Genomic DNA, 60,948 nt, shown 5'->3' with positions numbered 1-60,948 from the left:
GATGAAAGGCTTAACGTGACCGAGGACAATGCGTTGCGTGGGAGCTGCCACCATCTCCATCTGTAAAAAGATGTTTTCCACAGTGATGCAGCTACTGAAAGCCCGATGCACCAACTCATCATTCCCCAGATAAAACGCTGCCTTCCCGAACTCTTTCTCGGTGCCCAGAATACCACCTTTCCCAACCAGGTCCTCCATGGCCTCCGCACACTATTCCAGAGTAGTTCCAGGACGCAAAATACATTGCACCCCGCGCTCCCCGAAGGCCTGCGACTCCCTGGAGACCGGTCCGGCATGCTGGCACCATGTCTGAATCGAGAAATCTACGGCGGTGTCGGTTATAAAGTCCTGGAGCGAGTAGAGTAACTGGCCGGAAAAGTTAGTACTCGACAGTACCTTGCTGACTAGGCGCAAGAAATTCCAAAGCCAGGAAAGGCTCCATCGGTACTGGAGAACTCCGAGACCGTGAGAGATGAGAGGTCTCAATCGCTGCTCCGGCTCCTACACCGAACGAGAATCACGACGACGGGTGGTGGTGGGGGGGGGGGGGTGGGGGGAAACAACGACGTTTGTCTCCGGTTTTTGGAGCGAACCGGTTTCCTGGCGAGTTGCCAGCGGCCTCAGCTGAGAGCTACGCAGTTAGCAGCCGTCAACAAATCCGGTCCAAACTGGCAGAGAAACTCCAAACGAAGCTTCCACACTAAAACAGCCACTCACTCACATATCTAATAGGCATTTCAAACCACCTCCAAATCACGATCATAATATAGCAAATTTTCCACGATTTCTCCCAACTCATTCCGAACAGCTCCATGTTGTATCTGACCCTGGGAGTTTGTGATGCAACTGTGTGGAGGGAGTCTCACTCTGTGTCTGACGCAGGAATTTTGTAATGCGATGACGCAGGGAGAAATTGTCTCAATGCCTGACCCTTGAGGTGTATCCTGGGATGGCTTGGAGGGAATTATCTCTGTCTAACCCTGTGAGTGTGTGATTGGGCGGTGTGGAGGGAGTTTCACGCTGTGTCTAATCCGGGGAGTTTGTGATGAGATGGTTACAAGGGAGCTTCTCTCTGTGTCTGATCCGGGTGTGTGACGGGACGGTGCAGAGGGAGCTTCCTTCTGTGTCTGCTCCGAGGAATTTGAGGTAGGGTGCTGCGATGGGAGAGTTTCTCAATGTCTGACCCTTTCAGTGTGTGATGGAAAGATATGGAGGAAAATTCCCTCTGTGTCTGATCACGGGAGAGACTGATGTGATGGAGCAGAGAGAACTTCACTGTGGGTCGGACTCCCGGAGTGTGTGTTGGGATGGTGTGTAGGAAGCTTCTCCCCGTGTTTGTCCCCGGGATTGTGTGATAGGACGCTGTGGAGTGACCTTCAGTCTGTGTCTGACGCTATCAGTATATGAGCTTCCAATCTCTTTTGTCATTTCTGTCTGCGAAAGCGCAGGGATGTGGGGGTCTGGAGAATGCGCGTATCTGGGATGTTAGGAAGCGGTGTGTCAGCCAGGATGGGGATGGGAGTGAAGAGATCCTGGGGACCAGACACTATCAGACTGACATCCCTCAGTCTGGAGCTGAGACGCTGCTGTACCAGTGTGAGGAGCTCAGACCCATTATTGCATTTCACCGGGTGCGAGAGTCAGTCGTAAACCCCAGGACACTTCTTTCTCCTTTAATGAGAATCAAGTCCGACACCAAGACAGTAATTTACAGCGATTTATTGATTTCATCATGGGAAATGTAAATTAAACAGTGTGTGAAGTACTAACATGCAGGAATAAATAAGCTGCTCCCGTCTCACTCATAGTGACACAGAATTACCTGACCGGGGACAACGAGTGACAGATTGAATAATCAGTCCCGTTTCTCACCATCACTCTGCATCGGGGAACCGATGATTATAAAATCACACTTCAGCGCCGTGTCCGAGATCGCTGCAGATCCAGGGTCACTGCCGAGGTATTTGTCAATTTAACATCGTTACATCGGCCAGACTGCCGAATGCACCGTCCTCAGCAAAGGCAGCAAAAGGATTCTCTCCCTGGATAATCCCACCCCGGGACACTGGACTCCCAGACTGAGCCCCAGCTCACCCGGGCTTTTCTTGTGTAATTCCCCACTTGGGGATTGGGGGAGAAATCGAACACGGACACGAAGTGCCGCAGGACCAGAGGCGGAATTAAGTCACTGAGCAAATTGTCCCCATCCCGCGGGCGGGGATGTTCATACATTCAGATGTTCACACCATCACTGTCAGTCCGGGTCTGGGTTCCTGCAGAGATCTCAGTTCCTTCCTCCCGGTCTCACTGAACTGATTGTCCCCCAGGCTGAAACATATGGAAAGATATAGATGAAATAAACAGATTACACAACAGCGTTAGTAACAGGGGACTGGGGTTAATGTTTCAACAACACTCACAGACAAATATCACCAGAAAACCCGTGGATCTGCTGATATTTTAATACGTTGAACATTAATACAAACACTTACTCTATCTTCTTCAGACTCGGGTGGGTCAGTATGAGGACGCGGAGAGCGGGGACAGATCGGTCTGTGAGCGAGTTTGCTCCCAGGTCCAGCTCCGTCAGTGATGGGTTTGTACTGAGAGCGGAGATGAGATCCTCGGCACCAGAATCTGTGAGACCGACATCAATCAGCCTGGAGATGAGAGAGAGTGAGGGTGAGGGACACAGAGAGACAGGAGACGGTACAAATCCCCAGTGTTTATCAGTAACACAATTACTGATCACATTGATCAGAGTTAGAGGGAAGTAGTCGGCCGGAAGTTGTAGGAGGCGAGTAGCTGGGTGACTGTCAAGAGGAATGGAAATGCAAATAGGCAGTTAGAGCAGAGCACAGCTGTGGCCATTCCCCTCAAAAATAAGTATAGCGCTTTGAATACTTTCGTGGGTGTTGACCTCCCGGCGAAATGCCACGGCGACCAGTTACAGGCGCTGAGCATGGGTCCGTGGCGCAGAAGGGAAAGAGAGAAAAGAAGGGAACGGTAGTGATACGGGATTCATTAGTGAGTGGAACAGACAGGACACATGGATTGCTTCTTGCCTCGCAGGTGTCAGGTTTAAGGAGGTCTCAGATTGCGTCCGCAAAATTCTGGAGATAAAGGGAGAGCAGCCAGATGTCTTGCTACATATTAGTACAAATGACATAGGAAGCAAAAGTAAAGAGGTCCTGAAATGGGAGTTTACAGAGCTGGGTAGAAAACTGAGAAGCAGGACCTCCAGGCTGATAATTTCTGGACTGATGCCTGTGCCAAGCGCCAGTGAGGGTAGAAATAGATTGATTTGGCAGATAAATGCGTGGGAAATAGTAAATAGTTGACGTTTCGGGCCGAGCCCCTTCATCAGGAGAGAAAAAAAAATGAGACATCAGAGGAAGAAGTGTGGGGGTGAAAGGGGTGGAAGAAGTGGTAGGTGATAGGAGAAACTGGGAGAGAGGGAGTAGTGAAGGGAAAAATTTCTTGGGATATAATTTCCTTAACGATTCTCGAAAGATCGTTGCTAATACCCCCACATCTCTTCAGCCACCTCTTTCAGATCTCTGGGGTGAACACCATCTGGTCCAGGTGACCTATTCACCTCCAGACCATCTCTGTTTCCCAAGAACCTTCTCCCGAGTAATGTAACTTTACACATTCTGACCACTGACTGTCATGGTCCGGTCCACAAAGTCCGCATTCCAGTTCACGGTCCGGTCCATTGACCCTTGTTCCAGGTTTTCCTGTTTACCCCGTTTCTCTTGAGCACTCTAATTGAGGCACATTAGTCTAGTTTGGGCAGACTCATAAATACCTCCAGAGACCAGGGCTTGGCTGCTAGCCTGTTCTGTTCCCCTCCCTTGACTCTCTGCCTGGATACTTCGCCTGACTCTCTGCCTGCTCACCTAGCCTAGATACCCCGCCTGTATCCCTCGCCTGCACCTCTGTCTAGTTCAATCGCTGGAGCAAGATAAGGAACTGTCTGTTGTTGTTTTCAACTGTCTCTGTGTCCACGCCTCCACGAGGTAGGTCTGGCCGTTTGCTGCTACCTAGTGTTCGGATCTGTCGTTATACCCACGCCTTCGCTAGGTAGATCCGGCCGTTTGCCGGTACCTTGTGTTGGGAACTGTCTTGTCATATTCTGCGTTCTATGTAATGAGTCCCGGCACTACGTCCTGTTCCCAAGGAGGGGACCCGGCTCTATGTTCCGTGCTCCTGTCTCTTCCGATTCCAAGGCTCTGTGCTCCTGCCCCTTCCTGTCACTTACCTCCATCGGGTAAGCCAGGCCGATTGCCGTTACCCTGCGGTTGGTTCTGTCCCTTCCTGTTCCATACCTCTGTCGGGTTGAGTCCTGCGTACTGCCCAGGAGTTGCCTCGAAGTACCGTTGCCCTGTCATGTCCTCGTCTGGTCTTCAAATACACAAGACTCAAGATTCAAAACCCTAGCTCAAGCCTTAAGACCCCAAACTTGTCACCTTGCTCAGGCCTCAAGACCCCAAGCCTGTCTCCAAGCTCTAGCCTCAAGTCCCCAGCCTCCAGTACTGCAGTCATGTCATGGCCTTGCCTGGTTCTGGGGCTCGAGCCTGAGGCAAGACCCAGGTTCTGGGTCCTTGACCAGTCCCTGGCTCTGAGTCGAAGCCCAGGCTCCTAGTTCATAATTCCATGTCCTGGTTCCAATATCCTAGTCAAGTCCTAACCCAGGCCTTGTATCCTTGTCTCGCCCCGGGCCTGTGTCATGTCCAGCGTCCTTTCTTCTCCAGTTCCCTTGCTTGCTTAACTCTGGTCCTAGTCTTGTTCCTAGTACATCAGTGTCTGTGTGTTGCATTTGGGTTTGTTCCTAGCGCCCTCCTTGTGACACTGACATCTGGGACTTCCATATTCCTGCCAGTGTCTTCGACAGATAAGAGTGATGTACAATACTTATTCACTTCATCTGCCATCACCTGGCACCCCCACCCCATTACTACCTCTCTAGTATCATTTTTGAGAGGTTTGCTATCCACTTCCGCCTCTCTTTTACACTCTATGTACTTGAAGAAAAAATTGGTATCCTCTTGAATATTACTGGCTAGCTCACCAATGTACTCAATCTTTTCCTTCTTAATTACTTTAGTTGCATTCTGTTGGTTTGTAAAAGCTTCCCAATCCTCTGACTTCCTAGCAATTTTTGCTCTATGCCCTCTCTTTGGTTTTTTGTTGTCTTTGGTTTCTCTTATCAGCCATAGCTTTGTCCCCTTAACTTTAGAGTACTACTTCCTCTTTGTGATGTGTTCATCCTCTGCCTTCTGAATTGTTTCCAGAAATTCCAGCCATTGCTGCTCTGTTTTCATCCCTGCCCATGTTCTTTTCAAATCAATTTGACCAATATTTTTGTCTCATGCCTCTCCAATTCTCTTTATTCCACATCTGACTTGACCTTCTCCTTCTCTAATGTCAGAATGAGTTTGATCATATTATGATCACTTGCCCCTAAGGGCTCTTTGAACTTAATTGACTTGATTAATTCCGGTTCATTACAACACCCAATCCAGAATAGCTGTTCCCCAACCACAAGCTGCTCTAAAAAAAAATCTTGTAGGCATTCTGGGAATTCCTCCTTTTCAGACCAACACCATCTTAACTTTCCTAATCACCAGCATGATAATTCCCCATGACTATTGTAACATTGCCCTTTTGGCACGCAATTTCTATCTCGCATTGTAATTTGTGGAACACATACTTACTGCTGTTTGGAGGTCTCTATACAATTGTGTGGGCACGTGGCCAGATGGTTAAAGCATTCGACTAACGATCTGAAAGTCTTGATTTCGAGCCCCAGCTCAGGCAGCGTGTTGTGTCTTTGAGCAAGGCACTTAATCACACAGTACTCTGCGACGACACTAGTGCCAAGCTGTATGGGTCCTAATGCCCTTCCCTTGGACAACATCAGTGTCGTGGAGAGAGGAGACTTGCAGCATGGGCAACTGTTGGTCTTCCATACAACCTTGCCCAGGCCTGCACCCTGAAGAGTGAAGACTTTCCAGGCGCAGATCCATGGTCTCGTAAGACTAACGGATGTCTTTATACAATTCCCATCAGGGATTCTTTTTACATTTGCTGTCCCTTAATCCTACCCACAGATTCTACAGCTTCCAACCCTATGCCACTTATTTCTAAGGATTTTATTTAATATTTTACCGGTTAAACTAATTTAGCAGTGGGATGGGAACTGGAATGATAGAGCAGAGGAAGGGGAAAACAGAAATAAATCTAAGATAGTGAGCAGTAAAGATGTCAGGAAAGACAGGCAAGTGATGGGGCAAATTTGTAGCCATTCGGATGAGTTGCAGTGCAATAAAGTTTAAGTGAAATCAAAGCAAAAGGTACCAAATACTGGTCTGAAGGTGTTATACTTAAGTGCACGCAGCATAAAGAATAAGGTGGATGATCTTCTCGTACAGCTACAGAATGGCAGGTATGATACTGTGGCCATCACTGAGACGTGGCTAAAGGATGCATATCTCTGGGAGCCGAACGTCGAAGATTACACGGTGGATAGGAGGGAAAGCAGAGGGGGAGGCGTGGCTTAATTGGTAGGAACTGATATTAAATCATTAGAAAGAGGTGACATAGGATCAGAAGGTGCAGAATATTTATGGGTTGAGCTAAGAAATCGCAGGGGTAAAAGGACCCTGACGGCAGTTATATACAGGCCTCCAAACAGCTGCAGTGATGTGGACTACAAATTACAACAGGAAATTCAAAAGGCTTGTCAGAAGGGCAGTGTTATGATAATTGTGGGGGATTTTAACATGCGAGTGGATTGGGAAAATCAGGTCGGCACTGGATCGCAAGAGAGAGAATTTGTAGAATGTCTGCAAGATGGCTTTTTAGAACAGCTTGTTGTTGAGCCCACTAGGGGATCGGCTGTACTGGATTGGGTATTGTGTAATGAACCGGAGGTGATTAGAGAGATTGAGGTGAAGGAACCCTTAGGAGGCAGTGATCATAGCATGGCTGAGTTCACTGTGAAATTAGACAAAGAGAAGCCGAAATCCGATGTGTCGGTATTTCAGTGGAGTAAAGGAAATTATAGTGGCATGAGAGAGGAACTGGCCAAAGTTGACTGGAAAGGGACACTGGCAGGAAAGACGGCAGAGCAGCAGTGGCTGGAGTTTATGCGAGAAGTGAGGAAGGTGCAAGACAGGTATATTCCAAAAAAGAAGAAATTTTCGAATGGTAAAAGGACGCAACCGTGGCTGACAAGAGAAGTCAAAGCCAAAGTTAAAGCAAAGGAGAGGGCATACAAGGAAGCAAAAATTAGTGGGAAGACAGAGGATTGGGAAGTTTTTAAAAGCTTACAAAGGGAAACTAAGAAGGTCATTAAGAGGGAAAATATGAACTATGAAAGGAAGCTAGCAAATAATATCAAGGAGGATACTAAAAGCTTTTCCAAGTATATAAACAGTAAAAGACAGGTGAGAGTAGATATAGGACCAATAGAAAATGATGCTGAAGAAACTTTAATGGGAGATAAGGAGATGGCAGAGGAACTGAAAGAGTATTTTGCATCAGTCTTCACTGAGGAAGACATCAGCAGTGTACCGGACACTCGGTGGTGGCAGGGAAGAGAAGTGTGCGCAGTCACAATTACAACAGAGAAAGTACTCAGGAAGCTGAATAGTCTAAAGTTAGATAAATCTCCCGGACCAGATGGAATGCACCCTTGTGTTCTGAAGGAAGTAGCTGTGGAGAAAACGGAGGCATTAGCGATGACCTTTCAAAGGTCGATGGATTCTGGCATGGTTCCGGAAGACTGGAAGATTGCAAATGTCACTCCGCTATTTAAGAAGGGGGCAAGGAAGCAAAAAGGAAATTATAGACCTGTTAGCTTGACGTCCGTGGTTGGGAAGTTGTTGGAGTCGATTGTCAACGATGAGGTTACAGAGTTCCTGGAAGCATATGACAAGATAGGCAGAACTCAGCATGGTTTCCTTAAAGGAAAATCCTGCCTGACAAACCTATTGCAATTTTTTGAGGACATTACAAGTAGGCTAGACAAGGGAGATGCAGTGGATGTTTTCTATTTCGATTTTCAGAAGGTCTTTCATAAGGTGCCACACATGAGGGTATTTAACAAGATGAGAGCCCATGGAATTACTGGAAAGTTACACACATGGATAGAGCGTTGGCAGATTGGCAGGAAACAGAGAGTGGGAATAAAGGGATCCTATTCTGGTTGGCTGCCGGTTACCAGTGGTGTTCCACAGGGGTCCGTGTTGGGCCGCTTCTTTTTACATTGTACATCAACGATTTGGATTATGGAATAGATGGCTTTGTGGCTAAGTTTGCTGATGATACGAAGATAGGTGGAGGGGCCGGTAGTGCTGAGGAAATGGAGAGTCTGCAGAGAGACTTGGATAGATTGGAAGAATGGGCGAAGAAGTGGCAAATGAAATACAATTTTGGAAAGTGTATGGAAGAAATAAACGGGCAGACTATTATTTAAATGGGGAGAGAATTCAAAGTTCTGAGATGCAACGGGACTTGGGAGTCCTCGTACAGGATACCCTTAAAGTTAACCTCCAGGTTGAGTCGGTGGTGAAGAAGGTGAATGCAATGTTGGCACTCATTTCTAGAGGAATAGAATGTAGGGGCAGGGATGTGATGTTGAGTCTCTGTAAGGTGCTGGTGAGACCTCACTTGGAGTACTGTGGGCAGTTTTGGTCTCCTTATTTAAGAAAGGATGTGCTGACGTTGGAAAAGGTACAGAGAAGATTCACTAGAATGATTCCGGGAATGAGAGGGTTAACATATGAGGAACGTTTGTCCGCTCTTGGACTGTATTCCTTGGAGTTTAGAAGAATGAGGGGAGACCTCATAGAAACATTTCGAATGTTAAAAGGAATGGACAGAGTGGATGTGGCAAAGTTGTTTCCCATGATGTGGGAGTCTAGTACGAGAGGGCATGACTTAAGAATTGACGGGCGCCCATTCAGAACAGAGATGCGAAGATTTTTTTTTTATCCAAAGGGTGGTGAATCTGTGGAATTTGTTGCCACGGGCAGCAGTGGAGGCCATGTCATTGGGTGTATTTAAGGCAGAGATTGATAGGTATCTGAGTAGCCAGGGCATCAAAGGTTATGGTGAGAAGCCGGGGGAGTGGGACTACATGGGAGAATGGATCAGCTCATGATAAAATGGCAGAGCAGACTCAATAGGCCGAATGGCCGACTTCTGCTCCTTTGTCTTATGGTCTTAAGGTTTACTTACAAACATACAATCAAGTGGCAAACATCATGTACCAGTATCTTGCTTTAAAATACAAACTTATGAATGCCCTTCACCACTTCATAAAGGCACCATAAATTCCATATAACCGTAGAACACAACAGCACAGAAAACAGCCCATTCCACCCTACTAGTCTGTGCCGAAACTTTATTCCACTCGTCCCATTGGCCTACACATACTCCATAACTCTCCAGACCTCTCCCATCCATGTACCTATCCAATTTATTCTCAAAATATGAGTGATCCCGCATTAACCACATAAGATGGCAGCTCGTTCCAGACTCTCCCCATTCTCTGAGTGGAGAAGTTCCCACTAAATCTTTCAACTTTCGCCCTAAAGCCATGTTCTCTCATATTTATCTCTCCTAATCTAAGTTGAAAGAGCCTGCTCGCATCTATTCTGTCTATACCCCTCATAATTTTGTAAACCTCTATCAAATCTCCCCTCATTCTTGTACGTTCCAAGGTTTAAAGTCCTAACCTGTTCAATTTTTCCCTGTAACTCAACTCCTGAAGACCTAGCAACATTCTAGTAAATCTTTTTTGCACTGTTTCAAACTTACTGATATCCTTCCCATAGTTAGGTGACAAGAACTGCACACAATATTCCAAATTTGGCATCACCGATATCTTACACAACCTCAGAATAACATCCCAACTCCTATACTTCTTTACAAACCTGTCTACCTGTGACGCCAATTTCAGGGAATTATGTGTCTGAACTGTACAGATTGGATGGGTTGCACCTGAACTCCAGAGGGAACACTATCCTTGCAGGTAGATTTGCTAACATGGTTCGGGAGGTTTTAAAGTAATTTGCAAAGGGGATGGCACCCGGAGCGATAGAGCAGTGGATGAAGTGCATGGAATAAAGCGAGATCTAAGAGATAGAGAGGATGTGAGGAGAGAGAAGCAGAATAAATGGTGTAAAGGTAGTAAGGTAGATGGTCTAAAGTGCGTATACTTCAATGCAAGAAGCATCAGGAACGAAGGTGATGAACTGAGAGCTTGGATACAAACATGGAATTATGATGTAGTGGCCATTACAGAGACTTGGCTGGCACCAGGAGACGAATGGATTCTCAATTTTCCTGGATTTCAGTGCTTTCAAAGGGATAGAGTGGGGTGGGGGGGAAAGGGGAGGAGGGGTGGCATTACTGGTCAGGGATAACATTACAGCTACAGAAAAGGTGGGTAATGTAGCAGGATCCTCTTTTGAGTCAGTATGGTGGAAATCAGAAGCAGGAAGGGAGCAGTTACTCTATTAGGAGTATTCTATAGGCCCCCTGGTAGCAGCAGAGATACAGAGGAGCAGATTGGGACGCAGATTTTGGAAACCTGCAAAAATAACAGGGTTGTTATCATGGGTGACTTTAACTTCCCTAACATTTTTTGGCACTTGATTAGTTACCATGGCTTAGACGGGGCAGAGTTTGTTAAATGTGCCCAAGACGGATTCCTGTCACAGTATGTTGACAGGACGACTGGGGGAAAGCGATACTAGATCTAGTATCAGGTAACGAACCGGGTCAGGTCACAGATATCTCAGTGGGTGAGCATCTGGGGGACAGTGACCAGCGCTCCCTGGCCTTTAGCATTTGCATGGAAAACGATGGAATTAGAGAGAACAGGATTTTTTTAATTGGGGCAGGGCAAATTATGAGTCTATAAAGCTAGAACTTGCTGGTGTGAATAAGGATGATGTTTTTGCAGGGAAATGTACTATGGACATGTGGTCGATGTTTAGGGATCTCTTGCAGGATGTTAGGGATAAATTCGTCCCAGTGAGGAAGATAAAGAGTGGTAGGATGAAGGAACCATGGGCGACAAGTGAGGTGGAAAATCTAGTCAGGTGGAAGAAGAGGTTTAGGAGGCAAGGATCAGATGGGTCTATTGAAGAATATAGGACAGCAAGAAAGGAGCTTAATAAGGGGCTGAGAAGAGCAAGAAGGGGGCATGAGAAGGCCTTGGTGAGTAGGGTAAAGAAAAACCCCAAGGCATTCTTCAATTATGTGAAGAAAAAAAGGATGACAGGAGTGGAGGTAGGACCGATTAGAGATAAAGGTGGGAAGATGTGCCTGGAGGCTGTGGAAGTGAGCGAGGTCCTCAATGAATTCTTCTCTTCGGTATTCACCAATGAGAGGGAACTTGATGATGGTGAGGACAATATGAGTGAGGTTGATGTTCTGGAGCATGTTGATATTAAGGGAGAGGAGGTGTTGGAGTTGTTAAAATACATTAGGACAGATAAGTCCCCGGGGCCTGACGGAATATTCCGCCGGCTGCTCCACGAGGCGAGAGAAGAGATTGCTGAGCCTCTGGCTAGGATCTTTATGTCCTCGTTGTCCATGGGAATGGTACCAGAGGATTGGAGGGAGGCGAATGTTTTCCCCTTGTTCAAAAAAGGTAGTTGCGATAGCCCGGGTAATTATAGGCCAGTGAGCCTTACATCTGTGGTGGGAAAGCTGTTGGAAAAGATTCTTAGAGATAGGATCTATGGGCATTTAGAGAATCATGGTCTGATCAGGGACAGTCAGCATGGCTTTGTGAAGGGCAGATCGTGTCTAACAAGCCTGATAGAGTTCTTTGAGGAGGTGACCAGGCATATAGATGAGGGTAGTGCAGTGGATGTGATCTACATGGATTTTAGTAAGGCATTTGACAAGGTTCCACACAGTAGGCTTATTCAGAAAGTCTGAAGGCATGGGATCCAGGGAAGTTTGGCCAGGTGGATTCAGAATTGGCTTGCCTGCAGAAGGCAGAGGTTTGTGGTGGTGGAGGGAGTACAGACTGATTGTAGAGTTGTGACTAGTGGTGTCGCACAACGATCAGTTCTGGGACCTCTACTTCTCATGATTTTTATTAACGACCTGGATGTGGGGGTAGAAGCGTGGGTTGGAAAGTTTGCAGACGACACAAAGGTTGGTGGTATTGTAGTTAGTGTAGAGGATTGTCGAAGATTACATAGGGACATTGATAGGATCCAGAAGTGGGCTGAGAAGTGGCAGATGGAGAACAACCCGGAGAGGTGTGAGGTGGTACACTTTGGAAGTAGAAACTCCAAGGCAGAGTACAAAGTAAATGGCAGGATACTTGGCTGTCTGGAAGAGCAGAGGGATCTGGGGGTACATGTCTACAGATCCCTGAAAATTTCTTCATAGGTAGATAGGGTAGTTAAGAAACCTTATGGGGTGTTGGCTTTCATAAGTCGAGGCATAGAGTTTAAGTGTCGCGGGGTAAAGATGCAGCTCTATAAAACTCTGGTTAGGCCATATTTGGAATACTGTGTTCAGTACTGTTCACCTCACTGCGGAAGGATGTGAAAGCATTGAAAAGGGTACAGAGGAGACTTACTAGGATGATGCCTGGTTTAGAGAGTATGAATTATGATCAGAGATTAAGGGAGCTAGGGCTTTACTCTTTGGAGACAAGAAGGATAAGAGGAGACATCATAGACGTATACAAGATATTAAGAGGAATTGATAGAGTGGACATCCAGGGCCACTTCCCCAAGGCACAACTGCTCGGTACAAGAGGACATGGATTTAAGCTAAGGGGTGGGATTTTCAAGGGGGATATTAGAGGAAGGTTGTTTACTCAGAGAGTAATTGGTGCGTGGAATGCACTGCCTGAGTCAGTGGTGGAGGCAGATACACTAGTGAAGTTTGAGAGAGTACTAGACAGGTATATGGAGGAATTTAAGGTGGGGGGTTATCTGGGAGGCAGGGTTTGAGGGTCGGCACAACATTGTGGGCCGGAGGGCCTGTACAGTGCTGTACTATTCTATGTCTATGTTGTGGCCTTCACTGAATTATGGCTGAAGGACTGTTGCAGTTGGGTGCTGAATGTCCAAGGTTACACGTTGTAGCGGAGAAATAGCAAGGTAGTCAGAGGGGAGGCGTGCCTCTACTGGTAAATAATGGCATCAAATCAGTAGAAAGATGCAACATAGGATCAGAAGATATTGAATCCTTGTGGGTTGAGTTAAGAAACTGCAAGGTTAAAAAGGACCTTAAAGGCAGTTGTATACAGGTCTCCCAACAGTGGCTGGGAGGTGGACCACAGATTACAACAGGTATGAGAAACGGGAGTCAAAAGGGCAATATTATGATAGTCATGGGATATTTAAACATGCAGGTCGATTGGGAAAATCTGGTTGGTAACGGATCTCAAGAGATTGAGTTTGTTGAATGCCACAGATTGCTTTATAGAGCAGTTTGTCGTTGAGCCTACGAGGGGAGCAGCTGTACTGGATTGGGTGTTATGTAATGAACTGGAGGCGATTAGGGAGCTTAAGGTAAAAGAACCCTTAGGAATCAGTGATCACAATATGATTGAGTACAACCTGAAATTTGAGAGGGAGAAAGCAATGTCTGACATAGCAACATTTCAAAGAAGTAAGGGGAACTTCAGTGGTATGAGAGAGAGTTGGCCAACGTAAATTGGAAGGAGTTGTTGGCAGGGATGTCCGCAGAGCAGCTATGGCGTGCATTTATCTGAAATATGAGAAAGGCGTAGGACATGTGTATTCCAAAAGTGAAGAAATGCTTCACTTGGCAAAATAGTACCAGCGTGGCTGACAAAGGAAGTCAAAGCTAATGTAGAAACAAAAGTGAGGGCATACAACACAGCAATAAAATAATGGGAATATTGAATAATGGAAGTTTTAAAACCTGGAAATATGGAGGATTGGGAAGTTTTAAAATCTACAGAGACAAATAAAAAGAATCATTAGAAGGGAACAGAAGAAATATGAAAGCGACCTAGCAATAGTATCAACGTGAATAGTAGAAACATATTCAAATGTGTATAAATTAGGTGAGATGAGAGTGGATATAGGACTGTTAGAAAATGAGACAGGAGAAATAAAAAGGTAGGACAAGGAGATTAAATAAATATTTTACATCAGTCTTCACAGTAGTGTTCCAGGTGTTGTGGTGTGTTAAGAAAGGGAAATGGGTGAATTTACTATTACAAGGGAGAAGTTGCTCAAAAAGCTGAAAGACATAAAGGTACATATCACCCGGACGAGATGAACTGCACCCTAGGGTTCTGAAAAAGGTAGCGTTAGAGATTGTGGCGCTATTAGAAATAATCTTTGAAGAATCATTAGACTCTGGCATGCTGTCAGAGGACTGAAAAATTGCAAATTTCACTCCACTTTTTAAGAAAGGAGGAAGGCAGCAGAGAGGAAATTATAGATCAGTTAGCCTGACCTCAATGTTTGGGAAGATGTTATTGTCGATTGTTAAGGATGAGATGGTGGAGTACATGCTGACAAAGGACAAAATAGGACAAAGTCAGCATGGTTTCATGAAGGGAAAATGCTGCCTGACAAACCTGTTGGAATTCTTTGAGGACGTTACACGTAGGATAGATAAAGGGGTTGCAGTGGATGTTGTATGTTTGGACTTTTAGAAGGACTTTGACAAGGTGCCAGATATGAGGATGCTTACCAAGCTAGAATCCCTTGGTATTGCAAAGAAGTTACTCAGATGGTTAAAACATTGGCTGATTGGAAGAAGACAGTGAGTGGGAATAAAGTGATCCTTGTCTGGTTGGCTGCCAGTAACTACTGCTCCGCAGGTTCCATGTTGGGACCACTTCATTTTATGCTGTATATAAATGATTTAGACAATGAAATAGATGGTTTTTGCCAAATTTTCAGATGACACAAAGATTGGTGGAGGGGCAGGTGGGTAGGATAAGAAAGGTCATAGACAGATTAAGAAACTGGGCAAGAAAGTGGCAAATGAAATATAATGTTGGAAAATGGATAGCCATGCACTTTGGTAGTAGAAATAAAAGTGTGGACTATTTTCTGAACGAGGAGAAAATCCAAAAATCCGAGAGGCAAAGAGACTAAGGAGTCCACGTGCAGAACATCCTGAAGGGTGACTACGAGGAATTCTGCAGATGCTGGAAATTCAAGCCACACACATCAAAGTTGCTGGTGAACGCAGCAGGTCAGGCAGCATCTCTAGGAAGAGGTAAAGTCGACGTTTCAGGCCGAGACCCTTCGTCAGGACTGACTGAAGGAAAAGCTAGTAAGAGATTTGAAAGTGAGAGGAGGACATCCTCTGCCCGCCAGAGAAAGCAGGATCTCCCGGTGGCCACACCTTTTAATTCCACGTCCCATTCCTATTCTGATATGTCTATCCACGGCCTCCTCTACTGTAAAGATGAAGCCACACTCAGGTTGGAGGAACAACACCTTTTATTCCGTCTGGGTAGCTTCCAACCTGATGGCATGAACATTGACTTCTCAAACTTCCGCTAATGCCCCACCTCCCCCTCGTACTCCATTCATTATTTAATTGTGTACACACATTCTTTTACTCTGTCTATTTTTTCTCCCTCTGTCCCTCTCACTATAACCCCTGCACATCCTCTGGGCTTTCCCCCCTTCCCCCTTTTCCTTCCCCGAGGCCTCCTGTCCCATGATCTTCTCATATCTCTTTTGTCAATCACCTGTCCAGCTCTTGGCTCCATCCCTCCCCCTCCTGTCTTCTCCTATCATTTAGAATCTCCCCCTCCCCCTCCCACTTTCAAATGTCTTACTAGCTCTTCCTTCAGTTAGTCCTGACGAAGGGTCTCGGGCCGAAACGTCGACTGTACCTCTTCCTAGAGATGCTGCCTGGCCTGCTGCGTTCACCAGCAACTTTGATGTGTGTGGTCTGACGAGTGACTTGCAGTTTGAGACGGTAGCGAGGAAGGCAAATGCAACATTAGCGTTCACCTCAAGATGTCCAGAATGTAATGCTGAGACTTTATAAGGCCCTCTCCTTGATTACTGTGTACAGTTTTGGGCTCCTCATAGAAACATAGAAAACCTACTGCCCAATACAGGCACTCCATCTTAGAAGAGATTTGCTGGCATTGGAAAGGGTCGAGAGGAGGTCCACAAGGATGATTCCAGGAATGACAGGGTTATCATACGAAGAACGTTTGATGGCTGTTGGTCCGTACTGGTTGGAATTTAGAAAGCTGAGGTGAGATCTCATTGAAACGTTTCAAAGTTGAAAGGACGAGACAGAGTAGAAATGAAAAGATGCCTCCGTGCTGGGACAGTCTAGCATAAGAGGCACGGCCTCACGATGGAGGAGCGTCCATTCAAAATAGGGATGCGGATTCCTTTCTTTATCAGAGAGTGGTGAATTTGTGAAATCTGTAGCCACGTGCAGCTGTGGAGGTCAGCTCCTTTGGTGTATTTAAGGCAGTGATTGACAGGTTCGTGAATGGACATGACATCAAAAGTTACAGCAGGTTAGGCCAGGAAATGGGGTTGTGGAAGAGAAAAAAGTATCAGCCATAAATGAGTGGCGGAGCACACTCAATGGGCCAAATGTTCAAATATTGCTCCCCTTACTTATCCTCTTGTTAAAGTTCAGTGTCAGACATCCAGTGACTGTAAACACAATCTTTCACTGTCTGGTACTTACACAAGTTCCCGTATTGTACACTCCGGGTTTCTCAGAGCTGCAGACAGCAGTTCCACTCCTGAATCTCCCAGTTTATTATCATTCAGGTACAGCACCGTCAGTGATTGATTTGTAGTCAGAGCGGAGGCGAGATCCTCGGCACCAGAACCTGTGAGACCGACATTGCCCAGCCTGGAGATGAGGAAGAGTGAGGGTGAAGGACAGAGAGAGAGACAGGAGACGGTACAAATCCCCAGTGTTTATCAGTAACACAATTACTGATCACATTAATGTTCAGTGTCAGGCACCCAGTGACTGTAAACACAATCTCCCACAGTCTGGTACTTACCTCAGTTTCTGTATTTTACACTCTGGGTTCCTCAGAGCCGCAGACACCAGTTTCACTCCTGAATCTTCCAGGTTATTTTTGCTCAGGTTCAGCTCCGTCAGTGATGGGTTTGCACTGAGAGCAGAGGCGAGATCCTCGACACCAGATTCTCTGAGACTGACACTCTCCAGCCTGGAGATGGGAGAGAGTGAGGGTGAAGGACACAGACAGACAGGAGACGGTACAAATCTCCAGTATTTATCAGTAACACAATTACTGATCACATTAATGTTCAGTGTCAGACACCCAGTGACTGTAAACACAATCTCCCACAGTCTGGTACTTACCCCAGTGTCTGTATTTTACACCCCGGGTTCCTCAGAGCAACAGACAACATTTTCACTCCTGAATCTCCCATTTGATTAAAACTCAGGATTAGCTCCGTCAGTGATGTGTTTGCACTGAGAGAGGAGACGAGATCGTCGACAGCAGAATCTGAGATTCTGACACCCCTCAACCTGGAGATAAGAGAGAGTGAGGGTGAGGGACACAGAGAGATAGGAGACAGTACAAATCCCGTGTTTATCAGTAACACAATTACTGATCACATTAATGTTCAGTGTCAGATTCCCAGTGGCTGTAAACACAGTCTCTCACCGTTTGGTATTTACCCCAGTTTCCGTATTTTACACTCCGGGTTCCTCAGAGCCGCAGACACCAGTTTCACTCCTGAATTTCCCAGTTTATTCGCCCCAAGTCTAAACACAAACAGACAAATTGATGAACAAAGTGATTCAAACTGTGGGTCTGAGGGAATTTCTCTCACTCGGATATTTCAGGAAACATTAAACCCTTCAGTAAATCACTGATCAGAGTTCCCATCACTGTCAATGTCCCTCACTGCCCAGCTCCAGGCTATTCACCGAATGTCAGTAATTTAGTCTGTCGGTGTGACCCCGCAAACTCCACATATTCTGTCTCATTCCCTGATGTTCAAAAAAAGTGTTACTGACATGAGAATGTTGGGAGGGGCAAGGTTGAAGGGTAGACGAAAGTCCCACAGTGAGGATGATTTGCGAATTTGAAAGTGTCGATGGGATATTTCCACAGAACGTATAGGAGATGGGAGGTCGGTAACAGAGCTCCACCAGGAGGTTAGGGGATTGAGATGAAAGTCGGAAGGGGCAGGAAAGAGCGATCCCCATAGGAGGAAGGGGAATGCGAATCAGAGTTAGCACAGGAAGAAGGAGTGTAGGGAAGAGCGATCCCCACGGGAGGAAGGGGTTGGGGAGGTCACAGAGGAGGCTATCCCACGAGACGACGGGATGCAGCGATAGGCTGAACGGATGGGGTGTGTCTGAATTTACTCCCACAATCGGGAAAGGATATGCACCCATGGGGTCTGGGTATCTGATAGTGAGCGCAGTCACACAGTTGGACTGATGGTGATAGTCACACATGAGGAAGGGGAGGGGAGGACAATCTCACAATGGTAATTCTCTCCCTCTCACTGGGACAGTCCGTTGGCGGTCTCTTGTCCCTCACTGGGAAGAGGGTGTGAAGCTTTGACCCAACTGCTGCAGTCAGTGTCGGTCTGGGTGTCAGTAACAGTAATCAGGAACATTGTGAATGGACGTGTCACAAGCAGTGAGAAACACAGCCATTCCTGTGATTTACTACCATTAAACCAATGGCCGTTGTTCACTGATTTGATGAAGCCTCCAACATCCATTCACAATTAATCACAGAGCCACCCCATCTCTGGGGAATGACTGATCGATTCCCTGGTCACTTGTCAGAATTCTACACAATCTGATTTACTACAGTTTTACCCAAATTCATTTACATTGAAACAACGCAATGGGACAGTTTCACAGTTCAGAGTGAGAGATTAATAGAGTTACCCCAACTCCTGGCACTTGTGCAGCCCGGGTCCCAGCCGCTGGATTCCTTCACACTGAATGTGGCAGCTCTGCAAGTCGAGGTGTTTTATTGTATCACAGAGTCCGATGACATGAGACAGGACCGCGCAGTCAATCGGGGTCAGCGTCATTCCACTGAAGGAAAGTGTTTTCACAGATCCCAGTGCGGCCTGAGCCAGTCCACGATTCTGAGACTCAAACAGGTAGTGCAATGTGTTCAGGAGGCTCCTTTTACCAGCTTCACTCTTCGTGTTTCCACTCTGGCGTTTAACCTCCTCCTTCACCCAGTCAATCACCCGGCAGGTTGTTTCATGAGGAAATGGACCCAGAAACTCCTCCAGGCCCCGCGCTGTCATTGGGTTGGAGAGACCAGCAACAAAACGGAGAAATACCTCAAATCGCCCATCTGTCGTGCTGTGGGCTTCAGGGAGGAGTTTCAGGATATCCCCGGGATTTAGAGTCAGGAATTGTGCGACTGCAGCTGCAAACTCTTGGATGGTGAGGTGTGGGAATGTGTACACCACACACCGGCCAGAATCCTCTCTCTCCAAAAGCTCCATCAGGAACCCAGACAGGAACTGGGAAGGCTGCAGATTGTAGTTGATCAAATCACCATCGGTAAACACAATCTTCTTCTCAGATACTCCTCTGAAGGCCATCTGACCAACCCTGAGTAACACATCACGGGGGCTCTCAATCTCACGGCCGTGGTTTTTCAGGATGTTGTAAATATAGTAGGAGTACAGTTGGGTGATGGTCTTGGGAACTCGCTGCGGGTCCCTGACTCTTTGTGTGAAGAAGGGGCCCAGTGCCAGAGCGAGGATCCAGCAGTAGGAGGGGTTGTAGCTCATGGTGTACAGGATCTCGTTCTCCTTCACGTGTTTGAAAACAGCTTCTGCCACCGTCCGATCTTCAAAATACCTGATGAAATATTCCTTTCGTTCCTCTCCAAGAAATCCCAGGATTTCAGCCCAGATACCGATCTTCGCCTTTTCCAATAAATGTAACGCAGTGGGACGGGTGGTCACCAGCACTGAACACCCTGGGAGCAGCTTGTGCTGGATTAAACTGTACACAATGTCAGACACTTTGCAACGGAATTCAGGGTCTAGGCACTGGTGCTGAGGTTCTGTGTCTCTCCAACTGTCAGCAAAATCAATTTTGTCCTTGAATTCATCCAAACCATCGAATATAAACAGCAACCTCTCTGGATTATTCCACAATGTTTCCAGAACATTCCTCAGGTATGGATAGAAAAACAGCACCAGGTTCGAGAGGTTTATTATGCAATTGATAGTGTTTAGCTCCCGGAATTTGAAACTGAAGACAAACTGGAATTGTTGGTATATTTTCCCTGTGGCCCAGTCATAAACAATCTTTTGTACCATTGTTGTTTTCCCGATCCCCGGGACTCCGGCCACTGCTGCCGAACTCCCAGATTTGGATTTACTCCGGGAAAAGTTGCTCTGGATCAACTGATGAGTCCGGATTTTTTCCAGCTCTCTGCGGAGATGTTTTTCTGTCCACTCCTCGTGGTCTCTGCCTCTTGCCAGCAGCTCATGTTCCACCAGTCTCCGATCTCGAACAGTAGAAATGACCGTGAGCTCAGCGTATCGATCAACCAGCTGGAAAACCTTCACCTTCTCCCTCATCAGGATCGTGTTGACTCTCAGTGTTTCAGTTTGTGCCCGCAGAGTCTCCTTGTGTTTCTGCTGAACATCTTCCATGGGAACAGAGAGTGGACAAACTGTCAGATGCCTCAACTCAGAACTCAGTATTTAAGCACACAAGGGTTAGCTCAAAGCTATTGCATTAATTGAATTCTTCGATGGATGTTCGTACAGTAAAGTAAATTGGGTTAACAGACCCCTGACTGGACACAGGGTCCTGGTCTAGATAAACACCGATCATCACATTTCCACATTAATTTTGCTGTGAAGGTGAGTATTTCCCTGGTTGTATACTAACCCCGGACTGTCCCGCACTGGACACCCTCTCACTACTGTCACAGCTGCCATTGTTCCTGTACACGAACATTGAAAGCTCAGTGTTGATGTGGCATATGGAGATGGAGGAAATGGTAGTGGGCATTCTCTCAAAGGAGCAGGTCGGGGAATCACAGCTCCCCACCCCCTCACTGATTCAAAATACAAAGTATAGTTGTTGATCAGCACGTGTACTGTGGGTCGGTGGTTGGTGGAGAAAATGTCAATGTCTTGTTCAGAAAATTGAGACAGTCAGCATTTTGACACAAAACGCAGTTTTCCCCTTCCAGAATCAGAGATGCTGCTCAGCTCACTGAGTCCCTGAAGGAAATGGTATGAGACGACAGATCTGCAGTCTCGTGTCTCTTAAAGAGTGTGTGTTGTAAATACTCAACAGATTCAAGATTCAAGATGGATAAGCGTAAAGGAGAAGGAAATAATTGCTATTGCGGACCTGATGTAGGACAAAAAAAAACTCAGATAAAGAACAGAGAGGCCTGGCCTACATAAACAGCAGGTCCTCAGATTCCAAATTAACTGTGCTGTGAAGGTGAATATTTCCTTGATATTTTACTGATTTCCGACTGTCCCATAAACGGCACCCTCCCAATACTGCCACAAATATCATATTCTTGTGGAAGAAAAGTTTAATCCCCAGTGCTAATGTGACATATGAACTGAGAAAGAAGTGTAGTGGGCATTCTGTCCAAGGACTAGGTCTGGGAATCACATCTCCCGCAATACGCTCCTCTCTGATGTTTAATTATATATATATATATATATAAAACACTACTGCATGTCAGTCAGCTCCTGTACGCCAGGGGGAGCCATTGTAAAGATCTTGGCAAGCATCGTGGACAGTGAGCGTTTCTATATCAAACATCAATATTTTCATCTGCCTACAACCACTACAAATGCTGCACAACTCACTGGGTTGCTCCAGAAGATCGTTTGTGTCTCCTAAAGAGGATGCGTGGAAATACTCAACAGGTCTGACAACATCTGAACAGAAAGGTACACAGTGGATGCTCTAGACCTATGATGCAAAGGGAACGAACATCTTAAAGAGCAGGATGATTTCTAATCCTGATAGCACTCCGGTAAAACCTCCTGCTCCCTGTACAAGGACTCCTCATTCTTCCTGTAATGGGAGACAGAATTGTTCGCATAATCCAAGTGCAGACAAGTCAAAGTTTTACCAAATTTTTACACAGTTGTAACATAAAGATCGGTATACTCAGTGGTCCGCCTAATGAAGGGGGATATGCGGCCATGTCCTCTCTGACGTGTTGTCACATTCACGGAGCTATGGAGATTGACACCAAAATCCCTCCGTACATCTTTGATGTCAGTGTCCTGACATTCACTCCATACTTCCACAATGCATGTCACCTGCTGAATGTCCCCCAATTTAAATTCCCCACAGCCCCATAGTGCACAAGCTGCAGATTTATTATTTTTCACAACAATCTCAGAACTGGAGTTTTGCTCACAGCTCCGAAAACCTCTTCCAGTGAAACCCGAGCACCTTGGAGGTTCACATCCCAGTATCAGCTGCAGTACAGCTTCTCCTCCCGTTGGACAATACACATAATTGTCCAAGGGCAGATCTCGCCAGAGAAACTCCTAAAATATTCCTGCATTAAGGAAAGATGAGGAAGAACATTTTATATCCTCAAAAACAGAAGGAACATTAAAATTACCCACTACAACACACTGTTTTTGCATCTTTCCAGACTTTGCCTGCATATCAGTTCCTCTATTTCCTGATGTTCTACTGAGAGATGTTTAGTAAAGACCCATCGGTGATTGTATCTGTCTTATGGTTGAACTCTCCCCATATTGTAGAGATGCTTGACCTCCCCAATGTGTCCTCTCTGAATGCAGCTTTCAAATTCCCCAGATCAGTTATTAAGCTACCCCAACCACTTTTCCTCGCCCTTAAATCTGAAATATGGGAATTCTGAAAGATGGAGCTGCGAATTCTGTCTCTCTCAATCAAGTCTTCATAAAGGCAACAACATCACACTTCCATGTGCTGATGCACTCTCAAGGTCCAACTACCTGACCCACAACACTCTCTCCACTGAACTAAACAATTCAGATCCAGCTATCCCATCATGTTTATTTAGCCGGCCCTGCCAGCCTGTCTTACCATAAGCCTTATTAGCCCAAATTGCAACTTCCATCGACTAGACTGAAGATAATGTAGCTGGACAAGTGTTTGGAGTGTCAGTGGGAGAGCATTCTGGATATAAGGTCATCTGTCTTAGTTTTGGAAAGGGATGGCGATGCCCCGAGTATTGAGAACCTTAAGGCAGATATTAGTGTAAGACAGGGTCTGGATGAAGTGTGGGAACTGTCACTTGCAGCCATGCTACAGCTGAACAGAGACTCTTAAAAGGGTGAACTCGAGAAGCTCAAGATGCTGGAAATCCAAAATGCTGGCGGAACTGCAAAGCAACTTACAAATGAGTTGCACGAGCTCAGCAGGTGAGGCAGCTTCAATGGGAATGAGTAAGAGGTCTGCCAGTCCAATAGGTCGGGACCTCGCCAGGGGTGTGTGGGTCTCTATTCAATGTATTCGGGTGAAATAGGAAAACATTGATGTTGACATGGTTACTTTAGACAATGTGACAGTGGTAGAAATGAAGTTCTTCAATAACCAAGGATTGAACTTGTTTCGAATTCAGAAATATGTGTGGGAATTTCACTGCCATGTCTGCTTCCTTAGCAAACAACATGAAGAACAGTGAATAACAAGTTTGCAGGCAATTTGTAGGGATTTACCAAATCCATGGTGCAGGGAAACTGAAGGGCTTTTTCTCTAAATATGGACTGGAAAAGCATTAACAGAGGCGACAGAGACGTGAGAGTTTTGTAAACTTCCTGATTCAACTATTCTGGTCCCAAATGAAAATTAACATCTTTGGAAATTGTTTATGGAACTGAATGGAGGCTGAATCATGGTTCTGGCCAAGATTTCTTATGTATCTGTTCAAGAGCTTCGAGTAATCAGATAAAATATGGGCTGATGCAATATTGATAATGTTTACAATATGTGTTTTCTTCGCCCTCTCCTCTGTTAAATGTGCATTTGTGTGATCCAATTCAGTCTGTAGTTAGGAATCCTCACAATCTCTTGAGCCCATGCGCTGCTCTGTGCTCCAGTCTTACTGAGACGATGTGCTTACCGATGTAGTGAGCTTCTCATCCAGACGGTCACAATTTAATTAATTGCAATATTGTTTATAGGTATTTTCAGTCCTTTCCAGCTTCCTTCCCAGAATCCCACAACCCTCGGTTTCCCTGTCCCAATTCCCATCTCTCACCCTTCCACAGTGTCCGTCACATAACACCGGCACACATGAATGTCAGTTTCTGCGGACTGAGCAGAGGATTTTGTCCCGAATCTCACCCTCACTAACACCGTCTCCTGATGGACTTCCCAGGATTATTGATTTGGAAATTAAACTGGGTAACAGTATCACTGTTTGAACTGAGGGAGTGCCGGTGTGAACAGAGTGGGGTTCATATGCTGCTCCGGCGTTGAACAGACTAGTTGGGGTGTTATCTGCTTTTCTCATTAAATGGAAACCGTCATTGTCATTCTCTGACGTGAACTTCAATTGACTCCCAACTCTAAAAATGATGACCTGTGGGATGTAAGAGAATTTAGAAAAGCGATTTAGGCTGAGGGCTGTTCCGGGGATTGGACGGCTGTAAGGGATTGATTTTCCGTTTCACGATAAAGAAAATGAAAAACAAAATCAGCTTTTCACTCTTCCAGATCATCTTATTTTCCACTCTGACCCCGGTGGAAGGAGCTTTAGTTGCAGAACCCAGAGAGGTGTGATCCCTTTCAGCAACCCCGCCCCCTAACTCTTCGAATTCTACCTCATAGTGTCCTCTGAAAGCTCTCCCTCCAGCAAACATTTTCCATGTGTGTCATTGTGCTATGTTGCAAACATTTATCTGGTCAAATTCACATGGCTCAACAACAATATGGCCCTACACAATATCAACCATTGGTGGAAACAACTGTTTCTTCACTTACCTTTCAGCTCACCGGGAATCGTCGGTATGGATTGATGGACCGGAACACAACCTGCTCGGATTAAAAAAATTAAGGAATTGAAAATTGTAAAATTATTAAGTGTGTGATGTTTGAATCCAAAATTAAATTAATATCTGGTATTATCTCACCATGTGCCTGTATTTCTTTCAGTATTTTGTCCAACTTTGGAACACCAATCCGCATTTTGACAAAGGTTTCCCACATCACCCTCCGGGCGCGGGAGCCTTTCTCCATCACCAGGCTCAGGAGGAGTTTGGAACTGTCCGCCCGCTCTCCCTTATCAGCGAGATCAGAGATTTTCTGTGAAGAGTAACAGTGAACATATTGGGGACTGACAGATTCACACAGAGAATGAGGAGTAAATGATGTGCTCTGTAACGGGATCACACTGAGCAGTCACCCGGACGGGTGCTGATCCTGTCTGGACACGGACTGTACATTCTGAGTGCAGAGAACACGGAGGGACATTCACCGTGAACCTGGTCTGCCAGTCAATGAGATCCTGGCTGGTCTGTGACCGCTTCATTGATGTGGCTCCAAATCCATAAATAATTCCTCACCGGATTTGATGGTGTAGAACAAAAATCAGAAAATAATGATCGCAGAGGAAGAAAGAAGTCAGGAGAGATTTTATAACAGTGAGCAGTTGCAGAGAAGTTGCAGAAAAGGTGACGTAATTCATCTCCTTAATCAACCTGTTCCAACATGACAGCGGATTACCGGCTGACACCTGACGCCTTTCCTTTGCCTTTTCCAGTGAAGGTTTATTCAGTGATTACACTTTACAACATGGCAGTATTCCCCGATCCACACTGTTTGCAGTTACAGATTGTAACACAATCATCTCCACCCAGAACAGAACACACTCCAGCTCCCGCGGCACCCACTGATGATGTCCCGGTTCTCAATGACATCCTGCCGTCACGCTGCACGGTCTTCCCAAACCGAAACCTCCTGTCATATTTCCATTTAGTACTGTAAACTCACACAACTGTTACCTGCTCAACTCAGTCTGAACACTGAGCAGCCACCCACCAGTCCGCGGGGTCTTTTCACCCCTTTCTATCACTGGTTCAGACTCACATGTTTGTAATTGCATGTACAGTATTTATTTTCCAGCTGTTTGTTTATCTAATTTCATATCCGATGAGTCAGAGTTCCGACACCCATCAGTCCTGTGATGTGTGAAAATTCAAACCCATTCTCCCTCCCACTCACCCGATGTTCCTCTCCACTGAACTGATTCTCGGCCGTTAACGCCAGGCTCACTCCGTGCACCCCTCCTTCCATCGCCTGCTCCAGCCTGTCCCGGTAGAAATCCGTCAACTGCAGCAGCTGGAAATTGTTCCAGCTTGCCAGGAGCTCAGTGATCGCTGAGCTCGGATCTGTGAAGGAAAATGGGGAAACAATTGAATAAATTATCAACGTCCCATTAGACAGCAACTTTCTCTCAGGAAACTAAAATTGGTAAATTGGTCATGGAACACAATCCGAGATGGGAAGGGGTAGACAGGTGTGGGGCTGCGGATGAGGAGAATGGATGCGGCCAGGGGGTCGGAGAATCGGGGGTGTAGGAGGGGGTTTAGTTCCATCTGTTGAGCCTTCTTGGTCCCAGGAGTATATCTCTCTGTCTGGAAAGGACTCTGTTTATTCCTGAGAATATAGTAACCCATCACCATCACTCCCTGGTACTGCCCATCACGACCGCTTTGCTCTGAGTCACTGTCTGCCTGCCTGGTCAAACTCTTCCTCAGAAAATCTCTGCAATATCTCACAAAATGCAGGAGGTACTCAGCATGTCAGGCAGCATCTGTAGAGGAGAATAAACAATCAACGTTTCGGGCCAAGGCCCTTCATTGGGACTGAAAATGAAGGGGACAAAATTCCAGATATTGCCACATTACTTTCTATTCCTTGTGGTCCTGATCTTAAGCGTAAAATGTTTATTCCTCTCCATGGATGCTGCCTGACCTGTTGAGTTCTGCAAATGTTTTGTGTGTCTTTTTGCTGCCCAGAACTTTCAGCACCTGTGGAATGACTTGTCTTCTGGAGTAACTCGCTATTTTAATGTCCATCACAATCTGTTAGAGGAGCAGGAGCAGACGCTAACATACCCGTGTCCTTTCCCGATGTTGACGTCACTGGAACTCCTCCACTGCTCACATCTTGACCCTTTTTGACGACGGGAGTGACCAGTTTTTGCTGCTCTGTAACAAAAAAAAAATAAAAAAATAAAAAAAATAACGGAAGGGTCAAACGTTAATTGGGGTTTAAAGGAGAACACCGTTTTGTTTATAAACGGAGGCAAACACTTCCAAACATCTTGGGCCTGCCCACTGAAGCCTTGGCATGGCCTGGTCCACCTGCGCCCATCCACCCACAGTCACACAATGCACATTTCCGCTGTCTTCATGGATTGTACACTGGGCCAGGATTCTCCAGGGTATCTACTCGCCTTATTGCAGGCAATTCCCTTTTAGGGAGCAAACTTGCGTCCTGGACCGGGAGGGATGTGTTAACAGAAAGGCAAGGCAGGTTGAGCTGACAGCGCCCGCTGCTTTGGTCCTCCTACCACTGGTGGCGCTGTGGTGAGTAATGGACAGCTATTACAGCAGTGTGGGGTGAAACATTTCTGCTGACCAATGGGACATCTATTGCTCTTGTCACTGAATTATACAGATTTCTTAGTCAGAACTGATTCTCATCGTCTCCTTTCAGTTTAACATCGCCTGGCATTGACACCTATAGCAATATATGATTTGTTTCTACATAGAAACACTCTGACATCCCTATCAACGCAATCCCACCCACAGCATCAAGACATCTAGTCCTAAACCGTTACAGTTTCTTTAGCAGGACTTTAAGACCATAATTATCTTCAGTACTCCCATCAAAATTTCTTTGAGCATATCACCTGGTTATTATCAAATAGTTACATGGCACATTGTTAAACACAATGTAGGCGCCATACATCCAAAACAACATTTGGCAAAAAATCTTTGAAATAAATAAAACAAAATGCTGGAATTATTCAACAAGACAGAGAGTGTGTTAATATTTTTGGTGGAAGACCCTGTATCAGCACTGAGCTTGTGTGTCGGAGCCATGTACTGTTCTCTATCTACATTGTATTCTGTGTGGCGTATTTATGATGCTTCTTATGGTAACTAGCAACGCGGAGGGAATCAGTTACATATTCGTGCTTTGTTCCATGGGGTACACAGCTGGCGACTGACGGATGTCATATATTTTGTTATTATCCTCTCAAATATGCTGAACTTACACTTGGGTACACTTCAGTTACATCGCTTCACGATTGCATGTTTGCTGATTGCTAATAAAGAATGGAATACATATCACCGACATTTGTAACAATTATCACTGTAGCTGACGGGAGCCATGAAAATATAACAAACCTGTGGGGTCGCCAGCAACAGCAACTTGGTTTTGTTCGAATTCACCACCACATTCTCAACAGATGTTTCTCAATCTGCCGATCATTTAAAACATTCTGATGTACTTAATGAATATTTTGCTTCAGTATTCACAAGTGGAAAGGACCTTGGAAATTGTGGGCGTGACTTACAGTGGACTGAAATGCTTGAGTGTATAGACTTGAAGAAAGAGGATGTGCTCGAGCTTTTGAAAGTCTTTAAGTTTGATAAGTCGCCGGGACTGGATGAATTATACCCCAAGCTGCTGCGGGAACTGAGGGAGGAGATTGTTGATTGTTGATTAAATAAATAAAACAAAATGCTGGAATTATTCAACAAGACAGAGGGTATGTTAATATTTCAGGTGGAAGACCATGTATCGGAGCTGAGCCTGTGTGTCGGAGTCATGTATCTGTTCTCTATCTGCATTGTGTATTTATGATGCTTTTTTTTATGATCCGCATCAGCCGGGGTTTGGTAAACGCGGAGGGAATTAGTTACATATTTGTGCTGTGTTCCATGCGATACACAGCTAGGAACTGACCGATGTCATATATTTTATTATTATCCATTCAAATACGCTGAACTGACACTTGGCTACACTTCAGTTCCATTGCTTCGCGATTGTATGTTTGCTAATTGCTAATAAAGGATCGGATACATATCACTGTTGTTGCCAATACTGAAAGAAGAAGTGGAACATACTATGAAGAAAATGTGAAAGGGAAAATTATCGTGTCCAGATAACTTTCTGGTAAAACTGCATGAAGCGCTAGAAGATTTTGGTGTAGAAAAATTAAGACCTAGACTTCAAGACCTATACTTCTGTTTCATTGACTACACAAAAGCCTTTCACACAGTGAAACTCCAGGTCATCATGAAAATGCTTAAAGATGTTAATATCGACGGAAAAGATCTAAGAATTACTGGCAACAAAGTGCAGCCATACAGATAGACAACGAGATTGGTGAATATCAGCCAATAAAGCGAGGAGTCAGACAGGGTTGTGTTCTATCACCAGAGCTGTTCTCCCTGTACAGTGAAATCATCATGAGAACCATACAAGACCTACCTGGAATAAGCATAAGAGGATACAATATCAACAACCTCCGCTCAGTACTGATAGCAAACAGTGAAGTAAATTTAAAGAAACTAGCATCTACCATCAACACAGAGAGCGAAAGACTTGGCCTAACCTTAAACAAAAAGAAAGCTGAAGTAATGGTAATATCAAAGAAAGCTGATATCCAAACTGTGGGATCGTATTGGTAAACGAAATCCTGAAACAAGTTCACAACTTCAAGTACCTTGGATCATGGGTAACATCTGATGGCAAATGTGAAACAGACATAAAAGCAAGAATAGCAATGGCACGAACAGCATTTACAGAAATAAGAAACATCCTAACGAACAAGAAAATAATGATGGACATCCGCCTTAGAACTGTCAGCTGCTACATTCTCCCTATATTGCTGTATGGCTGCGAGTCATGGACCATCACAAATGCAATGGAAAACAGAATCAATGCAGCAGAGATGTGGTTCCTCAGAAGAATGCGATGCATATCATATACGGACAGGATAACCAACGAAGAAGTTCTGCAAAGAACGAAAAAAAGACGTACATTACTTTTAAAAAACTCAGAAAACAACCATCAAAGTTCTTTGGACTCTTCATGCGAAGAGAGACATTAGAACATTTAGGTACAACTGGAAAGCTGGAAGGAAGAAGAAGCAGAGGCAGACAGAGAATGAAAATTATAGTTGGATTAACATCATGGTTAGAAACAAGGGAGGCAACAACTACAATTCGGAGGGTCAGAGACCGTGATGGATGGAGAGACATGATCGCCCATGCCGAACGGTAAGGCACCTAAATAATAATAATAACATATCATCGACTTTTGTAATAATTATCATTGGAGTTGAGGGAACGTCATGCAAGTATAACATATCATTGGGGGTTGCCAGCAATGTCAAGTTGATTTTGTTAGAATTCACGCTACATTCTCAACAGATGTTTCTCAATCTGTAGGTTATTTTAAATATTAGATTATTAGATTACCTTAGATTATGAAGACACTCAGTCCTCGTTTATTGTCATTTAGAAATCATGCACTAAGAAATGATACATGTTGCTCCAGATGATATCACATAAAAAAGGACAAACCAAAGACTAACGCTGACAAGACCATATAATTATAACACATAGTTACAGCAGTGCAAAGCAATACCATAATTTTCTCTTCGGATCAAGAAGACAGCGGTATGAGGCTAAGGATTTCCAGCGAGAAGACATTTTATTTCCCGGAGTAGGAGAGAGGCCAGACTGCGCAGGCGGGTGACGTCAGCCGGTTGAGCGCGAACAGTTCAAAAAGAAAACCGCTATATCCTGCGGGCAGTGTCGGAGCGGGCTGCGGAGTGAGAGGGTGCAGAGTGAAAGGGCTTTGGCTCAACGGACTTCGACCGTTGAGTCTCACAGTAACGGAGTAAGTTACAGTTTTCTGGTATTTAATACAAACAGTAGCATTAGAGGTATGCATCTAGCATTAGTGTTGTGCTTGGAGTGCCAGGTGTGGGGACCCTGGGAGACCCGCAGCCTCCCCAAGGATACATGTGCACCAGGTGCACTGAGATGAGGCTCCTGAAGGACCGTGTTAAGGAGCTGGAGATGGAAATTGATGACCTTTGGCTAATTAGGGAAAGTGAGGAGCTGATAGGTACTACCTATACAGAGGTAGTGGATAGCACCCCTGTGACAGTCCCCCTCAGAAATCGATATATTGTTTTGGATACTGTTGAAGAGGCAGACCTGACAGAGGAGGACCACAGTGAACGAGACTCTGGCATTCTGCCCAGTGCCGAAATCAAGAGAGCAAGAAGAAATACGGTAGTTATAGGGGATTCCGTCATAAGGGGGATGGACAAGAGATTCTGCGAGCCGGACAAGGATACCCGGATTCTGTGTTGCCTCTCTGGTGCCAAGGTACGGGATGTCTCAGATCGAGTCCCGAGTATTCTGAGGAGAGAGGGCCATGGTACATGTTGGTACATGTTGGTACCAATGACATAGACAGAAAAAGACAGGAGGCCCTGAAGAAAGGTTACTGGGAGCTAGGAAGAAAATTGAAAAGTCGGACCTCCCGAGTAATAATATCAGGATTGCTGCCTGAGCTGCACGCTAATGATGCTAAGAATAGCAGAATTAAGCAGCTGAATGTGTGGCTAAGTAACGGGTGCAGGGGGCAGGGCTTCAAATTCTTGAATCATTGGGATGTATTTTGGGGAAGGTATGACTTATACAAAAAAAGATGGATTACACCTGAACTCAAAAGGCAGTAATATCCTGGCGGGATTGTTTAATATAGCTCTTAGGGAGGGTTTAAACTAAGTCGGCAAGGGGAAGGAAACCAATCTGTTAGGATCGAGGAAGAGGAAAATAGAAATAAGTCAAAAATACTGTGCAGCAAAGATGGCAAGAAGGACAGGCCGGTAAATGTACAGGATAATTTGCTGCAGAATAGAAATATAGCAAAATCGGCAGCAGATACTGATCTAAATGTACGGTACTTAAATACACGCAGCATTAGAAATAAAGTGGATAACCTTGCTGCACAGCTGCAGGTTAAAAGATATGACATTGTGGCCATCACCGAGTCATGACTAAATGATGGATGTGATTGGGAGCTGAATATCCAAGGATACACAGTGTATAGGAAAGAAAGGAAGGTAGGTAAAGGAGGTGGCGTGGCCCTGGTGGTAAGTAACAATATCAAAACAATAGAAAGAAGGGACATAGGATCTGAAGAGGCAGAATCCTTATGGGTGGAATGAAGAAATGGCAAGGGTAAAAAGACACTAATAGCAGTTATATACAGGCCTCCAAACAGCAGCCGGGATGTGGACTACAAGTTGCAGCTGGAAATAGAAAACGCGTGTCAGAAGGAAAATGTCAAGATAATTATGGGGGATTTTAATATGAAAGTGGATTGGGAAAGTCAGGAGGCCTTCACCTCCGGAGATTCCGGACCACACAGTTACAGCGGCAGCGAAGTGGACGTTTCAGAAGTTTCTCCAGATGTTCCGCCGTGTTTTCACGTGTCTCCATCAAATCAGAATTGTTCACGGTACCCTACTTAACACATACAGATATCATTCACCGCAGAGGCCGCGCACGCTGCGTCACGCCGCCATCTTCTCCTCCGTCCTGAGGAGAATTCCACATCCTGCAGAATATTCTGAGGTATTTGAGTGTATAGGCATTAAGAAAGTGTATGTGCTGGAGCTTGTGAAATGTATTAAGTTAGATATGTCGCAGGACTGTAAGAGATATACCCCAGGCTACCATGGGAAGCAAGGAAGGAGATTGCTCAGCCTCTGATGATGATCTTTCCATTATCAATATGATGGGGAAAATACTAGCGAATTGGAGGTTTGCAAATATTGTTCCCTTGTACAAGGAAGAGTCTAGAGATAACCCAGTAAATTATAGAGCAGTGAATCTTACTTCAGTGATGGGCAAGTTGTTAAAGAAGATTCTGAGAGGCAGGATTTATGAGCATTTGGAAACAAATAATCTGATTAGGGATTGTCAACTTCGCTTTATCAAGGGCAGGTCATGCTTTACGGACCTGATTGAACTATTTGAGGACGCAACAAAACACTTTGATGAAGGTAGAGCAGCGGATGTGGCGCCTATGGATTTCAGGAAGGCATTTGACAAGGTTCCCCAGGCAAGGCTCCTTCAGAAAGTAATGAGGCATGGGATCCAATAGACGTTGCTTTGTGGATCCAGAATTGGCTGCTCACAGAAGGCAAAAGATAGTTGTAGATGGTTCGAATTCTGCATTCAGAACGGTGACCAGGGGTATCAAATTTCAAGACAGAATATAGTATTAATGGTCAGACTCTTGGCAGTGTGGCGGATCAGAGGGATCTTGGGGTTTGTGTCCATAAGACACTCAAAGCTGCTGTGGAGGTTGACAGTGTTGTTCAGAAGGCATATGGTGTGAGTGCTTTCATCAGCTGTGGGATTGATTTCGAGACCTGTGAGACAGAAACAGAAACACAGAAACCCTAAAGCATAATACAGGCCCTTCGGCCTAGAATGCTGTGCGTACATGTATTTACTTTAAATATTCCCCGGGGTTACCCACAGCACTCTATATTTCCAAGCTCCATGTCCCTATCCAGGAGACTCTTAAAAAACCCTATCGTATCCGTGTCCACCACCGTCGCTAGCAGACTATTCCACGCACTCACCACTGTGTGTAAAAAAAAACTTACCCCTGACATCTCCTCTGTACCTACATCCAAGCACCTTAAAATTGTGGCCTCCCGTGTTAGCCATTTCAGCCCTGGGGAAAAAAAAGCCTCTGACTATCCACATGATGCTTAAAGCCATATAAGACCATAGTTAGACCTCACTTGGATACTGTGTTCAGTTTTGGTCACCTCACTACAGGAAAGATGTGGACACCGTAGAGAGAATGCAGAGGAGATTTACAAGGCAGTTGCCTGGATTGGAGAGTGTGCCTTATGAGAGTACGGTGAGTGAAATTGACCTTTTCTTCTTGGAGCGATGGATGATGAGAGGTGACCTCATAGAGGTGTATAAGATGATGAGGGGCATTGATCTTGTAGATAGACAGAGGCTTTATCCAAGTTCTGAAATGGCTAGCACGAGGGGTCATATTTTAAGGTGCTTGGAATTAGGTACAGAGGGATATCATGCAGATACAGGTGGGTGCATGGAATGCATTCCCAGCAAGATAGTAGATGCGAACACAATAGGGTCCTTTCAGAGACTCTTAGATACGTATACAGACCTTAGAAAAATAGAGGATTATACTGTAGGACAATACTGGACATTTTCTAGAGTAGGTTACATGGTCAGCACAACATTGCTGGCTGAAGGACCTGTAATGTGCTGTAGATTTCTATGTTCTCTCTTTTCATGTTTTATTGTTTCACAACGTTCAATGACATTTGATTTAATGTGTCTTTTCTGACAATGATCAACATAAAATACTTACGTAAGTCAATGTGAAAACATCTATTTAAAGTGATCTAACTCAATTCCAAATATAAAACACAAAATAATTGATTGTATAAATATTCATCCTCTTTTAATGTGACACCAAATCAACACTGTTGCAGCCAATTGGTTTTATAAGTCACATGATTAGTTAAATAAGATCTGTTTTTGGACACCTGTGTGCAGTCAAGTTGTTTCAACCGATTGTAGTAAAATACACCTGTATCTGGAAGGTCCAACTGCTGCTGAGTCAGTATCCTGGCAAAAAAAAAAAAAAACCCGAAAACAAAAGAACACACCAAGCAGCTCCGCAAAAAGGTTATTGAAAAGCTTAAGTCAGGAGATGGATATAAGAAAATGTCCAAGTCACTGAATATCCCTTGCAGTACAGTTAAGTCAATCATCAAGAAATGGAAAGAAAATGGCACAGCTGTAAATCTGCCTGGAGGAACTGTCCTCAGAAACTGAGCAACAGTGCAATAAGAGGACGGGTGAGGGAGGCCACCAAGAGACCTATGACAACTCGTGAGGATTTACAAGCTTCAGTTGCTGGGATTGTAGAGACTGCGCAGACAATAACTGTTGCCCGGGCGCTTCACCAGTCACAGATTTATGGGAGAGTGGCAAACACAAACGCACTGTTGAAAAGAGAAAACTCACATGAAATTTCGGCCAGAGTTTGCCAGAAGGCATCTGGGAGACCCTGAAGTTCGAAGGTCTGATTAACTCAAAATTGAGCTTATTGGCGCTCAGTCTAAATGCTATATTTGGTGTAAGCAAAACACCACACTAGAGACTAGAATACTACAGCACAGTACAGGACTTTCGGCCCTCATATATTCCTAAAAAAAGTGTACTAAACCCAGACTACTCCGTAACCCTCTATTTTTCTTCCATCCATGTGCCTATTCAAGATGCTCTTAAATATCCCTAATGTTTTAACCTCCACCACCATCCCTGGCAAGTCAATCCAGGCACCCACAACCCTCTGTGTAAAAAACTTACCCCTGATGTCTCCCCTAAACTTCCCTCCCTTAACTTTGTACATATGACCTCCGGTGTTTGCAATTCGTGCCCTGGGAAGCAAGTACTGACTATCCACCCTATCTATGCCTCTCATAATCTTGTAGACCTCTATCAAGTCCCCTCTGATCCTTCCATGCTCCAAAGAGAAAAGTCCCAGCTCTGCTAACCTTGCCTCATAGACGTGTTTTCCAATCGAGGCAACAACCTGGTAAATTTCCTCTGCACCCTCTCCATAGCTTCCACATCCTTCCTCTAATGAGGTGACCAGAACTGTACACAATACTCTCACTGTGGTCTCACCAGAGATTTGTAGAGTTACAACATGACCTCTCTACTCTTGAACTCAATCCCCCTATTAATGAAGCCTAGCTTCCCACAGGCCTTCTTAACTGTCCTATCAACCAGTATAGCAACCATGAGTGATGTATGGATTTGAACCCCAAGGTCCCCCTGTTCATCCACACTCTTACTTAACCGACCATTAACCCTGTACTCAATCTTCTGGTTTGTCCTTCCAACATACATCACCTCACACTTATCAGGTTTGAACTCCATCTGCCACTTTTCTGCTCCACTCTGCATCCTGTCTATATACTCATGTGACCTTCGACAACCTACAGCTCCTGCCACTTCTCCAATCTTCGTGTCATCGGCAAACTTACTCACCCATCCTTCTGCCTCTTCATCCCGGTCATTTATGAAAATCACAAAGAGCAGGGGTCCCAGGACAGATCCTTGCAGCACTCCACTAGTCACCGACCTCCAGGCAGAATACTTTCCTTCCACAACTACCCTCTGCTTTCTTCCTGTAAGCCCTTTTTTATCCAAACAGCCAAAGTTCCACTGATCCCATGCCTCATGACTTTCTGGATGAGTCTCTCGTGGGGGACCTTGTCAGATGCCTTGCCAAAATCCATGTAGTCCACATCTACCGCCCTACCCTCATCAATTTCTTTTGTTACCTCTTCAAAAAACTCCATTAAGCTCGTGAGGCACGACCTTCCCTTCACAAAGTCATGTTGACTATCCTTGAGTAGACTGTACTTCTCCAAGTGCTCGTAGATCCTATCATTAAGAATCCTTTCCAATAGTTTGCAGACCACCGACGTAAGACTCACTGGTCTATAGTTCCCAGGTTTCTCCCTATTACCTTTTTTTAAACAAGAGAACTACATTTGCCATTCTCCAATCCTCTGGCACCTCCCCTGCAGCCAAAGAGGATTCAAAGATGATAGTTACTGTTCCAGCGATCTCTTCTCTCACTTCCCACAACAACCTGGGGTATATCACGTCCGGCCCTGGGGACTTAGCGATCTTGATGTTTTTAACAAGATCCAACATTTCTTCTTCCTTAATGTCGACATTGCCCAGCGCACAGGCCTGTTCTATTTGACCTCACCCTGATCAAGGTATTTTTCACTTGGGAATACTGAAGCAAAGTATTCATTTAGGACCTCCCCTCCCTCCTCCGCCTCCAGGCACATGTTGCCTTCTTTGTCCTTTAGCGGCCCCACCTTCATTCTTGTCATCCTTTTGTTCTTCACATACACAGCACGCCTTGGGGTTCTCCTTAATCCTACGTGCCAAGGCCTTCTCATGCCCCTTTCGAGCTCTCCTAAGTCCTTTCTTAAACTCCTTCCTGGCTACCCTATATTTCTCATGAGCCCCTCCTGCTTCCTGCTTCTTATATCTAACATATGCTTCCCTCTTCCTCTTGACGCGTTGTCTAATGTGTTTCGTCAGCCACGCTTCCATTTTCCTGCCTTTTTTTCCTTGTCTCAGTGGGACAAACCTATCCTGAACCCAGCACAAGTTGTCCCTAAACTTCCTCCACATTACTTCTCTGCTTTCACCCTGTTTCACATCTGTTTCCAAATTACTCTTGCTAGTTCCTGCCTCATCCCTTCATATTTAGCCCTTCCCCAGTTAAGCACTTTCCCATTTTGTCTGTTTTTATCCTTTTCAATAGCTATGCTGAAGCTAAGGGAGTTGTGGTCACTCTCACCAAAATGCTCCCCCACCAAGATGTCTGCCACCTGACCAGGTTCATTACCGAGAACTAGATCCAGTATGGCCTGTCCTCTCGTCGGCCGGTCCACATACTGTGTCAGGAATCCTTCTTGAACACCCCTGACAAATTCAGCCCCATCTATCCCCCTTGCAGTCAGGAGGTGCACATCGTCAAAATCACAAGATTCCTACCATGAAGCATCATGATGTGGGGACATTGCACAAGTAGAAGGCCCTGGAAGGCTTGTGAAGGTAGAGGGTAAAATAAATGTAGCAAAAAACAGGGAAATCCTGGAAGGAAATCTGAGGTAGTCTGCAGGAGAACTGCGACTTGGGAAAAGATTTTTTCAGCAGCAAAATAACCCCAAGCGTAAAGTCAAAGCTATACAGGAAGAGCTTAAGAACAACAAAGTTAATGTCCTGGGGAGGCTAAGTAAGGGTCCAGACCTCAATCCAACTGAAAATTTTTGGCTGGACTTGAAATGTTCTGTTCACTAACGATTCCCACGCAATTTGACAGAACTTTAGCAGTTTTGGAAAGAATGGGGAAAAATTGCAGTGTCCAGATGCACAAAGCTGATAGAGACCTATCCGCACAAGTCAAGCCTGTAATTGCTGCCAAAGTGTCATCTACTAAATAGGACTAGACATGCGGGATGTGTATACTATTTATCTATAGTATAAAATTATATATAAATAAATGCCAATAAATCTCACGACATATATCTGTGATAGTAAGCCTGTTTCTAATTCTGAGAAGTTTTATCTGACTGTTGCGTATTTTTGTTTATGTCTGTTAATCCTCTTCCTCATACTGTGGTAGGTAATGTTAATTTAAGTGCACTGGACTGTTACTTCAGTCCTTTTTTTTAGTAAGTTTTCCAGATCGGTTTCAGACCAAGATATTATGCCAAAAGAATACGTTAATATAGGCAGAGCGAACATGTTTATTGCCTTTGTTATATTGTTACTATTCAGCTCAGTTTGGCAGATTTTCTTAAGCTTTGAAGGAAATTCTGTTGAAACAGTTCTCTTTATCACATGATGATCAATTTTCTTTGTTTGTTGATATCCTTAGTATCGTTATGTTTCATATCCATCCATCTGTTGTATTGAATGCTGATGCTTTGTCATACGCTATAAGCTCTACAATATTTCTTGTAATTTTTAATGTTCTGTACTTTTCTAGTCTAAAGCTCACGTTTAAATCTTTGGACATCAGTTCCATTATTTGAATTAATTGTTTTAGCTTTACTGATGCAAGAGTGAATAATTTCAAATCATTCTGTACAGTAGATGTGTCAAGGTATACTTCATTTGTTTTTTTTTCCTCTGCTTTAATATCCGATTTTTGTCCGATTCAGTAAATTAGAGAGCGGATTTAAGGCTAGACTAAACCATAGCAGGCGTTGTGTTTTGCTCTGGAAAATGCCTCCATTTATTTTGAAAACAGTAGTTGTTCCTTTGAGGTTGTTAATAGGGTGATTACTGTCTGCCAATGCTTCAGATGTTCTAAGTATCAGGTGTATATATTAGGAAGTTCTTTTAACCGTGAATGAGGGACAGAATCAAATGGTTGTTGATAGACAATATAAAATTTAAAGATTTCTGCTTTCCCCAAGACTTGATATAGAATTAGATAATATATTACCAATTGTTTCTTAAATCTGTTCATACATTAACAGTATTCTTTCTGCTCTTCTGTAAGTATATTGTGGTTCGCTAAGTGAGTGGTTATTAGATATGACATGCACAATGTTACAATTTTAAATATAAAATTGTCTCATTATTATTAAGAGCTAATAAGAACATTGAATAGTGACCATTCAATAGTCTTATAAAATGCAGAATTAGAGATGTCCTTTTGGCTGGCGGTTCTTACATTCAGCCTTTGATATCTTCTGCCCCACGGGAGTATGGAAGAGAGAGTTTTGCGGTGGGTTAGGGTTCAGCAAACAAGGCTTTGGGTGGGGGAAGTAGTGTTTTGCTAACTGGATGGAGTACTTCCAGGAGGTGACAAATGAAGTTACACAGTGGATATTGTCTACTCGGATATTAGTCGGGTGTTTGACAAGGTCCCACATCGGAGTCTCATACAGAAAATTAACATGCTTGGGAACTGTGGTAAAATGGCCTTTTGGATTCATAGTTTTCTTCTTCATAGCAGACAGTTGGTAATGAGGGTTAACCTGGCTGACGATCTTTGACCAGTGATTATCCACAAGGAACCACACTGGTATCAGCCATATATGTCCCCCTCTCCAAAAGTGGCCTCAAAAACCTACCCAACAATGCTCTTGGAATTATTTTACCATAAGGACCACTTTACCAGAAACCAAGCCCTCCCACCCCACCCACTCACCTCTTTCAATTTAGGATTGGAATAAATGTTGGGGCTGTCAATGAGAGTCGCTTCCCAGAGATGCTCTCAGCATCCTGGCGAAAACATTTCCCTGAATTCATATCCCAGAAATGCTCTTTTATCTGGACAGCTGCATTTCCTCTAATGCACATCCTGGAAATCCTCGGAAGAGGTAATAGATTTCCTGTAGTGGGATAACGGGTGCCCCACTACACCACATGTACCACAGCCACACATTTCCCCTCTCCCCTGACCATCCCTCCAACAAGGCCTCACATTTACCCTCCTCCCTGCCACATTCTGTGAACACATCACCCTCAGATTTTACTCACTGATTCCTTGCTGTTGGCTTGACAATTCTGTATTTAACGAGGCAGTCGACTTACTTGTGCCGGTGCCAGGATCCTGAGCAGCGTCTCTGGACTGACAGACAGTCGCCTCACTTGTACTGGTTCCAGGGTCCTGCTCTGTGTCTCTGACGTCACTGTCTCTGGGCTGACAGACAGTCGCCTCACTTGTACTGGTTCCAGGGTCCTGCTCTGTGTCTCTGACGTCACTGTCTCTGGGCTGACAGACAGTCGCCTCACTTGTACTGGTTCCAGGGTCCTGCTCTGTGTCTCTGACGTCACTGTCTCTGGGCTGACAGACAGTCGCCTCACTTGTGCCGGCTTTAGGGTCCTGATCAGTGTCTCTGACGTCACTGTCTCTGGGCTGACAGACAGTCGCCTCACTTGTGCCGGCTTTAGGGTCCTGATCAGTGTCTCTGACGTCACTGTCTCTGGGCTGAATTTGCTCTCCCTCCTCTGCGGCCGGACCACATTCAACTGAGACATTGTTCTCAATCTGACCCTGCTTTGGTGCATTGTTTCCGGTGTCCCAATCACCTTCACTCGATGAACCGCCTCGTGAAAACCTCTTGAGTGCTTTCCTCAGCCGATTTAATTTCCCGCCTGAAATAAATGACGAATTACAAGTTATACTAGACTGATTTAGAGCTCAGCAAAACAAGGATTCACAAAGGGTGGCTACAATAAGACCATAAGATATAGGAACATACTTAGGCCATTTGGCCCATCGAATCTGCTCTGCCATTCAATCATGGCTGATCTTTTTTCTCGTCCTCAATCCCATTTCTCGGCCTTCTTCCCATAACCTTGGGTGCCCCACATACTCGCCTTACACTTTGACATACAGTATCCTGTCTCCTGGGTCACAGACTGACCATTGCCTTGATACGCACACTGTCCAGTCCCCTGGTTCGCAGACTGACCTTTCCCTTAAGACGCACACTGTCCTGTCCCTTGGAGGAATCTTGTCTGTACCCTTTCCATCATAATGACATCCATTCTGTGCCCTATCTACGTGTATAAACTGCTCCAGGGAATCGTGCATCTGTACCCTTGGTCCCTCTCGTTCTACAACAATGTTCAGGGCCTTACAATTTACAATACAACTCCTGCCCTGGTTTAACTTTACAAAGTGAACGCACTCCTTGGAGCACTTTCCATGTTCGACTCAGTCTCCTTGTGAGTTTACATAACCCCACTATACCACCAAGTTTGACGTCATCCACAAACTATCGAACGACATTAATTTTATCTACGAAGTCTTTAATTGAAAGAACAAACAGTGGACCCAACAACCACCCACACCACAGTTACAAGCCTCCAAACTGACTAGCCCTCTATTATTAACCATCTGATTCCTTCCAGCTTGCCAGCTCTGTATCCAGTCGGCTGTTTCGCCCGCAAGAAAATGAATCTCAGGGTTTTTTTTTACGGTGACATACATGTACTTTGATTATAAATTCGCAATGAACTTTGAACTTTTAATACTCCAAAGATTACAGGTAGACAATGTGTGGAGTCGACAGCATGTTTACCATCATTAGCTGCAGCACAGAATACAGGCGCAGAAAGATCTTGTGACAAGGTTATAAACTGTTGGTTGGACCAGGTGGAATAGCGTGTGCGTTCTGGTAACAATACTACAGGATGGTTATATTAGTACTGGAGAGATTGCAGATTGAATATTCAATTACAAAATATTTAATCGGATGAGAACATATTCTGCCTCAGAGAAAATCATCTTCCTTCATAGATGTTGCCTGATCTGCTGAGATCCCCTATCATTTTCTGTGTTATCCGCTTTAGTTCCCCTCTGGAAACGCCGTCTGAATCACATTAATCCTACTCACCAATGACATTGCATTGTCCCGATAGCTTTCTTTGATTCCATGTTTGTCTCCTGTTGTTTTATATTTCCTGTGCCATCGAAGCTCCTTAAACTTTTTTTTTGAGAGACCCACGTTCACCATTTGTCCACAGACCTGTCATTCATTGGGGTATTAAAACATCGAAGCAGACCACACATTTATCTACAACGAGCTACATCCTGATTCTCAGCTATTCTCGGCTCGGCTGCAGAAAACAGATTTCAGAAACACACCTCAGCCTCATCTCCTTCGCACAGCAGTCATGAAAACCAGGCGGGAGTTGATAGCTACCCTTCCAAAACCTGCAATGTTGTGTTATCACACAATCTCTGAAATCCCTGAAATGCTCCAATCATCTGGCTCTGAATTGTGTAAATGAAAGTTGGAGATGTCTGTCACCTCTAAACAGGCCCTGGTGTGCAACAAACCCTGAACCTGGACTTTTACATAACAAACAACACAACACCGCTGTCACATTCCTGTATGTTTGACTCTCAACCACCTGATTCAGGGTCTCTGGCTCCTTTCACTCAGGTGAAGCTTTGCATGGTGAGCAGAGTGATTCGACCATTATTGGTGTCAGGTCCCTGCGCTGGGACTGTTGGACTGATCGATTACACAAAGCCGCTTTACCAGTGGCATCAATGACACTGCTTGATGAAACTTTTCTCTGCCCTGTTAGCGTCTGTGTAAGTTTCTTCATCTGAGGTATTGTGCACCACAGGGCAGAGGTTTAATTATAAAGATCCCAGTGAACATACCTGTAGCCATTCTGATTCTGACTGACGATTGTTGATTGTTGTCGTCTTGTTTACACTTTGGTCGCGGTGCAGGACAGCTCCACCTGCTGGTGATGCCCTGAATTACACACAACAAGCAGACAGTGAGTCAGAGAGAGTAGGATTACTTTGCAAATGTGAGAGTATCACCATCCTCTGCATCAGAGCAGCAGTTCGCTTAGGGAGCAAACATTCCCTGTTAACATCAAGTCCCACACCACGTCTGTATGTTTGTCCAGTGATATCTGGCGCATCCTACTGACAGAATCACAGAGCAACAGAGCGCAGACACCGACCCTTCAGCACAATGGGACAATGACAACCACAGTGCCCACAGAGATGGTCCCAATTTCCTGTGTTTGGCCCATTTCCCTCCTGGCCTCTTCACTCCACCTACACATCCCAACTGCTTCTGGAATTATACAATTGTGCTGCCTCATCCACTTCCTCTGGCACTTCCCTCCACATTATCACCAGCCTCTGTATGCAACCGTTGCTGCTTGTGTTGGCTTTACAATTTATTTACCATTCCTCTGCCATTCAGATCCCCTATAAGCTACGATAATCTTCACTGTGAGCACCATCTACTAATTTTGTGTCATCTGTGAACTTACTGATCAAGCCTTGTACATTCACATCCAAATGTGTGTAGGATAGTAACTGTTCGGGAACCTGGTGGTATGCGTCTTGAGACACCTGTACTTTGTAGCTGATGGCAGCAGTGAGAAAAATGTATTGCCTGGGCAGTGAGGATCTTTGATGATAGATGCTGCCTTTCTACAGCAACATTTCATCTAGATGTGTTCAATGGTTAAGACCCGTGACATATTGGCCAGGTCCACTAACTTTTGTAGGATTTTCTGCTCAAAGGCATTGGTGTTCCCCGACCAGTCTATAATGCAGCCAGTCATCAGACCTTCCATCACACATCTGCAGAGGTTTGCCAACGTTTGCCAACAAAGATCTTGTTCTAGATGCTGTTGAGGGGGAGGATCTGACGGGGACGCCCAGGGTGACCGGGTCTCTGGCACTGAGCCTGGCGCTGTTGTGCAGGAGGGAAGGAGGGAGAACAGAAATGCGGTTGTCGTAGGGGATCCCACAGTCAGAAGAACGGACAGGAGATATTGTGAGCCTGATAGAGATAACTGCGTGGTGTGTTGCCTCCCAGGTGCCAGGGTACAGGATGTCTCGGATCGGGTCCTGAATATTCTAAAGGGAGAGGGTGAGCAGCCAGTTGTCTTGGTACATGTTGGTGCCAATGACATAGATTGGACAAGGGAGGAAGTCCTGAAGAGAGATTTCTGGGAGTTAGGAAGGAAGCTGAGAAGCAGGACCTCCAGGATAGTAATCTCGGGATTGCTACCTGTGCCACGTGCTAGCGAGGGCAAGAATAGTCGGATCAGGCAGATGAATGCGCGGCTGAGAGACTGGTGCAGGGGGCAGGGCTTCAGATTCTTGGATCATTGGGATCTCTTCTGGGGGAAGTATGACCTTTTCAAAAAGGACAGGTTACACCTGAACCCGAAGGGGACCAATATCCTGGCGGGAAAGTTTAATAGAGCTGTTAGGGAGGGTTTAAACTAATTTGGCGGGGGTTGGGAACCGGAATGATAGAGCGGAGGAAGGGGAAATAAGAAATAAATCTAAGATAGTGAGCAGTAAAGATGTCAGGAAAGACAGACTGGTGATGGGGCAAATTTGTAGCCATTGGGATGAGCTGTAGTGCAATAAAGTTGCGGTGAAATCAAAGCGAAAAGTACCAAATACTGGTCTTATGCTGTTATACTTAAATGCACGCAGCATAAGGAATAAGGTGGATGATCTTTTCATACAGTTACAGATTGGCAGGTATGATACTGTGGCCATCAGTGAGACATGGTTAAAGGATGCATGTCTCTGAGAGCTGAACGTCCAAGGATACACTGTGTATTGGAAGGATAGGAAGGTAGGCAGAGGGGGAGGTGTGGCGGTATTGGTAAGAAATGATATTAAATCATTAGAAAGAGGTGATATAGGATCAGAAGGTGCAGAATGTTTATGGATTGAGTTAAGAAATAGCAGGGGTAAAAGGATCCTAATGGTAGTTATTTATAGGCCTCCAAACAGCTGCAGTAATGTGGACTACAAATTACAACAGGAAATAGAAAAGGCTTGTCAGAAGGGCAGTGTTATGATAATTGTGGGGGATTTTAACATGCGAGTAGATTGGGAAAATCAGGTCGGCACTGGATCTCAAGAGAGAGAATTTGTAGAATGTCTGTGAGATGGCTTTTTAGAACAGCTTGTTGTTGAGCCCACTAGGGGATCGGCTGTACTGGATTGGGTACTGTGTAATGAACCGGAGGTGATTAGAGTGATTGAGGTGAGGGAACCCTTAGGAGGCAGTGATCATAACGTGATTGAGTTCACTGTGAAATTTGAAAAAGGAGAAGCCGAAATCTGATGTGTCAGTATTTCAGTGGAGTAAAGGAAATTATAGTGACATGAGAGAGGAACTGGCCAAAGTTGACTGGAAAGGGACACTGGCGGTAAGGACGGCAGAACAGCAGTGGTTGGAGTTTATGCGGGAAGTGAGGAAGGTGCAAGACAGGTATATTCCAAAAAAGAAGACATTTTCGAATGGAAAAAAGGATGCAACCGTGGCTGACAAGAGAAGTTAAAGCCAACGTTAAAGCACAGGAGAAGGCATTCAAGGAAGCAAAACTTAGTGGGAAGACAGGGGATAGGGAAGTTTTTAAAAGCTTACAAAAGGAAACTAAGAAGGTCATTAAGAGGGAAAAGATGAACTATGAAAGGAAGCTAGCAAATAATATCAAAGAGGATACTAAAAGCTTTTTCAAGTATATAAAGAGTAAAAGACAGGTGAGAGTAGACATAGGACCGATAGAAAATGATGGTGGAGAAATTGTAATGGGGGATAAGGAGATGGCAGAGGAACTGAACGAGTATTTTGCAACAGTCTTCACTGAGGAAGACATCAGCAGTATACCGACACCCAAGGGTGGCAGGGAAGAGAAGTGTGCGCAGTCACAATTACGACAGAGAAAGTACTCAGGAAGCTGAATAGGCTAAAGGTAGATAAATCTCCCGGACCAGATGGAATGCACCCTCGTGTTCTGACGGAAGTAGTTGTGGTGATTGTGGAGGTATTAGCGATGACCTTACAAAAGTCGATACTTTCTGGCTTGGTTCCAGAGGAGTGGAAGATTGCAAATGTCACTCTGCTACTTAAGAAGGGGGCAAGGAAGCAAAAAGGAAATTATAAATCTGTTAGCTTGACATCGGTGGTTGAGAAGTTGTTGGAGTCGATTGTCAAGGATGAGGTTATAGAGTACCTGGAGGCATATGACAAGATAGGCAGAGCTCAGTATGGATTCCTTAAAGGAAAATCCTGCCTGACAAACCTATTACACTTTTTTGAGGAAATTACAAGTAGGCTAGACAAGGGAGATGCAATGGATGTTGTATATTTGGATTTTCAGAAGGCCTTTGACAAGGAGCCACACATGAGGCTACTTAACAAGATAAGAGCCCATGGAATTACGGGAAAGTTACACACGTGGATAGAGCGTTGGCTGATTAGCAGGAAACAGAGAGTGGGAATAAAGGGATCCTATTCTGGTTGGCTGCCGGTTACCAGTGGTGTTCCACAGCGGTCCGTGTTGGGGCCGCTTCTTTTTACATTGCACATCAACGATTTGGATTATGGAATAGTTGGCTTTGTGGCTAAGTTTGCTGACGATAAGAAAATAGGTAGAGGGGCCGGTAGTGCTGAGGAATCAGAGAGTCTGCAGAGAGAATTGGATAGATTGGAAGGATGGGCAAAGAAGGGCAAATGAAATACAATGTTGGAAAGTGCATGGTTATGCCCTTTAGCAGAAGAAATAAACGGGCAGACTATTATTTAAATGGGGAGAGAATTCAAAGTTCTGCGATGAAACGGGACTTGGGAGTTCTCGTACAGGATACCCTTAAAGTTAACCTCCAGGTTGAGTCGGTAGTGAAGAAGGCGAATGCAATGTTGGCATTCATTTCTAGAGGAATAGAGTATAGGAGCAGGGATGTGATGTTGAGGCTCTATAAGGCGCTGGTGAGACCTCACTTGGAGTACTGTGGGCAGTTTTGGTCTCCTTATTTAAGAAAGGATGTGCTGACGTTGGAGATGGTACAGAAAAGTTTCACTAGAATGATTCCGGGAATGAGAGGGTTAACATATGAGGAACGTTTGTCCGCTCTTGGACTGTATTCCTTGGAGTTTTGAAGAATGAGGGGAGACCTCATAGAAACATTTTGAATGTTGTAAGGCATGGACAGAGTGAATGTGACAAAGTTGTTTCCCATGATGGGGGAGTCTAGTACGAGAGGGCATGACTTAAGGATTGAAGGACGCCCTTTCAGAACAGAAATGCGAAGATTTTTTTGTTAGCCAGAAGGTGTTGAATCTATGGAATTTGTTGCCATGGGCAGCAGTGGAGGCCAAGTCATTGGCTGTATTTAAGGCAGAGATTGATAGGTGTCTGAGTAGCCAGGGCATCAAAGGTTATGGTGAGAAGGCGTGGGAGTGGGACTAAATGGGAGAGTGGATGAGCTCATGATGAAATGGCAGAGCAGACTCGATTGGCCGAATGGCCGACTTCTGCTTCTTTGTCTTATGGTCTAATGGTCTTATGGTTTTTGATGACGTACTGAATCTCCACAGACTCCTGAGGAAGTAGAGGCGCTGTCGTACTTTTTTCACAATTATATTTATATGATGGGTCCAGGAGAGGACCTCTGAGAGTGACCCCCCAAGAATTTCAAGCTACTGACCCCCTCCAACTCTGATCTTCCAATGATTACTAGCTCAAGTTCCTCTGGCTTCCCTCTCCTGAATTCTACAATCAGTTTTTTTGCGGACTTATTCATATTGAGTGAGAGGTTGTTATTATCACACCACTCAGTCAAGTTTTCAGTCTCTCTCTTGTATGCTGATTCACCACCCTCTTTGATACAGTCCACAGCAGTGGTGTCATCAGCAAACTGATATATGGTTGTGGAGCTGTACTTAGCCATACAGTCACAGGTTTCAATCGAGTAGATCAGGAGACTAATTACACATCCATGTGGTACTCCTGTACTGATGGAGATTGTGGAGGAGATGTTTTTGCCAATCTGAACTGAGTGGGGTCTACAAGTGAGGAAATCCAGGATCCAATTGTACAAGGAGGTATTGAGGTCAGGTCGTGGTGTTTAATGATTAGTTTTGAGGGGATGATGGTTTTAAAGGTACTCTGATAATTTTTACTTTGAACTTCCTCAGTATCCTGTATGAGGCAAATGACATCGAGCTGCAGCTCCAGTTCCTTATCTCATTCTCTGAGGAGTTGCAGTTTGGTGCAACTGGTGCAGATGTGGTTATCTGGGAGGCTGGAGGTCTCCCAGAATTTCCAGTAATTTCTCTTTTGGATTTTGAATGATGCACAAACACCGACTGTTCGCAAGATGCTTGTGAAATCCTGAAGATATTTTGAAGAAATGCAATGCCCGTATTCAATAATTTTCTCTTCATTCCAATACAGTTCCTACAGCCAATGTTCACAACATCCATCCCACCGCCCCCTCTCCCCACCTCACTGTCAATCTGTTACATCTGCTCCTGAGGTCACTTGTCTCTTCACTGAGGGGCAGAGATCAGGCAGCCACAAAAAACAAAACAAAACAAAACAAAACAACATGCAACACTCTTTCGTGGGCTGTTACTGAATAATGGCTCACCAAAAATAAACGAAAAAGCGAATAACAAAGCTCTACATCATATGCTGAATTTAATTAGGACCAAGAGTAACTCGGCAGCATTCCGTAAAAATCAAATTAAAGTTGTAATGGCTCCTTTTACCCTGCCTCATGCTGCGTTTAATTCGACCTGTGCTGGTGGTCCTTCCCTCAGCTCAGTGCCCCAGGGGGTGAGAGTGCTCTCCCAATCCCGACCCCCGCAGACTATCCCAACACAGAATGGAAAGGAAACTGCCGCTCATCCAGAAACAGTGAGAATGTGCTGTGGGGGGGGGGGGGGGCGGGGGGGGTGGTGCTCGAAATGAAACCCGCAGATGCTGCAGATCTGCGGTAAAATTAGAGGGGGACACAGGTTGAACAACATGGGCAGTGGATGAGGAGATGGAACCAGATGGGAGAAGGGATCAAGGACGATCACGGATGGTCCTGCAGCAATAAACAGATACTGAATTAATAGTAGATACTACTATATAAAGGATTCTAAAATGACCTAGATAGAACAACAGGAAATTTGGCATATCCCCTTCTCCCCTAACCAAATGTTATCAACGTACCATGGAAATTATCCCATCCGGATACTTCACACCTTCGTCTGGCTACTGCCCTGCCCATGACTGCAAGGAACTGCGGAGAGCTGTAGACAGAGCTGAGCACATCGTAGAAACCAACCTCCCCTCCATGGACTCTGTCTACACTTCCCACTGCCGCAGTTAAGCAGGCCGTGTACTCAAAGATACCCACAACCTGGGACATTCTCACTTCTCACCCGTTCCCCATCGGGGAGAAGCTGAAAAAACCTGAAACCACCAGGCTCAAGGATAGTTTCCATTCTGTTGTTATAAGAGAACTGAATATGACCAGTGTGATCAGATGGACAGCTGACCACACTGTGTTACTTGAAGTGACCTGACACTCTCTGCACTGCGCTTTCTCTGGACCCATAATGTTTTCTAACAATGTTATTGTTTTACCTTCTATCACCTCAATGTACTGTTTAATGAATTGATGTGTGCGGATGGTAAGCATGACTAGATTTTCAGTGAACCTCTATATATGACAATAATCAACAGATTCCTCATTTTAATGGTGTGGAAATTATTACACAGCCTGGGTTGCCGGGTTGGACCTTCTGCACGACGAGTTAAGTGAAGTTTAAAAAATCCTTTTAGGAACCCAGATACATGGAAACAATTATCGAACTCAGGTATCAATCCAGGTGAAGTTTGGATCCTCTACAGGGCCAGGTGATGGAGATAAAGTTCCCAGGATACATCTCAATGGATGGGTTCAGTCCCGGCTTGACCACCTGATCCCGCTCCTAGGACCACAGCACCAGGGGCTGAGCGGTGGCTCATCTCAGGAGGTTCAGTGTGAAGGTCCCACAACCCGGACCCACCCAGCAGGTTCTGTCCGGGAAGCTGGGGGAGGCAGGCTGTTCAGTGAAATAATGGGAATCACTGCCCAACACCGCTCGGGACCGGCCTCAATTCTCACCTACGGGATCTCATTGGTCTCGCCCCGCAGAGAATGATCTTTCCCCTGCTTCCCCACCCCAGGGGGCGAGGTCACTCTCCTGATCCGAATCCCACAAACAATCCGCCGCATCCATCCACACAAAAATCACTGCCCATTCCACGACTGAGCATGCGCAATGTGATCCTGCGTCATAGAGCGGGGGCAGAGCCTCAGAAACAATCCTGCCGATGCTGCCGATCTGCGGTAAAAAAGGGAGAGGGAAACAGATCATGTGATGGGTGCAGGGTTTCTCATTTAAACCCGTGACTCTGCTCCTCGATCCTCAAACACTGCCTGATCCACCTGCCACATTCTCCACATTTCAAATTAACATCAGCTACATTTTTATTTTTTCTCTCTGTATCTTCGCCGTCCCATCCCTGCACCTCCTGGGCCAGAGACACAGAGGCTCGATTCCCATTACTGTCCAACAGACAATTCAGACCCAAAAAACAATTGCGCAGGTTTCATTCAAACCATTTCTATGTTTACAAACACTAATATCAATTCACATTCCCCCGGGGTCACTGGACAGGGACATTGAAACATCAAGAGCCAAACAGCAGGAGGTGTCCATTCGGCGTCTCGAACCATCAACAGGATGATGGCTGCTGTCCCACCTCAGCCACGTTTCGTCCCAATCCTCATTCACTCGATCCCTTCGGTCTCCACGCATCTGCGGACCTCTGTCACTATTTCCGCCTTTCCACCTCCCCCCTCTCCTGGATCCACCTCTCACTCCCCAGCTCTTGCTCCATCCCCACCCCTCTCCTGTTTTCTCTGACTATTTCCCATCTACTCTCAGTCCAGAGTGTGAGTCTCAGCTCAAAATGTTGACGGCCCATTTCCCTCCACAGATGCTGCCCGACCCACTGACTTTCTCCGGCCGTTTGTTCCTTGGTCTGTATAACCCGTGTTAGTATATGGAGCAGCATTTTACTCTATATTCCAAGTACAATCTCAACAAAACGCAAATAATTGTTAAAGTCATTTTCAGTCTTATACCAATGAGTCTTACAATCAATACGATGTACTTGTGACCTCCCTCCCTACTCACAGCGCCTCAGACCCTCACCGTTTAATCACACTCAGTGTTTTTGTTTCTCCTACAGAAGTGGGTGATCTCACATTCCCCATGTTAGGCTCCAGCTGACCCGTTGTTCCCACTCACTCTTTTTACCTCCGTTACGCTGAAATCTCTCGACAATAGACACGGAACATAGAACAGTACAGCACAGGAACAGGCCCTTCGGCCCACAATGATAGCTCAATTAATTACATTTGCTATCAAATTGTTAACGAATCAAATCCACTCTGACTACAAAATGTGCATATTCTTCCGTTTTCCTCATATTCGTGTGGCTATCAAAACGTCTCTGAAAAGTCTCCGATGTGTCTGACCTACCACCACCCCAGGCAGCACATTCCAGCGACCCACCACTCTCTGTGTATGAAACACTTGCACCTCACATCTCCTTTCAAACTATTCTCTCTCTCACCTTAAACGCATGGCCTCTGGTTTTAGACATTGCCACCACTGTAAAAATATATTGTCTATCTACTCTATCTATGCCTCTCATAATCTTATAGATGTCTATCAAGTCTCATCTCAGCCTGCACGGCTCCAGAGAAAACAACCCAGGTTTGTCCAACCTCTCATTACAAGCTCATGCCCTCTCATCCGGGCAATATCCGTGTCAACTTCTCTTCTGCGCCCTCTCCAGAGCACCGACATCCTTCCCAGAATGGGGCGACCAGAACTGTATGAAATTCTCCAGATGTGGTCTAACTGGAGTTTTCTGAAGTTTGAATACAATATTTTGACTAAAAAAGACAACCATGCCATTTGCCTTCTTAACCACCGTGTCAATCTGTGTAGCTACTTTCAGGGAACGATGAACTTGGACTCCAAGATCCCTTTGTTCATCAACACTGTTAAGAGTCTTGCATTTAACAGTGTACTGTCTATTTCCATTTGACCTACCGAGGTGTTAAGATGATCATCACTACTCAAATCTAACTGAAATTTTCTCAAGTGCACAAGTAGGGGAAGGTACAGCTACAGAGAAACGCTGATTTGTAGCAGCGTCACAGGCAAGTACATTCAGGTAACACACGGAATCTCTGTTAATATCATATAAAATATCGTTTTATATCATTACCAATATATAAATATAGAGTTTTGTAACGTGATAAATTTATAAATATACATTTTGTGACAATAACGAACTTAGAAATGTTGAATTTGGTCCGTCAGTCAAAATTCTTGACACAGTTTGGAAACAACTGGGCTCCAAGCACCGGTCCCTACAACACCCACTCGGAAATCCTTCAGTCTGGTTATTCCTTCTCTTTAAACACACAGACATCAAGACCAGTAAAAGGCCACTCGGCCCCTGCAGCCCGTCCTGTCAGTCAATAAGATCCCGGGCCCGTCCATTCTTGCCGCCCCCCCCCCCCCGCCAACACCACTCTAATCCCCACTTAGCCCGGACTATTGGCCCCACTTACAGGTCAACACTCTGCCGGTGTTTGCCCCTCAATGTGGAGAATCCCTTTGCTCGCCACCACCGTGGGCTCAGACGTTTCCATATTCCACCCCCCCCCCCCCATTTCTGCCGGGATCCCTCCCTCCCCGGGGAGCCGGCATCAAGCCGATGGGCCAAGTGGTCTCCTCCTACCTCTCAGCCATACATCAGACTCTGTCTGCAGAAGACGCTTCACAAACGCCCCAACTTCCCTCGGAGGGAAATGGAAATAAATCAGAAAGCGGACATTTACTTTGGGGTTTGTTGCGCTTTGACGGAGAGTTTGACTCGGGAACGGAAGAGCGGTTCAATGGCGGTAACACCGTCACCGCCTCTCCGCTATTGGGTGTAACCAGTGATTGACATCTCTTCTCACCAATGGGAATAACGTAGCTTGTAAACACTTTGTTGACAGCGTCGGTGGGGGTGGGATGACGTGATTAGTACCTCAGCCGTTATCCCGTCTCAATGCAGCCGGGCAGCGCGATTGACTGAACTGGGCTTTCCTCCTTGGAGCCACGGAGGATGAGAGGTAATCTGATAGAGGTGTATAAGATGATGAGAGGCATTGATTATGTGGCTCGTCAGAGGCTTTCTTTTTCCCCCAGGGCTGAAGTGGCTAACACGAGTGGGCACAGTTTTAAGGTGCTTGGGAGTAGGTAGAGAGGCGATGTCAGGGGTAAGTTTTTTTTAAACAGAGAGTGGTGAGTGCGTGGAATGGTATTCGGGCGACGGTGCTGGAGGCGGAAAAGATAGGGTCTTTTAGGAGACTCCTGGATAGGTACATGGAGCTCAGAAAAATAGAGGACTATCGCTAACCCTAGGTAGTTCTAAGGGCCCATATTTTGCTGTTGGCTTTCTGTTTCTGTGTGTGTGATGTAAAGTACCGCAAACGTGTCATCAAATCCCGGTGTGGGAGAGCACTTGTATTTTAAAACACCTGAAAGTCCGTTCAATATGGTTTCAGAGCGACAACAAAATCAATCATGGGATTCACTCGGCTGTGTGGTTGTTGGAGTGGGCAGCGTGCTGCTTGTCTTGAGTTTGGTCACAAAATCCCAGTTGTTTGGGGAGAACTATCTAGGCAGATCTGGCTTAGGGAGTTTAATCAGTGCAGTGTCTCGCTGTTCAGTATTTTGAGACTGTAGGCTAGAATTGCCTGCCGGGTCTACACACAGTGTATTAGACACCAGAAGACCTCTCGTTCGTGCAGTTTTTAAGTCCTGCTAAACAAAACACTGTGACAATGTGAACCATAGGTAACCCTTCCTCTAAAAGCCAGGGGATCATTCAGAGAGCTGGTCGCTGAGAGGAATTATGTTTGTTAATTGTTCAAGTTCGCACAGAGTCCGATGGATGGAGTTCATGTGGAGGTCGTGCGTGTCATAGTCAAAGGGCCGGTCAGCCGAACCCTCTCCGTTGTCCAACCGGCTTCCGACCAATGGTGGCTCCGCAGGATCTCCGGCAACTGATGGCCATCTGAGGTCCCTAGACCATTGGTGGTGCTGAGGGGACTTGGCTAGGGGTCGTGGAAGGACACACGGAGTCTGCAACAGGATTAACATGCAATCGGGAGCTTGCCTCTCGGTCCAACACCGTGATCTCCAGCTCACCGAGTTAGTCATAAATTCCGTCCCCTGACGCAGCTGGGGCATACAATTAACGCAAAATGTTGGATGTAAATAGTTCATGAATTTAATGTATGTTTTCAGCTCAACCATATAAATAAAAATATATCTCCCTTCGAATGCAGTCATTATAGCAGCTTACATTAATTAAATTGTCAGAGCTTTTCCAGTCAACATACCGATACGCATAACTGGACCACGCGGCCCCTCGAAACCAACGATAGAGATAATGAAATCACTGCGGATCTGATCTAAAATTTCATTCCACCTTCCCCCATGTCCATCCCTGTAACCCCCTGTTTATCAAGAGTCTCGGCCTTCAACAGAATCACAGCCTTTGCTTCCACTGGCCATTGAGGAGAAGAGTTCAATACACCCTCAATCGACACAGGACCAACAGATCTATTCGTCTGAAATTAGAAATTCTGGAAACGGAACAGGTGTTTGCTGTACTGGTTTCGCACACTTGCTTTGAAACAGGTGGCTGTTGTTCTGGAGCTCTTCTTAATCTTTACCTAACCTGTCTAAATTGTCAATTGTGCAAACACGTAACGTAGGAAAACATAAAACGTAGAAAACCTACAGCACAATACAGGCCCTTCGGCCCACAAAGTTGTGCCGAACATGTCCATACCTGAGAAATTACTAGGGTTACCCATAGCCCTCTATTTTTCTAAGCTCCATGTACCCATACAGAAGTCTCTTAAAAGATCCTATCATATCCACCTCCACCACCATTGCCGGCAGCGCATTCCGCGCACTCACCACTCTCTGAGTAAAAGACTTACCCCTGACATCTCCTCTGTACCTCCTCCCCAGCACCCTAAATCTGTGTCCTCTTGTGGAAGCCATTTCAGCCCAGAGAAAAAAACCCTCTGACTCTCCACACGATCAATGCCTCTCATCATCTTATACACCTCTATCAGGTCACCTCTCATCCTCCATCACTTCAAGGAGAAAAGGCCGAGTCTCTCAACCTATTCTCATGCTCCCCAATCCAGGCAAAACCCTTGTAAATCTCCTCTGCACCCTTTTTATGGTTTCCACATCATTCCTGTAGTGAGGCGACCAGAAGTGAGCACAGTACTCCAAGTGGGGTCGGACCAGGGTCCTATATAGCCGCAACATTACCTCCCGGCTCCGAAATTCAATTCCACGATTCATGATGGCCAAGAAACCGTACGCTTTCTTAACCACAGAGTCAACCTGCGCAGCTGCTTTGAGCGTCCTATGGACTCAGACCCCAAGATCCCTCTGATCCTCCACACTGCCAAGAGTCTTACCGTTAATACTATATTCTACCATCATGTTTGAGCTACCAAAGTGAGCCACTTAACACTTATCTGGGTTGAACTCCATCTACCACTTCTCAGCCCAGTTTTGCATCCTATCAATGTCCCGCTGTATCGTCTGACAGCCCTCCACACTCTCCACAACACTCCCCAACCTTTGTGCCATCAGCAAACTTACTAAGCCATCCCTCATTCAGGTCGTTTTTAAAAATCACGAAAAGTAATGTTTCCAGAACAGATCCCAGAGGCACAACACGGGCCACCGACCTACATGCAGGATATGACCCGTCTACAACCACTCTTTGCCTTCTCTGGGCAAACCAGTTCTGGATCCAGAAAGCAATGTCCCCTTGGATCCCATGCCTCCTTACTGTCTCAATAAGCTTTGAATGGGGTACCTTATCAAATGCCTTGCTGAAATGTATATACACTACATCTACTGCTCTTCCTTCATCAATGTGTTTAGTCGTATCGTCAAAAAATTCTAACAGTAGGAACACAAAATGCACCCCCGCCAGAAGTGGCTTAAAAATAAAAATATCTCCTTGATCGCTGATCCAATGCACAGACAACTGGTTGTTTTGAAATAAAGATCCGAAATAAATATCAGAAGCTGAATTATTCTCACCTCAATTCCCAGAGAATATTTTGACAATGTGAATACGATGTATCGTTTTTTTTACAAATAGCCCGCCCACCGCCCCACACGGATCTCTCGTAACCATGGTAACAGACACAACACTGGAGGAACTCAGCAGGTCAGGCAGCTCTACGGATGGGTGTAAACAGTCGACGTTACGGACCGAGTCCTTTCAACAGGACTGGACTGGAAAGGGGAAGCGGGCAGTTGATTGACTGATTTGGAAGGTGCGGCTTGTTGTTCTGTGAGACTCGGTGCTCAGGGTTTGCGAGCAAGCAGCTTCCCGTCCGTGCACATTCCTGAGAACAGGGAGCGGCCGTTCCGCTGAAATCAAATCCAAACCGCTTCGACCGAGCACTGTTGTTCAAATGTGAAGAAAGTTTAATGTTGCATTTAACTCTTGCTGCTACATGGCGCGATGTAAAGAACATTACATGTAGCCTCCAAGCTGACTGTACTTTTTTTTTCCATACTGTCTGGCCTGCTGAGTTCCTCCAGCATTTTGTGCGGGTTGCTTGGATTTCCAGCATTTGCTAACTTTCTCTTGTTTCAGAGAGATCGGTGACGGGTCACTGCCCCGTGGGATATTTCGCATGTCATTACCGGGGTGAAAGACGCCTTCTGCTCGCACTCAGTAGAAACCACCCTGGAGAGTATTTCTGGTTAATGGCAAAGACCTCGCTTCTCTGAATCCATTTGGACAGTAATTGACTCGTTAAGATGAACATGTCAGGACTCCCTTCTCCCACTAAATTCACTCCCGATCCTGACCAAAGCCGAGCCTCGCTGTACACACTGAATAGTTGTACAGAATCACAGACAACACTTACCTCTGATGTTGTAACCAGATGGCCTTCAGTGTGGTCCCGGGAATCAGTCTGACTACCCGGGTGACCGACAATCTTCCCGCACCGGTGTTCTCACCCTGTACGGAGAGCTGAGTCTGAGCTGCTGCTCCCGAGGCCACTCGGCTGTGATGTGTCCGTGGCTCATTACAGATGGACGGGGCCGGGTGAGCCGGGGTAGAGCGGGACTGCCGCAGTCCGGGTCACACTAACTCTCAACACGAGGAATTCTGCAGATGCTGGAAATTCAAGCAACACACATCAAACATTAACTCTCACCGGCTCAGGACGGGTCTGACAGCGGGAGGAGGCGGGAGCGGGATCAATGTAGCAACCATAAAGATGAAAACAAACAGGCTGTGTTAACCTTTCTGTCCGGATTTCCGTGTAGGTCTCTCCTTTTTCTTTCAGCGCAACCAGCGGGGCGGAGTTTCTCTGTTTAACTCAGCGAGTCCCAGGCTGCGAATTTGACCCAGTACCGGTTCTGACAGGGTCTGAGCTCCACCCTACTGCCCGGTCTAGGTACAGTTTCAGCGCAAACGTCCCTCACCTGTTCAGGTACAGGGAGCTGTCTTTCTCCTAGCCACAGGCCTACATAGAGAGGTAGCTATTTATTAGCACTCTCTGCCTTCTCCCACAATGCCAATTTCTGCTCTAATTTATTATCTCACTCTGAATGCCAAACAAATGAATTTTCTTGGTCAACCACTCAACGCGGGAACTTCTCAAATGCAAAATAGACAATATCGTCTGCCTTGCTTTCATCAACTTTCCTCGTAAGATGGTCTGGAAAGCAGAACGTCATGCTGACAATCCCTAATCCGTCCGCAAATGTTCAAATACTCATATATCCACTCCTATCAATAACTTTCCCACTACTGATATCAGGCGCACCGGCCCATTTTTTCCTGCTTAATATTTTTGAACATTTCTTAAACAGCAAAACAAAAATAGCAATCCCCCAATCCTCTGATACCTCACCTGTCGCTGAACATAATTTTAATATATCGGCTGCGGCCACTGCATTTTCCGTACTTGTTTCACTCCGGGTCCAAGGGATCAACTTGTCTGTCACTGGGGATTTATCCACCCTAATTTGCCTCAGGTCATCAAACACATTCTCCTCTGTAATCTGTGTCGCGTTCGTGACCGATTCCGCCTTGTCTCTACAGATTTTATACATTTCCTGAGTAAATACAGATGTACAAAGTCCCTTTAAGAACTCCCTCATCTTCTTTTTGTCTCCAGGCCTAAATTACCATACTGAAACTCCAGAAGGTCAATTTTGTCCCTTGCAATCCCTTTGTTCTTAATATATTTGTATAATCCCTTAAGATTCGTCATCACCTTGCCTGCTAGGTCAACCTCGTGCCTTTTTATAGCCATCTTGGTTTCCTTCCTAAGTGTTCTCTGAAATTTCCTATTCTTCATGAGTACCTAATTTATCCCTACCTGTGTCTCCATGCCACACACCTCCACTTTTCTCTTTACCAGGGCTCAATGTCTCTTGAAAACCAAGATTCCTAAAAGCTTGTACATTTACTTTTAGTTCTGACAGGCACATACAAGCTTTGAATCAGTATTTCACCTCTCATGTTCTCTCACTGACACAGTTCACCTTTGCCAGAAATCAAACTGTTCCAATCCACACTTTCTGATGCCATCAAAATTGTCCTTTTTCCAATTTAAACTCTCAACAAGAAGTAAAGCTAATATTTTCTATATTTCCTTTGAATATAAAGAGGTTGTGATCACCGGAATCAAAACGGTCCCCTACATAAGCCTGTGTCACGTGTCCTGTTTCATGGAGGAATTTAAGGTGGGGGCTTATATGGGAGCAGGGTTTGAGGGTCGGCACAACATTGTGGGCCGAAGGGCCTGCACTGTACTGTACTTTTCTATATTCTATGTTCTATGTTATTCCCTGATTAGAGATCAAGCATCACTCACAGACACTCTCGTTGGAACTTCTACACACTGATTAAGGAAACATTCCTGAACACCTTTGACAAACTCTAATATCCAGTTATTTCACAGTATTTGATTCCAACTCCATATGTGGAAAGTTAAAATCTCCTACCCTAAACAAATTAAGTTTCTTGCAATAATGCGATCTCTCTGCAAACCGGTTGTCTAAACACGTGGTTTATAGTCCATTAACTCCATCGTACCTTTCCTTTATTCCTCGGTTCCAGTCATGAAGCCTCGTTAGATTCGGTAATTAGGGAGACAGAACGTAGATATTGGGACGGAAACAGAGAAGCGGTGGTACAGTGACAACCGCATCGGACGCAAAGGCCCAAGTTCGAATCGGGCCGGCTCCTGGCACTCTTTCCATCCGTGCTGTGTTGAGCCTTGAGCTAGCAACTCGGCCTCATGTAAACAGCAGTCACGTGCTAAGGAAAGTGCAGAAAATGTCGCCCGCTGTGCCACAAGGTGTGAGAAGGATCAACAGAAGAGACACCAGGAGGGTGAGTTTCCTCCCGGCTGCTCGGGTCCATGATGTATCAGAACGTCTGCAGGACATTCTCAAGGAGGGGTTAGGGAGACAGCCAGAGATCGTGGTGCATTTTGCAGCCAATGGCATAGTCAAAAAAGGGAAAGACATCCTAGAGAGTGCGTACATAGAGTTGGAAAGAAGATGAAGAGCAGGACCTCCAAGGTTGTAATCTCCGGGTTACTCCCTGTGCCATGGCAAGTGCAGGTAGGAATGGGGCGATTGCACGGATGAACCAGTGGCTGAGGAGATGGTGCAAGTCGCAGGGTTTCAAGTTCTTTGATCATTGGATCCTTTTGTCGGGAAGGGATGACCAGTGCAAGAAGGGAGGCTGCACCTGAACTGACGGGGAACCCATATCCTGTCCGGAAGGATTGCTGATGCTATTCAGGAGAGTTTAAACTAGTTTTGCATGGGGCTGGGACCGAGAGATCCAGGTCATTAAGGGAAGCATCGGACGAGAAGGTAGGTCTGAGGGAATATGCTGAAAAGCAAAATCAATTTAACAGGTACGGTTGATCGGACAGCCTGAAGTGTGTATATTTTAATACCGGGAGCATTATGGGTCAGGGTGACACTGCAGGCATAACTGAACCTTGGTTGAGAGATGGGTAGAAATGGGTGATTAATGTACCAGGTTTTCGAAGTTCTATAAGAGATAGAAGAGGCGGTGAAAGTGAAAAGAGGGTAAGTGCCGACTAAACAGGGACAATATCTCAGCTGCACTCGGGAGATATATGAAGTGGTCTGACACTGAGTCCATTTCGGTGGAACTGAGGACGAGGGAGGATGTAATGTACTACAAACCCCCTAATAACCACTGGAACATGAAGGCACAGTTATGTAAACAAATTAAGAAAATTTGTAAAATTAATAAGGTTGTTGTCATGGTGCATTCCAACGTCTCTAATATGAACGGGGTCCTACTTAGTGTAAGGGTTTAGCTGGGGTAGAATTTGTTAAGTGCAACTAAATAAAGGCATTAGGAAATCCAAGCGAGTTATGAACAGTCCTTGGCAATTTGGATTAAGGTATGCCTTTATAGAAACCTAAGGCATTCCGTACAGACATCAGTGGGACTACTCAAGGATAAAGGGGAAATATTTGCTTGGATACAGAGAATGTGAGTGAGGTATTTAATGAATATCCTGTTTCAATATTTATGAAGAAAGAAGATATGGAGCGTTAGGGCGTTTCGAAGTCAAGGAGGAGGAGGTGTTGGGCTCCTAGTGAGTAGTATTAAGACTATCAGACCAGAAGACATAAGAGTAGAATTATCGAATTTGGCCCATCGAGTCTGCCCGCCATTTAACCATGACAGATCCTTTGTTACCCCTCCTCAACCCCACTCCCTGGCCTGTTCCCCG

General features: G+C 45.3%; 1 protein-coding gene across 1 annotated transcript; it reads right to left on the bottom strand.

Moving 5' to 3' along the window:
* Positions 1-1,717: 1,717 nt before the first annotated feature.
* On the bottom strand, positions 1,718-42,963 carry LOC140208609 (NACHT, LRR and PYD domains-containing protein 3-like). The gene is made up of 13 exons (XM_072277416.1): positions 42,847-42,963; positions 40,203-40,820; positions 27,117-27,209; positions 26,221-26,387; positions 25,131-25,302; positions 24,982-25,032; positions 18,922-20,659; positions 17,689-17,775; positions 17,365-17,535; positions 17,039-17,209; positions 16,711-16,881; positions 2,493-2,660; positions 1,718-2,328 (listed from the first exon to the last, which is right to left on the bottom strand). Exons 1-13 carry the CDS (start codon positions 42,854-42,856, stop codon positions 2,241-2,243), a joined length of 3,705 nt encoding a protein of 1,234 aa, XP_072133517.1. The 5' UTR covers positions 42,857-42,963; the 3' UTR covers positions 1,718-2,240.
* Between the last annotated feature and the right edge of the window lie 17,985 nt (positions 42,964-60,948).

The sequence above is a fragment of the Mobula birostris genome, chromosome 13 (genome assembly GCF_030028105.1).
Source record: "Mobula birostris isolate sMobBir1 chromosome 13, sMobBir1.hap1, whole genome shotgun sequence".
NCBI lineage: Eukaryota > Metazoa > Chordata > Chondrichthyes > Myliobatiformes > Myliobatidae > Mobula > Mobula birostris.
This window is presented reverse-complemented; position numbering and strand designations above follow the sequence as displayed.

What these genes read in the sequence shown, in the direction of transcription:
- LOC140208609 (XM_072277416.1), bottom strand. An exon ending in TCAGTGGAGAGGAACATCGG is followed by an intron (nt 25,303 to 26,220) that starts GTGAGTGGGAGG and finishes TACTCTTCACAG; the next exon opens with AAAATCTCTGATCTCGCTGA. An exon ending in GAAAGAAATACAGGCACATG is followed by an intron (nt 25,033 to 25,130) that starts GTGAGATAATAC and finishes TAATCCGAGCAG; the next exon opens with GTTGTGTTCCGGTCCATCAA.